This window comes from Apium graveolens, chromosome 3 (assembly GCF_009905375.1).
Source record: "Apium graveolens cultivar Ventura chromosome 3, ASM990537v1, whole genome shotgun sequence".
NCBI lineage: Eukaryota > Viridiplantae > Streptophyta > Magnoliopsida > Apiales > Apiaceae > Apium > Apium graveolens.
The window spans coordinates 185,213,528-185,274,475 of NC_133649.1; the positions used below are offsets into that span (position 1 = coordinate 185,213,528).

Genomic DNA, 60,948 nt, shown 5'->3' on the forward strand with positions numbered 1-60,948 from the left:
TCTTTTGGCCGTATCTTGAGTTTTACTCGTCAGAATTAGGTGATTCAACTGCCCACACGAAGCTTACGAGATTTTCTACAACTTGAGAATGGCCTAGACTTCCAATTCTGATCTTGTTTTAGCATATTTCCTTAAAAATATCCTTTCTTCAATTAACTAATGCCTGAATTGCAATAATACAAAAACACATCAAAAATACCAACAACTTGAGTCCAAAACACCAACTTAAGCCTGTAATGAAGCGTTCCAAGTAGATATAAAATCCACTTATCAGTTTGTGTGCAAGATTTCAAGCCAATCCAAAGTAATCATATTTGATGGTTGTGAAGAGGATTTTTAGATCCTTAAAGGGGACTCCAAACTTGGGATTATGGTATCCTAAGGGAACTGGTTTTGAAGTTGTTGGATACACAAATTCAGATTTTGCTGGATGCAGGGTTGACAGAAAGAGTACTAGTGGAAGTTGTCAATTTCTTGGATAAAGACTTGTATCCTGGTATAGCAAAAAATAACAATCTGTGTCAACTTCCACAGCTGAGGCTAAATACATAGCTGCTAGAAGTTGCTTTGCTCGAGTGCTTTGGATTAGAAATCAGATAATGGATTATGGCCTAGTGTTACACAAAATCCCTATTATGTGTGACAATACTAGTGCTATATCTATTGTGGCTAATCCGGTTAATCATTCTAGAATAAAGCACATTGATGTAAGGTACCATTTCATTAGAGAACATGCTGTAAATGGTACGATTGAGCTAATTTTTGTTCCAACAGAAAAACAATTAGCTAACTTTTTTACTAAACCTTTGGATGAAGCAACGTTCACTAGACTTGTAGGTAAAATTGGTATGTTAAATTCTTCATCCTAAGGCAAGAACTCAGCTAATGTTTTGTAGCAGATTAATTTCTAGTAAATAAAAATTAATTTGATTTAATTGGAAATTAACTAAAATATGAACTATAAATATTTCAGATTTCTCTGCATATTTATTTTTTATTTTGCTTGGAATTTTTCAATTCTAAGGAAACTTTCTAAATGTTGATTTGCATTTTCATTATGTAAAATTAGCACAAGGCAGAAATAAAGTGATCAAAAGGTATATAGAGAACTGAGTTCTCGATAAGTCTAATTGACTTATCGACAACTCATCTTAAGACTTCTCGAGTGAGTTCTCAATAAGTCAAATTTCTTACTTCTCGAGGGACTTCATTATGACTTATCGATAAGTCATTGCAGATTTCTCTATAAGTGTTAACTCACAGAGTTCTCTACAAGTATAATTTTAGACTATAAATAACTCAAAACTAGAATAATTTAATTCAGTAAATTATTTTAATAAAATATTTTTGACAAAATCATTCTGATTTTATTTGGATTTATTCAAATAAAATTGGAAACAATTCAGTCCATTTTGGACAAACTGAGTATTTATTTGAGATCTCGACAAGTCAATTTTAGTTCCCCAAAAGAGTAAAATAAAATACCTTCTCTGTAATATCCGGATATATCGTGTAATTATTTTTGCTAATAGATAATTATTATATGTGTTCAATATCTATCCTGTGAATTATTTGTTAAGTGTTAAATGTGTTTGGATGTTTAAAAATAATATTAATTAAGTATTTTAATTTTTATATGTTCAAAATAAAATATAAATAATTGTCATATCTTCCTATTTATTTTTATGTTGATTTATGATTTTATAGGAAATATATAGATTTTACAAAATCCTTTCCGAGTATTTAAAAACTATTTTATACAATCGGGAACCAACCGACATCATCCGTTCTTATGTTTTTATAACCCGAAACTCTTCCGAGAACTCCTTCCTCACCCAATTGCAATATTCCGAGCATTTTCCACGTTTCAACTTTTTCGATCCGGAGTACGGTTTGTCATGTGCGGGTCCCGGCGCAACATTTTCGATACATTATTCATTTCGGTAAATCAATGAAACTCGTATTTTTGATAAACGGGGTCTTTTTATTAAACTATCACAATTATCACCTTGTAATACGTGTAACCAGGCGCTGAGACCAAGACCGCAGTACAAATTGTATTGATTTGGATAATTATCCCGAAAACCGGTACCGTTTGGATCAGTTTTTATAAATAAACGAACCGTTTTATATCCGGAATGATCCAACGGGATACTAATTTTCCGTAATTATAAATAGCCTCTACCGTATTTTATTTCGTACCAGAAATCATTTGCAAACAGTATTTACAAAATTTTACAGAGAAAATACTATAATTATAAACTGTTCTTCGTAATCAAACACAAATTCGGAGGCGTTATCGATATCGGATTTTGGCGTGCTTATACTCAAAACGAAGCTGTTGATTTGTACTTTCAGAATCTTTCATCAAAACCACTGCAGAATCAAGTGGTAATTCTCTACAAACTGTTTTTAATTCGAATTATTATTGATTGAAATTAGGAATTTTTGTTCGGATGATTGTTTGGATGATTTGATGATTGTATGTTGTAGAGCTAGTTTTCCTGATCATTTTGGTATATTATACTTCAGATTTGGATTTCAATAACATGTTTAATTTTGGGTTTGATTATCGGAATTTAGAAATTAGGGTTTACATTACTTTGAATGTTTTCAATTCGATTTGGGGGTTTCTTATTTCGGGATTGATAGATGTTCTAGAGGGGTGGGTTTTGTTCCCCTTGAAATTTGTAATCGATTCGTATAAGTTGTGCAAATCGATGAGGCCTGTTGAGGAGTGAGTTATGATTTGAAGTTCTCGCCGGTGTTCTTGAAGCTTTTGGCCGGATTTTTGTTTCCAGATATCGTTTGGTCCATTTGTTGGTTGATTCGAACTCCTGAAGTGATTTAGAACGAAAACCCCACTTGAATCACATAGAATCATGTTGTTTTTGTTCAAATCGGGGCTCTCCAGAGTTGTTTTCCGGTTGCCGGATTCTGGGTTCATAAAGAACATGTTTCTGTTCTTGGCAACCCGAAATCCAACCCGGTTTGACCCGGTTTTGATCCAAAAATTTCCTAAATCACAAGTGTTTTTGGCAGAATTGCAAGTTGGTACCTAGAAGTTTCTGAAACTTTCAGGAACTGGATTTTTGTTTTAAAATCTTTTAAAACCTTGATTTCTTTTATAAAATCATTTCCAGAATTGATTTTTATTTTTAAAAATTCCGAAAATCATTTATTTAATTCTAAAATTCATTTTTAATTTAAAAATAAATCTAAATTAATTAACTAATTAATTTTAATTGATAAGTGATTAATTAGTTGATCAATTAATTTAAATATTAATTGATTAATTAGTCTAATTATTTATTAATTGATTTTAATTAATTAATTAATTGGATTTAATTATTTTTAATTAATTTAAAAATTCTGAAAAATAGTTTCGAGCTTTAAAATATTATTTTAAATTCTTTTCAAGGCTCGATAATTATTATAAAATTATTTTGAAGCCAGATTTGGCCGTCCGAACCCTGTTAAGTACTTTAAAATTGATCCAACGACCCGTTTTAATTCCGAAAAATGTTTTAAAAATCATTTTGAATACCCGAAAGCCTGTTTATAACCCGAGACTCCTTTATAAATGATATGTCATTGATTATTTGACGTGTTACGTGCTATATGTGACTTGTTGGTTGACTGTCGGTCTATATGTTCGATATTTACTTGTTTATAGCTTAACTTTCAATCCGTTAATCGAATTTGAGTGAAACGAAGGGTAGATAGAAGTGTATGTCGAATAGAATCGTATGAGTTAAATATTGATAGATACTTATGATGCCTAGCAGAGTAAGCAAGGCGTAGGAAAGGGAAGCAGGTGATCAGAGAATGGAATCGATATGTAGAAAATACAGCAAATGATCATAAAATAGAATCAAGGCATAGGAAAAGTGGACGAGGGGTTGTTGAACATAATCATTTGACGAATACAAGTGAAATTGGAATCGATTGTGATAAGGCAAGTACTTATAAACCTCTTCCAGGATATAATGCAAATGTTTCTAAATTCTCTCGTGAAATATTGTTAAGTATTCAAAATAGCTCTGTCTTATATTGTAAGTACTTTGAATCATTCAGCATTGAACCTGAGCCACAACATTTGATCTTTGAGCCGTAAGCCTTATTCTTTGTGAACCATTTCTTGTTGATTTACCAGATACTAAACCACACAAACACGATACTGCTCCACACATATATATATATATATCCATCATATGCCAAACACTAGAACATAATTGTTTAAACATACAGAAACTTTTATACTCAACCATACCTTGTGACATCAAAGTACTAAAACCTTGTAAAAACATTATTCATCTAATACCCGATGATCCTATAGGTTGGAGGCCACTTCTTTTATATACTCTGACATACCTTTTTGGTACCCATAAATTTTCACCATGCATTTATACAAATATTTTATTGTTATTGATTATGATCCAGTTTTATTGAATTATATTGTTTATCATATTGAACTGCTTTAGAATTGGATAGTTTTCTTTATGTGGACCAGATTTGTGGTCAGACCATATCGATGGTCAAGTTAGGCCAATGTGTGCCTTGGATGCAGTTGTTAGAGCAGTGCTGTGTGCTTTGCTCGGGGTTAGTGTATGACTGATTAGCAGCCTAATCTTAGTTTTAAAAACTTAAAATGAATATCCAATTCTATTGGTTGTTTAATAAGAAACTTGATTCCTTTGAATCATCTCATTCGATCATTGTTTAACCTCAGTTATTGTTATTATGACTTGCTGAGCTAGTTAGCTCACTCTTGCGAATCTTTTTATATATTTTACAGTTAAGAAGGATACTGTTGATAGTGAAGTTCCCCAGTCCAAAGTGCGAGCTAGGATTCCAGATTATGTTGGATCGAGCTAGCAGGAGCTTATTGCAGTAGTGGAATAGTAAGATTGTAACAATAATTTCATTATCAGTTATAAGTTAAATTAGTTGAGATTTGGTACGTTGTAATAAAAGTTAAAGTGGTGACTTGTTTTCATACTTTAACCTGTTGCGATCCGTGGTTATGTAAAACAGGGTCATTGGAAATAATATTTCATATACAGGTTTATATATTGTGTATGTGTTGTGGACCCCAAACTTCTGACCCGGGTTTGGAGGGCGCCACATTCTCGATATGTAATTTTCTTTTCAAAATGACATATCGATAGGAAAATTCCAAATGTTTATTTTTGAGTTCTCGATAAGTCATTTGCTTTTACTATAAATACTCAGACATCACGACATACACATACTTACACCTTCGAGAACTCTAAGTGACCTAGAATTTTTAATTCCGAACCGATTTCTCTCTCGTTTCAAGCTCTTTATCTTTAATTTTTCTTACTCATTCTTTCTTACTCAACAACAATGGCACTGAATAATGTTAGAGCTGAAATACCCAACCAAGAAACCAACTACCTTGCCTTCACTGATGCTAACCAAGCCCCTAATAGTTTCAAGGGGTTTGTCAAATTTTTGTCTGAATCTTATCTTGCAGGTGCTTTAACTGCTAACCCAGTCTTATTTTCGGATGTCCTGCATGAGTTCTGGACAACAGCTGTAGTAAGGACATTTATGAATGACAACTCCGTGTCCATGGCGATGACCTGTTCAATTGGAGGCCAACAATTAGAGTTCAATGAGCAGGATATGAATGCAGCTTTGGGTCTTCCAACTGCAAATCTGGTAGAGGTGCCAATACAGGACGGGCTAGCTGAGTTCATGGAGTTCATCAACTGTGATGGAAGGATCAACCTAGCAAGTCTGAACAGAATAAACCTTGATAGGGATAAATAAATTATGATTGTATAATTAAATACTGCATTAATTGTACAAGCTGTGGGCTGCTAGCCCCAATAAAAAGATATATGATACTCATACCAGAAAGGTTAAGCCTGATGGACCAGATCAGGCCTGATGGAATAAAAAAGGCCCAAAAGCCCTGATTATTAATTAATTTCATAATTAATTAATAAGGGAAAAATCAGATGTTGAGAAGAGTCCCGATAAGGATATAAATCCTTAGAGATTAGCCTCAAGGGGACCTAAAAGGATAAGGAATCAGTTTCCTACTATCTAGGACTCCAAAGTCCATTCTAATTATGAGACTTGCCCACCAAGTCTCCTATACCAAGTCCAATTCAAGGACTCCCAACATCTATATAAGGGGCCTCACCCCACCAATCAGAACTACGTTTTTTGGCTTGATTCTCTAATTCACAGAGATACGTAGGCATCTCGTAAAGGCAGATCGAGCCACAAAACACGAGAGCAGCCATTAAAGGCCTTGAGCTCCCAAATTTTAGTAATAAATACAGCAAATAATAACCTTAGTTTTTTATCCATAACATTTGGCGCCGTCTGTGGGAAAGCACAACAACAACCATGGCGAGAACACGGAGAACAATTGGAGCTCTGGAGGAAGGAACACCATCAGGGACAACTCAGGTGATTTCGTCAACCGTGGAGGTTCCGCCCCATTCGACTTATGCATCTACTCAGGGGGATGCCCAGATAGGGGGAACTCAACCTCAGCCACAAGGGACAACTCCCTCGATTATTCAAGGTACGAATCCTCAAGTTCAACAAGTACATATACCTGTGAATTCTTGACCCATCGGGTATGAATATTCAACTGTTGTTACTACTAACCCCCCTTATGGGATGCCCCTTCGCCCTGAGGTTGGAGGAAGCGGATATACTGGGCGAGGCGAAGCACGAGGGCAGTCACCCCCTATATACGAGGTTTAGGTCCTATTCCTGAGGATCGGGAATTTTCTGGTCCTTATACTGAGAGAGACTCCGAATCTTCGGATGATGAAGTGGCCCCGAGAAGGAGGCGTCCTGGAAAAGAGCCAATGGCCGATGGAAGGCAACGCCCCCAAAGCACCCCAAGGGCGAATCCCCAAGAAGTGCAGGAAAGGATCAGGGCTCATGAGGCTGAAATCCAAAGGCTGAGGCGTGATTTGGAGGCTCACCAGGCCACCAGACCCCAGATACCTCTTAGGGGGAGAAATCCTCCTCCTGTCATAGACCTGGATGGTCCGGTAAGAAGAAGGGCTGTTGTCTAAAGAACTGATCCAAGCAATCTCCTTCCCCTTGGAGATCCTGATGATCCAACTCCAACCTTCACAGAAGAGCTAATGAATGCCCATATCTCAAGGAAATTCAAGATGCCCTCTATCAAAGCCTATGATGGCACGGGAGACCCGACTAATCATGTTAGGACATTCTCTAATGCACTGCTGCTGCAACCCGTGAATGATGCTATAAAGTGTCGGGCCTTCCCACAAACCCTGTCGGGTATGGCTCAAAGATGGTACAGTCGACTGCCCCCAAATTCTATTGGATCGTTCAGAGAATTAAGTCAGGCTTTTATTAAGCAATTCATCAGTGGAAGAGTCCATGAGAAAAGTTCAGCATCTCTTATGAGTCTTGTGCAGGGAGCTAAGGAATCCTTGAGAGATTACCTGAATCGTTTTACAAAGGAGGCTTTAAAAGTCCCAGACCTTGATGATAAGGTAGCCATGATAGCACTGCAACAAGGAACTAGGGATGAGTTTTTCAAGATGTCTTTGGCCAAACGACCCCCTGAGAGCATGTTGCAGCTCCAAGAGAGGGCAGGGAAGTATATCAAGGTTGAAGAAAGTATGAGGAAGACCGTAGTAAGTAATGAGCCCACTGGAGGCAAGAAGCAGAAAACTGATTTAGAATATATTGCAAAGGACAAATATCCTAGAATCGAACAAAACCCTGATTCAACCCCCAAGAAGGGAGGACCTGGGCAAAAGTTCACTGAGTACGCTAAGCTGAATGCTCCCAGAAGTCAGATTTTGATGGAGATTGAGAAAGACAGAGATATTCGCTGGCCTAAGCCCTTGAAGGCTGATCCCGCCAAGCTAGATAAGGGTAAGTATTGCAGGTTTCACAAAGATGTTGGCCATGACACCGATGAGTGTAGGCAATTGAAAGATGAAATTGAGTTTTTGATTCGAAAAGGAAGATTGAACAAGTATACTGGAGATGGAGGGGACAGAAATAATAATGGAAGGAAGAACTTTGAAGATCGTAGGAGGGACCAAGACGATCAGGGGCGGAATCCCCAACCTAGAGGGCCGGTTATAAATGCCATTTTTGGAGGACCGCGACGCCCTCGAGGGCCAGTGATAAACACGATCTTCGGAGGTCCAACTGCTGCTGAATTGTCCAAAAATTCCAGAAAGGCATATACTAGGGAGGTTATGCATATTGTTGGAGAAGCCCCGAAGAGGGCCAGGACAGAAGTAACATTGGCTTTTGATGATTCCGACCTAGAGGGTGTGAAGTTTCCCCATGACGACCCGCTGGTCATAACACCGATAATAGGAAATAGCCCGGTTAAGAGGGTCCTTGTGGATAATGGTGCTTCTGTGGATATCTTGCTCCACGACACCTTTCTAAGAATGGGGTATAACGACTCCCAGTTGACACCAACCGACATGCCGATATATGGAATTGCTGGAGTAGAATGTCCTGTGGAAGGGATAATCAAATTGCCAACCACCATAGGTACGGAACCAAGGCAAGCAACGCAGATGCTGGATTTCGTGGTGGTAAAGGCTAGTTCAACTTATAATGCTATCATGGGGAGAACATGGATACATGCCTTCAAGGCAGTCCCCTCTTCCTACCATTCAGTCATGAAGTTTCCCACCCGAAACGGGATTGGAGAAGAGAGAGGAGATCAAAAAATGGCTAGAAGCTGTTATGTGGCCTCTTTGAGGGCAGATGGAGTCGGGGGGCAGGTTCTTCCTATTGAAGATATGAATGTTCGAGAAAATGATGAGAATAGAGGAAGGCCAGCAGAAGAATTGGTTTCGGTTCCTTTAGACCCCGAGAATCCTGAGAGGATGACTTTCATTGGAGCCACATTAGAGGAGCCTCTTAGAGGGAAGTTAGTGAAATTTTTGCAAGAAAATAGTGATGTGTTTGCATGGTCAGCAACTGATATGCCAGGCATAGACCCGGAGTTAATTACTCATAAGCTAAACGTGGATCCAAGCCGGAAGACAGTGAAACAAAAGAAAAGAAATTTTGCCCCGGAAAGATAAGAGGCTATAAAATAGGAAGTAGAAAAGCTCTTAGAGGCTGGTTTCATTGAGGAGATTCAATTTCCGGAGTGGTTAGCAAACCCTGTAATGGTGTAGAAGGCTAATAGAAAGTGGAGGATGTGTATAGACTTCACTGATCTGAATGATGCATGCCCCAAAGACTGTTTCCCGCTGCCTAGAATTGATACTTTGATTGATGCCACTGCTAGACATGAGATGCTGAGTTTCATGGATGGATTTAGCGGATACAATCAGATCAAAATGCATAAGGATGACATTCCAAAGGTATCATTTATCACTGACTTTGATGTTTATTGTTATCTTGTTATGGCGTTTGGTCTCAAGAATGCAGGAGCCACCTATCAGAGGTTGGTGAATAAAATTTTTAAGGATCTTATTGGGAAGACTATGGAAGTCTATGTTGATGACATGCTAGTCAAGAGTCTAGTAAAGACTGATCATATAACCCATTTGAGGGAAGCTTTTGAGGTCCTAAGGTACCACAAGATGATGTTGAATCCAACGAAGTGTGCTTTCGAAGTAGGATCTGGAAAATTCTTGGGATTGATGGTCTCAAAGGGGGGAATTGAGGCCAACCCCGATAAAATAAAGGCAATCCTGGATATGGAACCACCAAAAACTGTCAAGGATGTTCAGAAGCTCACAGGAAGGGTTGCGGCGCTAGGACGATTCATCTTCAAGTCAGGAGACAAGTGCTTGTCATTCTTCAAGTCATTAAAAAACATTAAAGACTTTGTATGGAGTGAGGAAAATCAGAAGGCATTTGAAGAGTTAAAGAAGTATATGGGCCAGGCCCCGTTGTTGGCCAAGCCAGTTCTGAGTGAAGTTTTATTCTTGTACTTGGATGTTTCAGAGAGCGTCTTGAGCGCGGTGTTGGTTAAGGAGGAACTGAAAGTCCAGAAACCCGTATACTATGTCAGCAAAATCTTGCATGGTGCAGAGTTGAATTATTCAACTATTGAGAAATTCGCTTTAGCCTTGGTAATGGCTTGAAGAAAGCTGCGTCCTTATTTTCAAGCTCACCAGATTGAAGTGCTAACAAATCAGCCACTGAGAAACATCATTCACAGTCCCAAGGCAAGTGGGAGACTGATTAAGTGGGCAATAGAGTTGGGAGAGTTCGATCTCAATTATAAGCCACGTACGGCCATAAAAGCCCAGGCACTAGCTGACTTCGTGGTGGAATGTACCATACCCAACCAAGAAGTCGGGGGGCAGGAAGATACCATACCTCAAGACAAGGGAGTCGACAATGGGGACAAGGAGAAAGAATATTGGATTCTCTATTTTGATGGAGCATCAAAAACAAATTCCAGTGGAGCAGGGTTGGTTTTGCAAAGCCCTGATGGATTCTTAATTGAGTATGCTATGAAGCTAGACTTCCCAACCACAAACAATGAGGCAGATTATGAAGCCCTGATTGTTGGCCTTGGTCTAGCTGGGACACTTAGAGTCAAAAACATAAAGGTCCGTGGAGACTCGAAGCTGATTATATCCCAGGTAAAGGGAGAATTTGAGGCAAGGGATGATACGATGGCTAAGTATGTTCGCCTAGTAAGGGATATGATGACCCAATTTAATGAATGCCATGTTGAACACATTCAAGGGAAGAAAATGCTAAAGCAGATGCGCTATCAAAGTTTGCTTCATCTGAGATTGAAGAAAGTTCAGGAAGTGTGTACTTCCGTGTTTTGAAGACACGAAGCATAGATGTTAAGCTTGTGGCTCCCATAGGCTTGGGGACGTCATGGATTGATACCATCAAGGCTCACATTCAGACCGGTTGGTTGCCAAGTGATGCAACTGAGGCACGGAAGTTAACTATTCGAGCACTAAGGTACTCCTTGATAGATGGAATTCTGTATAAGAGATCTTTCGTGGTTCCTTATTTGAGGTATCTCAGGCCCGACGAGGCACGCTTGGCTCTTGAGGAAGTGCATGAAGGTATTTGTGGGCAACACTTGGGGGGCAGGGCCTTGGCTCATAAGATAACCCGTTTAGGCTTCTATTGGCCAGAAATGATGGCTGATGCCAAAAAATATGTGAAGAAGTGTGATCGCTGTCAGAAGCATGCACCAGTTGTTAGACAACCCCCCGAGATGCTGACCTCTATCAACTCGCCTATTCCCTTTGCCATGTGGGGGATGGATATTCTAGGGCCTTTTCCTATGGCCATGACACAAAGGAAATTTCTGATTGTAGCCATTGATTATTTCACCAAGTGGATCGTAGCCAAACCCTTGGCCAAAATCACAACTAAGCAGGTTGCACAATTCCTGTGGGAAAACATTATGTGCCGATATGGAATTCCCCATATCCTCGTCACTGACAATGGAGCACAATTCAACAATGAGGAATTCAAGAAGTATTGTGAAGAAAATGAAATTGAGTTACGATTCACCTCTGTGGCTCACCCGCAAGCCAATGGGCAAGCAGAGGTAGCAAATCGGATAATCCTGGATGGACTAAAGAAGAGGATCGAGAAGTCAAGAAATAATTGGGTGGATGAGATACTTCCCATATTATGGGCCTATAGGACTACCTGTAGAGTCACGACAGGAGCAACTCCTTTCATGTTGGCATATGGGGCAGAAGCAGTAGTTCCCGTGGAGATATCACATTCCTCTCCAAGGATTCAGGCTTTCAATGCTGTAGAAAATGAGGAAGGGCAGAGGTTAACCCTGGATCTAATTGATGAGGTGCGAGATGAGGCACATGCAAAGATAGTAGAATATCAGAAAAAGGCTTCATTCTATTACAACCTAAGAGTTAAAGAAAGATTTTTCAAACAAGGTGATCTAGTCTTGAGAAAAATAGAGGCTTCTGGTGTTGGACAGAAAGGAAAGCTTGCCCCGAATTGGGAAGGGCCGTACAGAGTCAAGAGCGTTCAGGGTAGAGGAACCTACAAGCTGGAAACTATGGAAGGTTTTGAAGTCCCGAGGACCTGGCACGCACAAAACCTGAAGGTTTACTACGTGTAAGATAGGCGAAGTACGATTCTCACTTGTCATTGTGACAAGTAGGTTTAAAAGCATCTTGAAGCTTTGCTTGCGTAGGATTTTATATTCCAGTAGAATTTACACTGTCTAGTTATTGTTGATTAGGGTCGAACCCATGCTGTGTAAGGTTTTGGAAAACCAGACTTCATATTAAAGAGTTTGAAATTATTTCTATCTAAGGATGTTTAAAGTTCAAATGCGTATTAAGATTGTAAAGTTAAAACAGAAAGAAGAAAAACAACATATGAAATATAACCCCGAAGGGTGACAAGTTTAGATATGAATGAAGTTCAAAAAGAAGATATACAAAAAGTTAGGCCTTGGAAGGCTGAGATTCCTCAGAACCACTATCTGAAGTCTCCTCGGAAGTCTCGGTCGTTCCTTCGGACGTCTCGGTTGTCCCCTCCGAAGTCCCTGTAGAAGTTCCCTCTGCAGGAGATGCTGGCTGTTGAGGCGTTGCTTTTGGAGGCTCTTCCACCCTGGCCTTCTTAGCGACAGGCTCAAACTCCTCTTCGGAAGAATCTTCCTCCTCTCCGTCCTTGATCATAACAGCAAGCTTCTCAGTAACCCCTCCAAGCTCTGGAACCCGCACAGGGCAAGGAAAGGGAGACTGCTCAAGGACCTCGGGAAACTCATCCTGGATGGCCTCCACAGCAGCATCCCAGCCCTCTTTATAGCTAACTGGGTGAAGAAGGGCATCATGCTCCACCATCAAGTCCTTGAATTCTTGGGTGTCCATCCAGCCATCAAAGGCTTTGTCCTTCTGCGCCTTCAGAATGACATTTTCGGCCCGGGCCGTCTCCAGGTCAGAAGTGGAAGAGGCCAGTTGAGCTTCAAGGGCCTCTATTCTTTGGTTGGCCTCTTCCAACTTCTTGTTGGCATCTTCCAGGCCAACCTTCCAAGCTTTAGCTTGGTGAATTGCCCCCTGGAAATGGGCGTTAGCCTGCAAGATAAACAGCGAAAGTTCAGAAAAGAAACATGGAAAGATAAGTACGAAGGGCATAAGTAAAGGACGTACCGTCGCCAGAGCCTGGGCTCCAAATAGCTCATTCCCCTCTAAGTCCTGTTGAAGGACAAAATCTTGATAGTCCACCGGGGAGATGGAATGCTTAGACCATTCCTTGGACAGCGCCGTGTTGCCCACGATTGAGTCCTTGCCCCGGATCCCCTAGGCAGGTTGAAAATAGGCCCCTGGCCTCTGCTTAGTGCGCAAAACTTGGCTGGGGCCTTCCTCGCTTGGCTCCATTGCCAGAAGGAGGAACTCAGGGAAGCGATCACCAAGTCGAGGGTCTTTAAAGACCTTCCCAGCCCTCTTCATCCTGGTTGTCTCCAGGTCCTTAGGCTTAGTAGCCTCCTCAATCTTCTCAGCCACTGCAACAAACAAAGTCAGTTGAAAACCAATGAAATAAAAGTACAGGAAATAAAGGAGGTAAGAAAGGGAACTTACTTTTCTTATTAACGGGCGAAAGGCCGCGTTCTACCAGGACGGTCTCCCGGATAAGGTCCCAAGAATGGGAAGTACCGTTGTCTTGCGTAAGGAGGTTGAAACCTCTAGCCTCCTCCTCAGACAAAGTTATGTCATTTGGGCTCCCGTCCACGGCCAGCCCAAAGGATGATCGAAACAGGGAGCCCCAATCTCCACCTTCCCAAATAACAAACAAAAAATCTTTTTTCCACCCCAAGTTGTTGTCAGGGATGGACTTCCCATTCACGATATGGGGGATAGTGGGGCGCTGGTTGATAGAAAAATCTTCCTGAAGACAGCAACAGATGTGGGGACGTTGTGCTTGGCGCATTGCGACAGATAGCACAGAATCAACCTCCAGGAATTAGGGGGAAGTTGGCAAGGGCTGATGCCCACATCAGCCAGTAGCAAAGGAATGAATGGATGAAAAGGGAGTCTAATACCTACCCTTAGAGTATCCCTATAGACGCATAGCGCGTCCTTCTTCCACTGACAGGCCCTGTCGGCCAGACCCGCAAGAACCAGCTTAAAAGGCTCCTTGATTTTGAAGCAGCTGCTCAACTTTTCCAGCTCCTTGGGATCCCGTAAAGCACTAATATGATCGTGCGCGTCCAGATGCGCATCAGACGGATACTCGTCCCCTCGAGTGTTGATCATGTCGATTAAGGAAGTATACCTCGATCGAATAGGAAAATCGTTGGACTTTCTAGCCACGTTCATCTTGGCCAAGCGAGTCATTCTTTTGTCAGCCATCTGAAAAAAGTAAGGGGCACGTAAATAGGCTATCTTAAAATGGCACACAATGGAAAAATAGACACGAAAAGCAAAGGGAGGAATCTTACCTGAAGAAGCGCTCCTGAAAAAGGCTTAGAGCTCCGACTTGCTGTTATTCCTCTGAGAATCTTAGCAGGAAGATAAAGAAGAAAACTAAGAAATGAGAAAGTGAGGAGTAATAGCCTTTCCTCAATCCTTTATATAAGAGGAAAAGGAAGTTGAAGGGAAGAAAAGCCCATTGAGAACAAAAGCCCATAAGAAAAAGCCCAGAAAAAAGGATATTCCAGAATATTCCTAGGAATTCTAGAGCATTCTAAACAGGGCGTATTAAGCCCAGATCAATAAAAGAGGCCCAATAAGATTTGAAAAGGCCCAATAAAAGAGGCCCAATAAGATTTGAAAAGCCCAATAATAGAGGCTCAGTAAAATTTAATAAGGCCCAACAAAAAGGCCAGACCCAAATCCAATTAGGATTTGGAAAATACAATACCCTAAATTAAAGCTAAATAAAGAAGGCTAGTGGAAGACCAGGAACCAGGTCGAAATCCAGGTCGTGAATCCTGCCCGAAATCTTTCGAGCAGACACCCTAAAATAACGGGTAAAAAAGACCAGAATCCAGGTCGAATTCCAGGTCGTGAATCCTGCCCGAAATCTTTCGAGCAGACACCCGAAAATAGCTGGAATAACGGGACTGAATTGAGGTCGAAGCTTCGACCAGGAATGAGGTCGAATAAACCAAGCATCTTTCAAAAAAAGGGGATTAAAAACCCAGGTTGAAGTTCGACTAGGATCCTGGTCGAATTCCAGGTCGTGGATCCTAGTCGAAATCCTTTGACCAGGAAGCAAGAAAATCAAAGAATTTTCGAACAGGATTCAGGTCGAAATATCGACTAGAATCCTAGTCGAAATCTTAGTCGATAGGCTCATGACAAGAAGCTAAAAAAAAAGGGGTGGAATTTTCGACCTAGATCCAGGTCGAATTTTCGACTAGGATCCTGGTCGAATTCCAGGTCCTAGATCCAGGTCGAAATTTCGACTAGGATCCTGGTCGAATTCCAGGTCGTGGATCCTACTCGAATTCCTTCGACCAGGATGGCAAGGCTGGCCCCTATTTTCGACTAGGATCCAGGTCGAAATTTGGACTAGGATCCTGGTCGAAAAAGGGCTGGAAATCTGAAAAATCCAGAAAATTAGGGAAAATCCCAGAAAATTAGGGAAAATCCCAGAAAATTACGGAAAAACCCAGGAAATTAGGGAAAAATCCCAGAAAATTAGGGAAAATCCCAGAAAATTAGGGAAAAATCCCAGAAAATTAGGGAAAATCCCAGAAAATTAAGGGAAAAATCCCAGAAAATTAGGGAAAAATCCAGAAAATTAGGGAAAAATCCCGGAAATAAGGGAAAAATTCCTGGAAATTAAGATAATTCCTGAATAAAAGGAAAAATTCATTGTAAATGTGTAGGTCGCTCCACACTTTACGGAAAAACGAAACCCTGTAAGGGAACGAATAGACTTAACTTCTGCGAAACCTAGTCAATGTTTCCCAAAAGTTGGGGGCAAATGATAGGGATAAATAAATTATGATTGTATAATTGAATACTGCATTAATTGTACAAGCTGTGGGCTGCTAGCCCCAATAAAAAGATATATGATACTCATACCAGAAAGGTTAAGCCTGATGGACCAGATCAGGCCTGATGGAATAAAAAAGGCCCAAAAGCCCTGATTATTAATTAATTTCGTAATTAATTAATAAGGGAAAAATCAGATGTTGAGAAGAGTCCCGATAAGGATATAAATCCTTAGAGATTACCCTCAAGGGGACCTAAAAGGATAAGGAATCATTTTCCTACTATCTAGGACTCCAAAGTCCATTCTAATTATGAGACTTGCCCACCAAGTCTCCTATACCAAGTCCAATTCAAGGACTCCCAACATCTATATAAGGGGCCTCACCCCACCAATCAGAACTACGTTTTTTGGCTTAATTCTCTAATTCACAGAGATACGTAGGCATCTCGTAAAGGCAGATCGAGCCACAAAACACGAGAGCAGCCATTAAAGGCCTTGAGCTCCCGAATTTTAGTAATAAATACAGCAAATAATAACCTTAGTTTTTTATCCATAACAAACTTGAGGAAGGAATGGTCTTTTATGTTTGATTCTATAGTGAGGGCCTTCACCTATATAAAGATAGGATACGACAACATATCAAGTATGGTACAGAAGCTGGTGTTCTCAATAGCCCACAACAAACACTTGAATGTTGGTCTATTGATCCTGGAAGAACTTGCCCCCAGGCTCACAATGCCACTAGCTGCAGGGGGTAAGGAAATTTTCTTTCTTAGATTTATTATTTCTACTTTAAATCATAAAGTATCATACATACATTTTCTTAGTGGTATAAACATCACAAAAATAGGAAATTGTAAGCAAGTATCCAGAATTATATTTGGCTCACTTACTACAAAGAACAAGGTAACTGTAAGTCGAAAAATCACTCCATTTATGATGGAGAGGTTTAAGACTTACCCTTACCCCATGCCTGATATGAGATCAAATGCACAATCTAGTACAATTATCATCCATGAACTTATAGAATTACAAAAACAGGACAACCAATAGGGGCCTTCTCAAGCTGAGACCACTTTTTCTATACAACTAGAAGCTAGGAAACCAACCACTTCATCCTCTCAAAAGGGTGAAGTGATTAAAAAGAAGACAAAGCAGGTAAACCTAACAATCATGAATGAGAGTGGTGAAGAACAAACACCAACAGAGTCACCCTTGGTCAGAAAACCAAAGAAGGCTAAAAACTTAGATATGACCCCTCAAGCCACCTCTACATCCTCCCAACATGATGTAGTTGTAACACAGGGACTTAAACAGACTCTAGGGGCACCCTCTCAATATGGTGTCTCTACTGAAAAGAGCATTAACCCAAATGCACCTTGTACTGAGTCTGCACAACCTTCACTTGAACAAATTCAAGTGTATGGAAGGAGAAATAAGGATGGCACACACATGGAGAGAACATCCCTTGAAGCTCCCTCATCTATTTAGGGGGAGCTGCCAACACTCACTTCTGATCAACAATTCTTATTTCTAAAATATCTTCTTCCTACATAGCACTTGAATCTAATTCTCAAGTGCAAACCCACTCAAGTGACTTGGTTCAAGAAACCTTTCTCACCACCCAGACACCAAATTTAGATGGTGAGAGGCTACTAGTTGGGGTAGACCTTGATGACACCATCACAAACATGGGGGATCCATCAGTTTTTGTAAGTCATATGTCATAGCCTATTTGTATATTCGAGGATTCAACTCAACTCAAATAAGAATGTAATAAGTAAATAGTGGATCTACCGTCAGAGAGATCTCGCAAAGTAATATCTGTCAAAGGATTCAGAGACAAGGTTCATCTACAGACTTGAGGAGGTAATTCACTGGAAGAAGTTCAAGAAGTTGATCATGCCTCAGTGATATAAATCAAGATCGTGGATTTAATCAAGTGACAGAGATCTCGTCAGAGTATCAATTAATTACAAGGATTTAATCTGAAGAAAATCAAAGTGTCAAAGTCAAGACATGAAGAAACGTCACGGAAGTTAGTCACTCATGAACCAGACAGTACATCGAGTGTCAGCGTTGAAGTGGTGGAATTGATTCATAATTTTCAGTGATTTTCAGAAGATTTGCAGAAGAATGGTTGCTGCTCAAGACTAGAATTAATTCTCTATTAATTAATTAAGTCATCTAATTTAATTAAGAAAATAAATTATATCTGCGAAGAATAATTTATTTATTAATTGAATTAATTGATTAATTAATTCTGAATTAATTCTAGGAATTTTAGGAATTTTCAGAAGTTTAATTGGATTAAATTCAAGCATTAAATCAGCAAGACAATTGAAAATGAACTAGCATGACAATCAGGATTGTCATACCGATTGTCATGCTAGGCCATTTTCCATTGTCATACCGAAAGTTACTCTAGGAGGATAATTGTCTTGCTAGTTCATTCTGATTGTCATGCTAGTTCATTCAGATTGTCTTGCTAGTTCATTCAATTGTCCTACCGAAAGTCTTGCCAGCTATAGGATTGTCATGCCAATTAAATTCTATTCAGCTGATTGATTAAATAGAAGCAGAGAAGCAGCATCTCATTAATCATCCATTATCAAGACAAGAACAAAAGAAAGCAGCCGCCTCTGAAAAATATCATCCTTCATCTGCTTAATTCAAGATCAATTTCTAGTTTGTTAATGTTAAATCCAAACCACTAGAATTATTTATCTTGTTCTTGTGTAACAATCTAGCGGATCAAAATCCCTAGAACTTAATCTCAAATTGCGTTTAGCATTTGAATCTTTTTTATTACAAAAATAGAAAAAGTTCATGTCGAATTTATTCTAGATTTGTGATAATTAATTTGAGATTAATTCCTTGTAATCGATACAGTTGTTGTAACACCTTTCAAGTTTAATAATATTTTTATTTAACTTGAATTTTGTTTCACATTTTTTATTCCGCATTTAATTCGATTATTCGGTACTGTTTGTATTCAACCCCCCCTTCTACAAACACATTGGGACCTAACAATTGGTATCAGAGCTTCTGATTAACGAACAAATCAAGATCCTAGACTTTTGTGATTTTTCAACTCCTTGAATTTTTATTTATTCAAAAATTCATAATGACTTCACATAAAGTTGGAACCGTTAAAATTCCACAATTTGATAAAGAGAATTATATCATGTGGAAGAAGAAGATGCTATTATTTTTACAAGTTGCAAATCCCAAATATTCAAACTTGTTAAAGAAGGGTATAAAAACTCCGATGGTTATTGAACCGGAGGTAATAATAGATGGTGTGGTGACTACTGAAGCTAGAACCTATCCAAAAGAGCCTGAAGATTTTACTCCTGCTGAGAAGGAAGAAGCCTCCTTGGATGCCAGCCTTCAATTAATATTAATTGATTCCCTTGATCCCTTGATGAACAGACATGTGATGAACTGTAAAAATTCCAAACACATGTGGGAAACTATTGAGGTGATTAATGAAGGCACAGAGGAAGTTAGGGAGAACAAGTTGGAAATCCTAACCTCTGAATATGAACATTTCAAATCAAATCCAGGAGAAGGAATTACTGAAGTGTTTGAGAGGTACAATGCGTTGATCAACAACCTGAACATCAATGGAAAGTATTATTCAATCAGGGAGGTCAACAAAAAGTTCCTTTTAACACTGCCAGCTCATCTTGAACATAGAATCACTGCCATTAGAGAAGCTAGAGATCTGAGTGAGATTTCTTTGGACAGGCTCTATGGAGTGTTAAAAACCTATGAGTTGGAGCAGATTCAACAGAAGGAAGTCTACGGGAAGGATAGAATGGTCAGCACATCTACTGCACTTGTAGCTGAAGGTCAACAACAACAGCAATCTCAACAATTGGAGAGAATGGTACAGTATTCCAAGGCTGAGGAAAATATGTTAGTAGCAGAATATGATCCTCCTACTACAAATCAATCAAGTGATGATTTTTATTCCTTGGAAGAGCTGGAGCAATTGGAAGACGAGTCAATGGCCCAAATTGTCAAGAGATTCTCCCATGTCAGATTCAAGAGGAATCCCAAGCTGAAGTACAAGTCCAACTACAACAAATTCCAGAAAGGTGGATCTTCATCCTCTAACACCAGCAGTGGTGGATACCAAACAGGGATGGTTGATCGGAGCACCATTAGATGCTATAACTGCAATGAGTTGGGACACTTTGCCACAGAATGTAGGAAGCCAAAGCAAGTAAGAAAGAACTCTGAAAGGGCTTATCTGGCAAAGGGAAGAAGCTGGGATGATACTGACAGTGAAGATGAAGATGAAGGAAATCTTGCTCTTATGGCTATTGATGGAAAAGCTTCATCGTCAAGAATAGAGGTAAAACTTTCTGATGCTGAAATGGTTTATCATCTAAGAGGTAACTTAGATTGTGCACGTCGTGATAATGAACTGTTAAGTTTACAGATCACAGACCTTGAGAAAGAGGTCAATGAATTAAGACTTGTGCACATTAATCAAGACAAATTAAAAGAACAGGTATCTTTTCTAGAGAATAGAGTTGACTGTTATAGAAAACTCGAAACTATTCTCAAAGACAAGATCACCGGTCTTGAGACTAAGGTTAGAGCCTACTTCAATTCTTGTTCGAAGGCTAAAGAGTTCTACAGTAAGCAAGCTGTTAATCAAACATCTGGAATAGGTTATGATTACAATGCTGCTATTGGAGAATTAGGCATAAACTCCCCTCCTCATGTATGTGCTAAAGGGAGGGAAGTACCACATGTGCTTAAGGGTGTTGATGAACCCCTCTATAAAGCATCAATTGCTGAACCATTTGATGCGACCTCTTCTGTTATTCAAGAAGAAATACATGCTGAGGATCATGCTTATGAGAAGATTGTTTCCAAGTCAAGTGAGTCGAAAGTTCCAGTCAAAGTTGTGAAAGCAACTGAGACTAACTCAGACACACATGAGTTGGATAACAATAATGCCATGTCTACCATGCATAAATTACCTGCTGTTAATCACTCTCATAAGGCATGTGGTGTTGCTAATTGTATGTCTTGTGCTTTTAATATGATGTATGCTTATTTTAATGGTAAGCATGTGTCTAATGATAAGACTACTCCTCGTCAGCATGTGAATAACAAGAAGCATGATAGGTCTAAGACTGCTAGTCCTTCTAAGGCTAGAAAGGAGACATTTGTGCCTAAGCTTAAACAGAAATTTGTTAAGGCTGTTTACAAGGTCAAATGTTCAGTCATTGAGAAAGTTGAGACAATTAAAATTAAAAATGTTGTTTTGTCTGACAAAGGACAGTTCTACAAGTATGCCAGGCCCAACCAAGTTTGGGTTCCGAAGAAGGTCTAATCCATTTGAAGTGCAGGGCAGTATACAGGTGTAACCGGTAGTGTGGATTCTTGACAAGTGGATCATCAAGACATATGACCGGAGATAGAGCCCTGCTATCAAATGTGGTTGAGAAAGCTGGCCCCATGGTTACCTTTGGAGATAACAGCAAAGGTTTATCCGAGGGATATGGCTGTTTGCAAGCTGGGAATGTTATCATTGTAATTTTGTATATTGTGCTAGGTTATTATCAGGAAGCAGTATCCAACATATAGCACCAGTGACGAGACTTGGGAATATTACGACATATCAAGCACCTGATGCATATTACACTCGGAATTGGACTCTAGTAAGATGTGTACAAGTGTATTCCTGGTTAGTGAGTCAAAAGAGGAAGTCAATGCACCACAGTTCATGGACTTTGCAGCTGCAGATCTATTGGACTATGCAATCTCTTCTTCACAGTCTCACTTCAGGTTGGTATGAACTAGTATACTGCTCAAGCAATCGTCAAGGACATGGTATGGCACTCTAACAGAAGTTATAATTTTATATGAACTAGTAGAGTCGTCATATTTATAACTATCTTATCACTAAGCACAATCATATTGTTTTATATGTGCAGTGGTATAGTGATTATGCAACATAACAATTAGTATCTAAAGTACTTGACAAGTATCGGTCAATGATATCTTGTTAACATTATGTTGCAGATATTTGTAAGCTTTTGACATGAATGAGAATTACTTAGACTTTACCCTAAGTGATCAATGTTTTATCAAAAACTCATTCATATTAAAAAACCAAATCAAACTTCTTTCTACATTAGTGATTTCTTATTTCATGTAAAATCTTTTGAAATCACTATTGTAAATCATTTTCTCTCTATTACCATATGTTCTATGATACAGGTTCAGTCTCCAATGACTTTCTTTCATTGACAGTCATGAGGTTGAAAACCCACAACGTCTATCCCAGACTGTAAAGACAAACACAAAAACAGAACCAACCAACACTCTCTTACCACTAAATGTAGTATGAATGAGCGTGAGGGAGATAGTGCCTTAGTGCACCACATAAGGAAGGTTCTATAGTCAACCCAGTAGCTCTGTCTCCTACATAGATGAGTAGTATTTAAACCGAGACAACTGCTAGCCCCCATACATCTTCTCAAAAAGATGTAATGGCTGAAAAGGCTCAAAAACAGTTACTAGATTCATTCTCTCAACAGGATGAGTCTATTGAATTTTGCCTGTCGGCCAAGGTATCCGATGTAGTGTCACCACTTCAAACATAATCAATTCTTGATGCACAAGGAGAGGTTACACACACAAAGGATGAGTTGACGGAAACAAGAGTTTCGACCATTTTAAGGTCAGATTCGATTGTTTAAGGTTCGTTAGTGGACCAATTGCCTTTACAGGTGTTAGAAGAGGATACTGATCCAAAAGCCATATGTCAGTGGTCAGTGTCTACCTCCCCAGGCTTAAATCCCCTGGATGCATCTGCGGATAGTGGATCTGACATAGGCGCAGATCGGCAACTTGTTGACAATGATTCAGATATTACCTGACGAGTCACAAGGAAGTGTCTTCACAGACATTAGAAGGGAACTTTGATCTTAATGCTAAAATCGTTGGATCATTGTTTACCTTCCCAGAATTCAAATCTGGAACCCTAAAAGGGAAACTAGCAACTTGTAAATTATGACTCAGATTCATCTGACGAGTTTAACAAGGATGGGGATTTGTGAACTCCCATTGCACCACCTGTGACCTCCTTTAAGGATGGCTAAGGTGATTTTCCTTGCAGGTACAGCTGGATTATGGAGCTATGAGAGAAGAGTGATACACTTGTGAGAATGAGTGTAAACACGAGTGGAGAGAAGAGTGAAACTCATGTGAGGTACACTAAACACAATCACACACTCACAGTGAGGAAGAAAAAGAAACTACTTGTTATTTCTTTTCCAACCAAGTGAAATATGAGAACTCCTTCAGACGACAGCATACATTCCTTCTTTAAGGGGGAGATAGAAGCTTAAGTAATAGTTTGGAGGATTCCTCAACTAAGGGGGAGAAATAGCAGGGAGTAAGAAAAAGATCCTACTTGTACACTACACCACACCATTGTTGTTTGTAACTACGGATCCTATTGTACGGGAGAGGTGGTAAACACAAGGTGATTTCCTAGTAAGGGAAGAAGCTGTTGGGGGAGTACCATTGGTTTTTATCTGCGGATCCTATTGTACGGGAGAGGTGGTAAAACGAAGGTGATCTTCTTTAATCAGTTGATTCTCATAGGGGGAGAAGCAAGAGAGATATGTGCTTCTCAACAGGAAATGTGGTTGTACAAAAGAAGATGAAACTACTTGAAGATATGTTCAGTCTAGAGGAACATCTACTTGGAATCTGGAAAATGTTAAATCTAGTCCAGAACTTTTCTACTATTTACTTTGCATGTATGTTTATATCTTTTTCTTATTTGTTAGTTGAGTTATCCTCTAGGTATTTATGTGTTATTGTCTAACAAACAAATAGGGGGAGATTGTAAGTCATATGTCATAGCCTATTTGTATATTCGAGGATTCAACTCAACTCAAATAAGAATGTAATAAGTAAATAGTGGATCTACCGTCAGAGAGATCTCGCAAAGTAATATCTGTCAAAGGATTCAGAGACAAGGTTCATCTACAGACTTGAGGAGGTAATTCACTGGAAGAAGTTAAAGAAGTTGATCATGCCTCAGTGATATAAATCAAGATCGTGGATTTAATCAAGTGACAGAGATCTCGTCAGAGTATCAATTAATTACAAGGATTTAATCTGAAGAAAATCAAAGTGTCAAAGTCAAGACATGAAGAAACGTCACGGAAGTTAGTCACTCATGAACCAGACAGTACATCGAGTGTCAGCGTTGAAGTGGTGGAATTGATTCATAATTTTCAGTGATTTTCAGAAGATTTGCAGAAGAATGGTTGCTGCTCAAGACTAGAATTAATTCTCTATTAATTAATTAAGTCATATAATTTAATTAAGAAAATAAATTATATCTGCGAAGAATAATTTATTTATTAATTGAATTAATTGATTAATTAATTCTGAATTAATTCTAGGAATTTTAGGAATTTTCAGAAGTTTAATTGGATTAAATTCAAGCATTAAATCAGCAAGACAATTGAAAATGAACTAGCATGACAATCAGGATTGTCATACCGATTGTCATGCTAGGCCATTTTCCATTGTCATACCGAAAGTTACTCTAGGAGGATAATTGTCTTGCTAGTTCATTCTGATTATCATGCTAGTTCATTCAGATTGTCTTGCTAGTTCATTCAATTGTCCTACCGAAAGTCTTGCCAGCTATAGGATTGTCATGCCAATTAAATTCTATTCAGTTGATTGATTAAATAGAAGCAGAGAAGCAGCATCTCATTAATCATCCATTATCAAGACAAGAACAAAAGAAAGCAGCCGCCTCTGAAAAATATCATCCTTCATCTGCTTAATTCAAGATCAATTTCTAGTTTGTTAATGTTAAATCCAAACCACTAGAATTATTTATCTTGTTCTTGTGTAACAATCTAGCGGATCAAAATCCCTAGAACTTAATCTCAAATTGCGTTTAGCATTTGAATCTTTTTTATTACAAAAATAGAAAAAGTTCATGTCGAATTTATTCTAGATTTGTGATAATTAATTTGAGATTAATTCCTTGTAATCGATACAGTTGTTGTAACACCTTTCAAGTTTAATAATATTTTTATTTAACTTGAATTTTGTTTCACATTTTTTATTCCGCATTTAATTCGATTATTCGGTACTATTTGTATTCAACCCCCCCTTCTACAAACACATTGGGACCTAACAGTTTTTACCGAAGACCCCATGGTAGTTACAGATGCACCTTTATGTGCAAATCATCCTTCACAGGCTGTAAGGTTTGAGGGTAGTACTCCTGAGGGGGAACTATCTAAATCCTATCCAATTCAATTGGAGGTTCCTGTTGTTAGTCGCTAAGCACGTGCTAATAATACACGCAACTATACGCGATCGCAAGTAATATAGAATTATTTCTAGTTCATTCCCACGGAGAATGATTAAATTAACTATATGATTTATGCACTTATGCAACAATGATATGGCTATTATTCGATGCTAAGACGAATAACAATTTGGGTTTTGATTATACTATGATTAACTATTGAGAATTTATACTAGAGAACATTAACTAAAGAGATTAAATAGAGGTTAATAATATATGACACAAACATGGAATTCTAACTTTATAAAGTACTTCATTCAATAGCCTTTTCATTCTTAACCTTAACATGTAATGGTGATTACGCTAATCAAATAACACGAAACTGATAATCGCCAACTTTCATTGTACGAATACCATACTACCAGACATCTACAAGAGAGATAGAAGCTGAATAGACACCAATTATATTGAGACCCTATTTGTCGATAGAATTTGACAACATAATTGTTTAATGCACAAGTTATTTATCGTGATTACATATGGCAAGTAAGATGGTTAAAATTACCTGCGAATCATGCATAACAAATACACATGAACCTATGCTAGCATGGCAAGTTCTAAATCCTTAAATTCACTGTCGCTTCATTAAGAATTAACACACTATCTTATAAGTTCGCGATGCTCATAAGACGAATAAGCACAACCAATACTAGGTTATCATACAATCACCACACACTAAGGCATCAAAACAAATCAACTAAAGAAATCCATAAATAAATCCGCTAGAACCCCATAATAACGATTAGCCCATAATCGGACTCATCATCAACGTGGGTTTCGATGAAAGCATGGTATAATAAACGTAGTCTTTATAAACAAATAATAAATAAAGTACATAATCCATATTATTAGGTTCAACAAAACAAGAAATGAGCATCCAAGATTACAACTTAGAACAAAGATTCACAAGAATAAACTAGGTCTTCTTCGCCTTCGTTGAATTGTGCTATAGGTCTTCTTGTCGTCTTCTCCTTAAGCTCCGTTATAAAAGACATCTTTTTATTGTCTTTAAATAGCATCCCAATTAAGCCAAAATCCCATAAAAATAGTCTTCTAATTGAAACAGGAAACTGGATTCCCGAAATGGCGTGGTCGCACGCTTACCAGCACGGGCGCGCTGACATTCTGTTTCTCTGGCACGGCCGCGCGCTAGCACAGCGCAGGCGCGCTGGTCTTTTGGAAAAACTAGAATTGCCTTCTTTTATTGCTGCAATGAGTTGGTCTTCACGAGCCTTTATTCCTTGAACACCATCCTAACACTATATTAGCATCAAATCAATGCTAATTCACCTGAATCTCGGATCAATGCATGAAATGCAAAAACACTAGAAAACACATTAAAACACCAACAACTTGAGTAGAAATATACCAATTCAAAGCTTAATGGAGCATTATAAAGTGTCATAAATGCCACTCAACATACCCCAAAACTTGAATCGATGTTTGTCCTCAAGCATAAACAGACTCAAAGAACAAGAAATAAAAATACATGAATGCAACTAAATGAATGCAAAGATCCCCATAGAATAACTAAACCCATCAACAAGCAACATCTCAACCAATGCAGTTATTCGCATAAAGCTCAATCAAACCTTAGAAATCAACTTACAAACCAGAGACGTGCGTGTGTGCAAATTTTTACAGATATACTATCGCTACTAGCTCAATAATTATGACTCACTACTCATCAAAGCAATCGCAAGGTTATGAAAAATAAAAGCTAGACTCAAAATAACTTATAACACTTCAATTCTTATATTTGAGTTTTACATGGATTCATGCTTTTATTCACAACACATAAACAACACAAGTATGCTTATTTGATCGTGCAATAAGTGAGGTCCACAAAAGACTTATACAATAGTACCCATGTAGCGAGCGTTAGGTTAGCGGATTCCAGACTGTAAAAGCCTTAGGTCACTAGGCACAAAGTCCCCTAAGAACTTAATAACTCGAGTACTAAAGAGCCCACTTGTGATCAATTATACATAACACTTATTTTTTTTCTTTTCTTTTTTTTCTTTTTTCTCTTTTCTTTTTTTTTCACAATTTCTGAACGAGTGTGTTTTGCTCCATCTCGTTCAACCCTAGACTACTCATATAAAATGAGATGGCTACTAGCCAATTGACACCTAGCCACAACAACTAGCAATAAAATCCAATTTTCTCCAATCTTTAAAAATCCATGTTATTCTATCATTAAGAGAATATCCTAAATTCTAAATATAAACAAGCGATTAAACCTCGACAATAAATAAACCGTGATCATGATCTAGCACTCAAGGAACCTATAAGACTTAATGAAATACAACTGTCTCTAGTTTGCAAATCAATTAGACAAGACTTAACATCACTAAATACGACATCACTACACTAGCATCAATATCACAAATCAATTGGAAAAATCATCTAAGGGATCATGTTACAATGCAAATGCATGAACTATATGATCAAACTGTCATAAAAAATACCAAGGAAAAATATGCAACTATATGCACTAAACTATCATGAATATGCAAATATATGCAACTCACACAAAACATATTTCTTTAACTACTACCCCAATACTTAAAATTTTCATTATCGTGAGTGAAAGTAATAGTAAGGAATCAAGCATACCTACTCGGAATCAGGATCCTCACCCTGAATGGGTGGAGTGTCAGGCGTGTATGAAGGCGGATACACGGAATCCTCACCAAATACTGGCCACTGGATGTCAACAACTGTGGCTCTGAATACAGTCCTTAGTGTCTGGGTGAGATCACGTGCAAACCGACTATGGATGTCATGCATCACATCCATCCTTCTCACTAGACGCCTATATTGCATCGTACTCAAAACAACACCAACATCTATTTCTGCTTCCTCCTACTCCTGCGGCGATGGACCAGCCTCACACAACTCAGCTATCGAAGCTGGCTTGCTCACCTGCGCCATGTCACCAGCATATGCCTGAGGAGCTGGCCTTCCACCTGGCAGATGGTCGTAAGAATATCCAAGCCCCTTAGGATCGGGCTTCCTAGCATACCACTCTGTCATGTTCAGCAGAGTGGAAGTGTCGATAGGAGCACTAGGAAGCTGCAGCTGCTCATGTGTGGGCTAATGAACACCAACTTCCACGCACAGCTTCATCATAACGGACGCATAGGGTATAGAACCCGTAGTACCTCCTGGCAAGAACCTCAAAATACCTTGATGGATAACCATCCCTAAATCCACATAGTCCCCCTGAAGAATACCCCACAACAGGCGAGCATGCTCCATAATAATCTCATGCATATGAGATGATGGTATGATGTTAGCACAGATAAACAAATTCCAAACACGTGCAAAATTGTTCATGCACAAAGCAGGGAACATGGAATAATTAGTCGTGCCCATCTTGAACTTCCAATGAGTCTCAGGCACACAAAGAGTAGCAACTATCAAATCCAAATTAAAGTCCTCCGGAGTCTTATCGTTCCAGATGTCCTGACCGGGCTTCCTCGCGGGCTGCTCAATCACCCTCCTTATCACATCCGCACTGTACTCCACCGTCATCCCCCTAACCACAGTGAAACCATTTTTCTCCGCCTTAGCATTAGCATAAAACTCTCGAACAACACTCATGGGCACAGCAGCGGGTACCTCACAAAAAAGCAACCCAACCCATCTCTAAGATCATCTCCAACAACTTACCATCCTTCCCCGATGGCAGAAAACCTCGCTTCTTTGATATAGGCTTTGAGAGAAGCCTCGTATACTCCGCTTCAGCCTCGGGAGTCGAAAACCTCGGCCTCACACCACCTGCACTCGAAGAATTATTGGTGTTGCTGCTGACTTGAGTTCTTTGTCTCTTGGGTGCGATTGGGATTGAATAAGAGGGAATACAAGATAAGTGTTTGAGAGAGAATTGTGTTTGAGAATTTAAGAAGTGGTGGAGAGGTTTGTGTATAAGTGTATGTATATATAGGAGGTGAGAAGAGAATTAGATATGGAATAGAAGTGGGAATTGATTAATGAAATAGTGGGAATAATGGGTTCGATTTGGAGAGGGAAATTTAGGATGTGGAAGAGTAAAAATCGGATGGAAATTGATTTTCTATTAAAAACCCCAATTTTCTCTTCATAAACTGCAATTTTTTTTTCTGAATCGGGACCCCTGCGCGGCCACACGCTAGACCAGCGCGGGCGCGCTCACCTTCTGCCAAATCGGCGCGGCCGAGCGCTAGATCAGCGCGGGCGAGCTTGGGTTCTGGAATTCCAGCGTGGCCGTACACTAGATCAGCGCGGGCACGCTCAACTTCTGAAGTTAGCCCTGAAATTTTCTATTTTCTGATTTTTTTTATGTTTTTCTCTTTTCTTTTTGCTTCCTCTACCTGCTAATATACAACAAACTTTGGTTGCCTCCCAAGAAGCACTTATTTTACGTCGTTAGCTTGACGTAGAAATGCGAGATCAAACGGAGAATAAAACGGCACTAACCACCTCGCAGTTTACCGTGTCACCATAGTAATGTTTCAACCTCTGACCATTTACCTTGAATATTTGGCCCAGATCATTCTCAAAAATCTCCACCGCTCCATGTGGAAACACAGTTTTGACAACAAATGACCCTGACCACCTTGACTTTAACTTTCCAGGAAAAAGATGGAGATGAGAGTTAAACAACAGAACTTGTTGCCCCGACATAAATGATTTGAGCACCAGATCCCTATCGTTCCACCTCTTGACTTTCTCCTTATACATTTTGTTGTTTTCATATGCTTGAAGTCGAAACTCGTCGAGCTCATTCAATTGAAGCATCCTCTTCTTTCCAGCTGCATCCAAGTCCAGATTCAAAGCCCAATGTACTTTATGCTCCAGCTCCACCGGCAAATGACACCCCCAACCATAAACCAACTGAAATAGAGACATTCCCAATGGAGTCTTGTATGTTGTTCTATACACCCAAACAGCTTCGTCAAGCTTCAAAGACCAATCTTTCCTTGATGGACAAACAACCTTCTCTAATATGCGCTTGATCTCTCTGTTAGATACCTCAGCTTGACCATTCGTCTGCGGATGATAAGCCATAGCAATACGATGATTCACATTATACCTTTGCATCATAGCAGTGAACTTACGATTGTAAAAATGCGACCCCTCATCACTGATTATGACTCTTGGAGTTCCAAATCTTGTGAATATCTGCTTGTGAAGAAAATTAAGCACTACTTTCGCATCGTTTATTGGCAATGCCTTAACTTCAACCCATTTTAATACATAATCAACTGCCAACAAGATATACTGATTATTATAAGATAAGACAAATGGCCCCATGAAGTCAATTCCCCAAACATCGAAGACTTCAACCTCGAGAAGCACATTAAGAGGCATCCCATCCCTCCTGGACATATTACCCACACATTGACATCGATCACATTTCAAAATGAACTGATGAGCATCTTTAAACAAAGTCGGCCAAAAGAAACCTGTTTGAAGAATACGAGTTGCTATCTTTTCTCCATCATAATGTCCATCTCACAAGACCCCCCCCCCCCACGTTTTGCTGTAAAGAATACATCTCCTAATAATTTGGTCAGCTCCTTGTCGAAAAAGAAATGGCTCAACCCACATATACCACTTCACTTCATGCAAAAACTTCTTCCTTTGAGTATATGATAAGTCGGGAGGCATGATATTACTCATAAGGTAGTTCACAATGTCTGCAAACCACGTTTCTTCCTCTTGCACTCCAAATAACTGCTCATTGGGAAAAGACTCATTTATTAATATCTTATCTAGTGAAGTTGCAATTGGATCCTCTAAATGCGAGAGATGATCAGCGACTTGATTTTCAGTCCCTAGTATGTCATTGATCTCTAACTCAAATTCTTGAAGCAAAAGAACCCATCTGATCAATCTAGGCTTCGAGTCCTTCTTTGAGATGAGATATCGAATTGCAGCCTGATCAGTGAAAACTGTCACCTTCGTCCCTAGCAGATAAGATCGAAATTTCTTGTTAGGCACAAAGCATGTGCTAATAATTCACACAAGTATACACGTTCGCAAGTAGTACATAATGATTTCTAGTTCGTTCCCACATAGACTCTGACAAATTATGTTCAATTAACACTTACTCACCAATGTATGATTACTTCTCAATGTCAAGATAATAACACTTAAGGTTGATTAACTAATTAATAACTACGATTAACTACGAGAATTAAACACTTAAATTAACACTTGAATTAAGAATATTAAACACACATGAGATCATAACTTCATTACTACTTCATTCAATAATTATTGTTATTACCCTTAGCATGCAACGGTGATGATATTAATCGAACAACACGAAACTGATAAAAGCCAACTTTTGTTACACAAGTATCATTCTACCAAGCATCCATAATTAAGATAGAAGTTGAATAGGCATCAATTATATTGAGACCCTATATATCTACAGAATTTGACAACATAACGATTTAAGCGCAAATTATTCATTATGACTACATATGGCAAGTAAAACTGTTAGAGTTATACACTAATCATGCATACAATACATGAACCTATGCTGACATGGCAAGTTCTAAATCTCAAGATTCACTATCGTTTCACAAGAGATTAACAGGCTATCTTATATGTTCACGACGCACATAAGATGAATAAGCACAACATATGCTAGATATCATATAATCATCACACACCAAGGTATTAAATAATTAACTAAAAAAATCCATAATAAATCCGCTACGATCCCATGATCACGATTAGCCCATGATAGAACTCATCGTCACCATGAGTTCATATGAAAACATGATAATAACACAATGATATAAACTAATAAAATACTTAATAAAAACAGAGTACGTCACACGAGTATTAAGGTTCAAAGTAAAGAAAACTAGCATCCACTGTTACAGTGAATAAAAGAATCACAAGATAACATATGCTTCCTCTTCTTCGTTGTGGTGTTCTAAAACGGTCTTCTTAATCTTCTCTCCTTGCTCCTTGCTTGTTGCTTGTTATTGTGAAACGTCTCTCAAGTAGGTTTATATAAGAGTCCAGAAGAAACAACAGTCTCAGAAGCCCAATAGAAGTTGAATTAGAAAATCCAGATTCTAAATTTACGACCCCAGGTGGCCTCCTCAGTTCCCACGCAGGCGCCTGCATCTCCAGGCGGTCGCCTGCATATCCCAGGCGGGCACCTGCACAACTTCTGGAAAATCCCACTTTCTACTTCTGATTTTGCTGAATTCTTCGCACAACTCCCCAAAACTGGTTCCAAGTACTTCCCTGGGCTTATTATGCTGAAATCTCCCTAATTAAGCAAGTTATACCCTAAAATGCATAGACACTAGAAACGCATCAAATACACAAAATACTTGATTTCAAGACATCAATTCAAGCCATTATAAGACGTTCTAAGTGATATAAAATGCCACTTATCACACCCCTAAACTTAAATCGATGCTTGTCCTCAAGCGTCATAGACTCAAAAACAAAATTAAAACATGCATGAATGTAAACTACATGAAATGCAGCGATCCCCATCACAATGACTAAACCAACCAACACATAACATCTCAACAAATGCAATTAGGCGACTAAAGATCAATCAAATCACGCAAGCTAACATACAACTAGAAACGTGGTGTGTGCGAATACTTAACAGATATGCTTCAAAACTAGATCTATTATCATAACTCAATTATCCTCAAGGCAATCACAAGATTATACGAAGAATATATTCTAGACACAAAATGATTTATAACACTTCAAGATCACTGGAGCTCATTTACGGAATCATGCTTTTATTCAACACAATAAATAAATGCTTATTTGATCGTGCAATGAGTGAGGTCCACAAAAGACTTATGCAATGACATCCATTTAGCGAGCGTTAGGTTAGCGGATTCCAGACTATAAAAGCCTTAGGTCACTAGGCACAAAGTCCCGTAAGAACTTAATAACTCGAATACTAAAGAGCTCACTCACGATCAATTATGCATTAAACCATATTTTTTTCTCTATTTTTTTCTTTTTTTATGTTTTTTCTTTTTTTTCAATTTCTGAGCAAGTGCGTTTCGCTCCATCTTACTCAACCCTAGACTACTCGCATACAATATGAGCCGGCTACTAGCCATTTGACGCCTAGACACAACTAGCAATGAATTCCAATTTTTACTCCAATTTTTATCTTTTCATGCCTTCATCATTAAGATCCTATCATACAATCTAAATATAATCAATAGATTAACCTCATACATCGCAAACCTACTCTGCGACTCATACATCGCATCCATCCTCCTGGAAAGCCTCCTATACTGGACATCAGCCATCTCTAAACCATCATCTCCCTGGGCTCTAGAAGAACTTGCCTCGCCACGAGCCTGACTGGGCCTAACCATCGTAGCACCAGCTGCTGGACGTCCTCCTAGAACATGATATCCCAAACCATGCTCCTCGGGCTCTCCACCCGTCCACTCCTGCATCGTATTCAGCGTCGATGAATCAATAGAAGCGGCTGGCATCTGCAGCTGCTCATAAGAAGGCCAGTGGACTCCAACTACCTTGCACAGCTTCGTGACAATAGAGGCATATGGGATGTTGTAATGCGTCCTCCCCTAAAAAACTTCAAAATCCCTTGGTAGATGAACTCACCAAGGTCCGCGTAATACTCCTCATTTAAAATCCCCCACAACAACCTGGCTCTCTCAACTGTAACCTCATGTGCATGCGAAGAAGGCAAAATATTAGCACAAATAAAGGCATTCCATGCACGGGCACACATGTTCATCACAACAGGTGGAAAAAAACGATACTCGTTAGATCCCATCTTAAACTTCCACACCGTACCCGGCTGACAGAGAGTAACAATAATCAAATCTGAGTCAAAATCCTCAGGGGTCTTCTCATTCCAATTCTCCTCCTGGGGCTTCCTTTGTCGCTGCCCAATAACACGGCGAATCTCCCCGGGCTAATAATCAACTATAAGCCCCCGAACAACAGTATACCCATTCTTGTCGGCCTTGGTGTTCGCATAGAACTCGCGAACAACACTCATCGGGACCGCCTCAGGTGACTCACAAAAAATAATCCAACCCTTTTCTGCAATCATCGGCAATAACTCACCATCCCTCCCCGATGACAAATACCCCCTCTCCTTCAGAATCGACTTAGTCAGAAGCCTAGCATACTCCTCCTCAACAGCCTTATCCACCAATCGGGGCCTTGCAGTAGTACCCCTTGAAGAATCAGCAGTCGGAATGGTGCTGCTGCTATCGACAGTTCGAGATCTCTTTGGGGCCATTGAAACTGAGAATAAGAGTTTGAGAGTTGTGTTTTGTGTGTAGGAAAGGGTTTGTAAGTTGAAAGTATATGAGAGTGTATATGGAGAGGTTGTATGTATATATAGGGTAGGATTAAGGTTAGAATTAGATTAGGAGTGGGGTTGTGGCTAATTTGTAGGAAAAATTCGTGGGTAATGGGGTTTGTAATGCTGTGGTGTTGTGTTTTTGTATTTTTTCTATTTTTTTTATAAGGCTAAAAACCGAATTTTCAAAATCCAGGTCCGCAGGCGGTCTCCTGGAACCAGCAGGAGGGCGCCTATCCGCAAGCAGCCGCCTAGAACCTGCAGGCGGGCGCATGGAAGGTTCCTGGGAAAAAAAATTTCAGCCAGTGTTTTCTCATTTTTTTGGGTTTTTGGATAGAGTACTAAATTCTAAGGGTTCCTATGGTCTCATATCTTGGGTTGCCTCCCAAGAAGCTCTTCTTTTACGTCATTAGCTTGACGTAGAGTAGTTTGATCAAGTTGACAATAACACGACACTAACCACTTCCCGGTTTGCCGTATCCCCATAATAGTGCTTCAATCTCTGACCATTAACTTTGAATGCTTGGCCCGGATCTTTCTCAAAAATCTCCACCGCTCCATGTGGAAACACAGTTTTGACGATAAATGGTCCAGACCACCTTGATTTCAACTTTCTTGGAAAAAGTCGGAGATGAGAGTTGAATAACTTGTTGCCCTGGCACAAATGACTTAGGAGATAGCTTCCAGTCGTGCCACCTTTTTACTTTTTCCTTGTACATTTTGTTGTTCTCATACGCTTAAAGTCGAAATTTATCAAGTTCATTTAACTGAAGCATTCGCTTCTTCCCAGCTGCATCTAGATCAAGGTTTAACTTCTTCAATGCCCAATAAGCCTTATGCTCAAGCTCCGCAGGTAAATGACATCACTTACCATAGACAAGTTGAAATGGGGACATCCCAAGTGGAGTCTTGTATGATGTTCTATAAGCCCAAACAGCTTCATCGAGCTTCAAACACCAATATTTCCTTTACGAACAAACAACTTTCTCTAGAATGCGCTTGATCTCTATTAGACACTTCAGCTTGACCATTAGTTTGCGGATGATAGGCAGTAGCGATGCGATGATTCACATTGTAGCGCTGCATCATAGAAGTGAACTTACGATTGCAAAAATGCGACCCCTTATCACTTATGATAACTCGTGGTGTTCCAAACCTTGTGAATATATGCTTATAAAGAAAACTCAACACTACCTTTGCATCATTCGTCGGTAGAACCTTGACTTCTACCCATTTCGAGACATAATCGACTGCCAGCAAGATGTACTGATTATTGTAGGATGAGATAAATGGTCCCATGAAATCAATTCCCCAGACATCGAAGACCTCAACTTCAAGCATCATATTTAAAGGCATATCATCCTTTCTAGTAAGATTCCCAACTCTTTGGCAACGATCACACCTTAAAACGAACTGATGTGCATGCTTAAACAACGTAGGCTAGAAAAAACCTGCTTGAAGAATACGAGTTGTTGTCTTTTCACCACCATAATGTCCACCATAAGCTGTGGAATGACTGTCTGCGAACCATGGCTCTTCCTCTTGAACTACGAACAACTGCTCATCCGGAAAAGATTCGCTGATCAATGTCTTATCATGTGAAATAGAATCGGGATTCTCCAATCTAGTGAGATGGTCAAATACTTGATTTTCAGTACCTTTTCGATCCTTGATCTCTAATTCTAATTCCTGTAGCAAGAGCACCCAACAAATAAGTCTAGGCTTCGAATCCTTTTTTGAAACCTGATAGCGAATGGCAGCGTGATCAGTAAATATTGTCACCTTTGTCCCAAGTAGATAAGATCAAAATTTTTGAAACAAAAACTATAGCCAAGAGTTCCTTCTCAGTAGTGGTGTAGTTCATTTGAGCTCCATTTAGCGTCTTACTAGCATAGTAGACCACATGAAAGATATTACTCTTGCGCTTCCCAACAACTGCTCCCACTGCATAATCACTTGCATCGCACATCATCTCAAAAGGTTCTTTTCAATCAGGTGCTGTAATAACTGGTGCAGTTATTAAACTCTTCTTGAGAGTCTCGAATGTTGTCAAGCATTCATCATCAAATTTGAAAGGCACATCTTTCTCGAGAAAGTTGCACAACGGCTTAGATAACTTAGAGAAGTCCTTGATGAAACGCCGATAAAAACCCGCATGACCAAGAAAACTACAGATTCCTTTAACAGAAATAGGTGGCGGAAGATTTTCAATGACCCCCACCTTGGCTTTATCCACCTCAAGGCCCTTGCTAGAGACCTTATGCCTGAGAATAATGCCTTGTTGCATCATGAAGTGACATTTTTCCTAATTGAGCACCAAATTAGTTTCTACACACCTTTTGAGCACCATACGGAGATTATTCAAACATTCATCAAATGAATGTCCAAAGAGGGAGAAGTCATCCATGAACACTTCGACATTATTTCCAATCATATCAAAGAATATAGCCATCATGCATTTCTGAAAAGTGGCAGGTGCACCACATAGGCCAAAAGAAACTCTGCAAAAAGCAAACATGCCAAATGGGCAAGTGAAAGTAGTCTTTTCTTGATCTTTTGGTGCAATTCAAATCTGCTTGTAGCCTGAATAGCCATCCAGAAGACAATAATACTCATGACCAGCCAACCTGTCAAGCATCTGATCAATAAATGGAAAAGGGAAGTGATCCTTCCTCGTGGCTTTATTCAACTTTCTGTAGTCCATGCATACCCTACATCCTGTGACTGTTCGAGTGGGGATAAGCTCGTTCTTCTCATTTGCTACCACAGTAATACCTCCTATCTTAGAAACACATTACACGGGGCTCACCCAAAAACTGTCAGAAATAGGATATATGATTCCTGCATCCAACCACTTTAGAATTTCCTTCTTCATCGCTTCTTTCATGATAGAATTAAGTCTTCGTTGTTGCTCAACAGTCGGCTTGCTACCTTCCTCTAGCAGAATTTTATGCATGCAGTACGAAGGGCTGATCCCTTTTATATCTGCTATAGTCCATCCGATGGCCGATTTGAATTCTCTCAAGATCCTCAAAAGCTTGTCCTCATCACTACCTGAAAGGTCAAATGCAATAATAACAGGAAACGTAGATGCATCACCTAAAAAAGCATACCTCAAGTGTTCAGACAATGGTTTAAGCTCGAAAGTAGGTGCTTCCTCAGTAGATGGTTTGAAATTTCCCTCAGCATTCTTGAGATCAGTATTACCAAGAGATTCAAATGCCATGTCTAGCTTTCGATTCCAAGGAGAATCATTTAGATATTATAGTTGCTCATTGCCTTCCTCATCTTTACTGTCAAATTCCCCCAATAAGGCTTTTTCTAAGGCATCAGACCTTAGCACATGATCAATTTCTGAAGTTACCACAGAATCAATCAAATCCACCTTGAAGCACTCCTCATCTTCTATAGATAATTTCATTGCATTGAATACATTAAATGATACATCCTGATCTTGCACCCGCATAGTAAGTTCACCTTTTTGCACATCTATCAAGGTACGGCCTGTAGCCAAGAAAGGTCTTCCCAAGATTATGGGAATCTTCTTATCTTCCTCGAAATCCAGAATGACAAAGTCTGCAGGAAAGATGAGCTTATCCACCTTTACTAACACGTCCTCCACGATGCCTCGTGGATATGTAATAGAACAATCATCCAATTATAGAGACATGTAGGTGCGCTTTGGATCAGGCATATTCAGCTTTTTGAAGATAGACAACGGCATCAGATTGATGCTTGGTCCCAAATCGTAAAGGCACTTGTCGAATGATAACTTGCCAATGGTGCAAGGAATGGTGAAGCTACCTGGATCCTTAAGCTTTGGAGGTAATTTTTGTTGCAACACAACACTGAACTCTTCCGTTAGAGCAACGGTATCAAGATCATCCAGTTTCACCTTCCTTGAAAGAATACATTTCATGAATTTCACATAACTAGGAATTTGCTCTAGAGCCTCAGCGAAAGGTATGTTGATGTGAAGTTTCTTGAACACCTCCAGAAACTTACCAAATTGCTTATCCAGCTTTTGTTTTTGCAATCTCTTAGGAAAAGATGGTGGAGGATAGAGCTGTTTGTCCCCTATATTACCCTCAGGCAGAGTGTGTTCAACAGTAGTCTTCCTTGGTTCCCCATTTTTCTCCTTTTGCTTCTCTTCTTCATCTACAACTTCAGCTTCTCCATCTTTTGCTTTTTAAACTTCAGCAACTTTTCCAGACCTTAAGGTAACAGCTTTGACTTGCTCCTTAGCTTCCTTTCTTCCTGGCACTTCAGTATCGCTGGGAAGTGTGCCAGGCTGATGATTGAGCATGGCATTAGCTATTTGACCGATTTGATTCTCCAAGGTCTTGATAGAACAGCCTGACTTTTGCACAACAACTTTAGCTCCTTGAAATCAGCACTAGAAGGTGGAGCATCACCTCCTTATTGAGGATATAATTTCATTTGAGCATATTGCTGAGCTTGCTGCAATCCAGGTGGATTAAACTGTTTACTTATATCTTGATGATATGGTTGCTGAACAACATTCTGATTTTTGCTCCAGCTGAAATTGGGATGATTTCTGTTATTAGGATGATAATTAGCTGGCACAAGCTGCTGCGGTCGCTGATAATTGTTCACATACTGAACAGATTCATTAATAAGAGAACACTGATCCGTAGCGTGAGAGCCTGCACAAAGCTCACAGATAATAGCTATCTGATTGACACCATAGTTGGCTAAAGAATCGACCTTCATAGACAGCTCTTGGAGCTGCGCTGCAATAGCTGTTGCTGCATCAACTTCCAGAATACCTGCTACCTTCCCAGGCATTATCCTTTGAGTTGGGTTTGGATGCTCGTTTGCAGCCATAGTTTCAATGAGATTATAGGCCTCAGTATAGCTTTTGGCCCCCAAGGCGCCTCCAGCAGCTGCATCGAGCATGGGCCGAGATTTGGCCCCCAAACCATTTTAGAACCCAGTGATCACCATCCAGTGAGGCATACCATGATGTGGACACTTTCTCAACATCTTCTTTTAGCACTCCCAAGCTTCGCACATAGATTTTGTTGCTTGCTGCGGAAACTAAGTAAGAGCATTCCTTACAGCTACAGTCTTGGCCATTGGATAGAACTTCACCAGAAACTTTTGCGCAAGATCTTCCCAAGTAGTGATGGACCCAACTGGTAGAGAATATAACCAGTCCTTAGCTTTATCCCTCAGAGAGAATTGGAAAAGCCTCATCTTGATAGCCTCATCAGTAACACCATTATATTTGAAAGTACTGCAGATCTCGACAAAATTCCTGATATGCATGTTGGGATTTTCAGTCGCAGCACCTCCGAAAGAAACAGAATTCTGCACCATCTGAATATTGCCCGGCTTGATTTCGAAAGTATTGGCCTAAATAGCCGGATGAATGATGCTTGACTGAATGTCATCAATTTTAGGCCGAGAAAAGTCCATAAGAGCTGGATCTGCTGGAACTATACGATCACCCATGATTACCGGTTCTTTCTTTTCACTTTCTTTATCCAAATCTTCAAAATCTAACTTCTCCGAAATGTCAAGAAGTGAATCTGTCTCCTCAGCCATATCTAGAATCCTCTTGCGAGTGCGAGAACGTGTTTGCATAAATGCTCGCTAGAGTACCTGAAACACAACCGGAAACAATAAGTAACAAGTCTTAATCAATGAGTCCTAATGACCACTGATAGCAAGTACATAAACTAAACAAATTAACACCGAGTCCCCAGCAGCGGCGCCAAAAACTTGTTAGGCACAAAGCATGCGCTAATAATTCACGCAAGTATACGTGTTCGCAAGTAGTACAGAATGATTTCTAGTTCGTTCCTACATGGACTCTGACTAATTATGTTCAATTAACCCTTACTCACCAATGTATGATTACTTCTCAATGTCAAGACAATAACACTTAAGGTTGATTAACTAATTAATAACTATGATTAACTACTAGAATTAAACACTTAAATTAACACTTGAATTAACAATATTAAACACACATGAGATCACAACTTCAATAACTTCATTACTACTTCATTCAATAGTTATTGTTATTACCCTTATCATATAACGGTGATGATATTAATTGAACAACACGAAACTGATAAAAGCCAACTTTTGTTACACAAGTACCATTCTACCAAGCATCCACAATTAAGATAGAAGTTGAATAGGCATCAATTATGTTGAGACCCTATATGTCTACAGAATTTGACAACATAACGATTTAAGCGCAAATTATTCATTATGATTACATAGGGCAAGGCAAACGATTAGAGTTACACACTAATCATGCATACAATACATGAACCTATGCTAGCTTGGCAAGTTCTAAATCTCAAGATTCACTGTCGATTCACAAGATATTAACAGGCTATCTTATATGTTCGCGACGCACATAAGACGAATAAGCATAACCTATGCTAGATATCATATAATCATCATATACCAAGGTATTAAACAATTAACTAAAGAAATCCATAATAAATCCGCTATGACCCCATGATCACGATTAGCCCATGATAGAACTCATCGTCACCATGGGTTCATATGAAAACATGATAATAACACAACGATATAAACTAATAAAAATACTTAATAAAAACAGTGTACGTCACAAGAGTATTAAGGTTCAAAGTAAAGAAAAATAGCATCCACTGTTACAATGAATAAAAGAATCACAAGATAACGTATGCTTCCTCTTCTTCGTTGTGGTGTGCTAAAACGGTCTTCTTAATCTTCTCTCCTTGCTCCTTGCTTGTTGCTTGTTATTGTGAAATGTCTCTCAAGTAGGTTTATATAAGAATCCACAAGAAACAACAGTCTCAGAAGCTTAATAGAAGTTGAATTAGAAAATCCAGATTCTAAATTTATGACCCTAGGCGGCCGCCTCAGTTCCCACGCGGGCACCTGCATCTCTAGGCGGTCGCCTGCATATCCTAGGCTGGCGCCTGCACAGCTCTGGAAAATCTCACTTTCTGCTTCTGATTTTACTGAATTCTTCGCACAACTCCCCACAACTGGTTCCAAGTACTTCCCTAGGCTTATTATGCTGAAATCTCCCTAATTATGCAAGTTATACCCTGAAATGCAAAGACACTAGAAAAATGCATCAAATGCACAAAATACTTGATTTCAAGACATCAATTCAAGCCATTATAAGACGTTCTAAGTGGTATAAAATGCCACTTATCATTTCTCAAAACCATAGATGATAGCTAAAAGTTCTTTTTCCATAGTAGTGTAGTTCAGTTGAGCACTATTAAGTGTCTTACTAGCATAGTAGACTACATGAAATATGTTGTTCCTTCTTTTCCCAAGAACTGCTCTAACTGCGTAGTCAATTGCATCACACATCATCTCAAAACAGTTCACTCCAATTAGGTGCAGTGATGACAGGTACCGTGATTAAACTCTTCTTTAAGAACTCAAAAGCTGCCACACACTCGTCATCAAACTTAAACGGGACATCCTTCTCTAGAAGGTTGCACAAAGGTTTAGAAATTTTTGAGAAGTCCTTGATGAACTGCCTGTAGAAGCCCGCATGACCAAGAAAACTGCGAACTCCCTTAATAGAAATTGGTGGGGAAAGATTTTCGATGACCCCCACTTTGGCTTTGTCCACCTCAAGACCCTTACTAGAGACCTTGTGCCCAAGAATAATGCCCCGTCGCACCTAAAGTGATATTTCTCCTAATTGAGAACCAAATTGGTCCCAACACACCTCTTGAGAACGTCGCCTAGATTCTGCAAGCACTCATCAAATGAATCACCAAACACAGAGAAATCATCCATGACAACCTCCACATTCTGACCAATTATATCAGAGAAGATAGCCATCATGCATCTCTGAAATGTTGTCGGTGCTCCACATAGCCCAAAGGAAACTCTTCGAAATGTAAAAGTACCAAATGGACATGTGAATGTAGTCTTTTCTTGATCTTCTAGAGTGATACAAATCTGATTATATCCCGAATAGCCATCCAGAAGACAATAGTAATCATGCCCCACCAATCTGTCAAGCATCTGATCAATGAAAGGAAGAAAGAAGTGACCCTTCCTTGTAGCCTTGTTTAGCTTTCTATAATCCATGCAAACTCTCCACCTCGTGACTGTTCGTGTAGGAATAAGCTCATTCTTCTCATTTGCTACCACAGTGATACCTCCCTTCTTTGGCACACACTGAAGTGGGCTCACCCATGAACTGTCAGAAATAGGATAGATGATCCCTGCATCTAACCACTTGAGGATTTCCTTCTTCAAAACCTCTTTCATGATCATATTTAGCCTTCTCTGTTGCTCCGCGGTAGGCTTGCTTCCTAGCTCTAGCAGAATTTTGTGCATGCAATACGAAGGGTTGATTCCTTTAATATCTGCTATAGTCCAACCAATTGTCGATTTAAATTCTCTAAGAATTCTCAAAAGCTTCTCCTCATCGCTATCTGAAAGGTCAGATGCAATAATAACAGACAAAGTAGATGCATCACCTAAAAACGCATACCTCAAATGTTCAGGTAAAGGCTTAAGCTCAAGAGTAGGAGCTTCCTCAGTAGATGGCTTGAGGCGCTTATGAGCTTTGTCCAGTTTCTCCCCTCCAAGATATTAAAAAGGCATATCCATCTTTCTCTTCCAGGGAGAATTATTCAATTATTGCAAGTGCTCTTCACCTTCATCATCTTCACTATCGAAATTCCCCAACAAGGCTTTTTCTAAGGCATCGGACCTTAGCAATCGATCAAGTTCAGAATTGAACACATTAAAAGTTGCATCATGATCCATCACGTGCATGGTGAGCTCACCTTTCTGCACATCTATGAAGGTTCGGTCGGTAGCCAAGAAAGGTCTTCCTAAGATTATGGGAATCTTCATATCCTCCTCGGAATCAAGAATTACAAAATCAGCAGGGAATATGAGTTTATCCACCTGACCAAGACATCCTCCACAATACCTCGCGGATATGTAAAAGAACGGTTGGCCAACTGCAAAGTCATATAAGTAGGTTTTAGATCAGGCAAGTCCAACTTCTTGAAGATTGACAAGGGCATCAGATTGATGCTAGCCCCCAAATCATATAAGCATTTGTCAAATGACACCTTTCCAATGGTGCATGGAATAATGAAGCTTCCAGGATATTTAAGCTTTGGAGGCAACTTCTGTTGCAGTACAGCACTGCATTCCTTCGTAACATCAACGACCTCTAAGTCATCAAGCTTCACCTTCCTAGAGAAAATACCTTTCATAAACTTCGCATAACTAGGCATTTGTTCAAGAGCTTCAGCGAAAGGTATGTTGATATGAAGTTTCTTGAACACCTCTAGAAACTTCTCAAACTGCTTATCCAGCTTTTTCTTCTACAGCCTCTTAGGAAAAGGAGGTGGAGGATAGATTCGTTTCTCCCCTGTATTACCCTCAGGAGGAGTGTGCTTAACAGTAGCCTTCCTTGGTTCCACTTCTGCTTCTTTCTGCACTTCTTCTTCTTGAGCCTCAACTTCAGATTCTGGAGTCTTTGCTTTTTCAGGATTCGTAACCGTACCTGACCTCAATGTAATTGCCTTAACATGCTCCTTAACTTCCTTCTTACCTGGCACTTCAGTATCGCTTTGAAGCGTGCCAGGTTGATGATTTAGTAATGCATTAGCAAATTGCCCTATCTTATTCTCCAAGGTCTTGATAGAAATAGCTTGGCTCTTGCACATGAGCCTCAACTCCTCCAATTCAGATTTTTCATTAGCTTGCGGTAGCTGCTGAAGTTGAAGTTATTTCCTAAGGGCATATTGCGGTTGCTGAAAACCAGGAGGGTTATACTGCTTTGCTGTGTATGGCTGATAAGATTGTTGTACCGCATTCTGATTATTACTTCAGCTGAAGTTAGGATGATTGCGGTTATTTGGATGATAAGTGGCTGGAGCTTATTTCTGTGATCTCTGAAAGTTGCTCACAAATTGAGTTGATTCGCTAGAAATAGCGCACTGCTCAGTTTCATGCGCCCCCACACAAAGCTCACAAATACTAGTGATTTAATTAACTCCATAATTAGACAAAGTATCCACCCTCATTGTTAAAGCCTTAAGTTGGGCAGCTATAGCAGTTGCTGCATCCAACTCCAAAATTCCTGCTACTTTACCCTAAGATAGCCTCTGAGAAGGATTCTTGTATTCATTAGCAGCCATCAGTTCGATCAATTCATAAGCTTCATTGTAGCACTTAGCCCACAAGGCCCCTCATGATCCTACATTGAGCATGGGTCTAGAAGTATCACCCAATCCATTGTAGAAACAGTTTATAATCATCCAGTCAAGCATGCCATGGTGTGGGCACTTCCTTAACATCTCCTTATATCGATCCCAAGCCTCACACAGAGATTCTCCAGTTTGATGTGCAAACTGAGTAAGAGCATTCATGATTGTAGCTGTCTTTGCCATAGGAAAGAATTTAGTGAGAAAATTTTGAGCAAGATCCTCCCATGTGGTGATAGACCCTGGTGGTAGAGAATGTAACCAACACTTTGCCTTATCCCCAAGAGAAAATGGGAAGAGTCGCAGCTTGATAACATCTTCAGTCACCCCATTGAACTTCAAAGTGTCACAGATCTCGATGAAATCCATGATGTGCATGTTGGGGTCTTCTGTAGGAGAACCCCCAAACCGAACTGAGTTCTGTATGATCTGAATCATGCTCAACTTGATCTCAGAGGTGTTAGCCAAGATGGCTGGTCTGATGATGCTCGACTGAATATCATTGATCTTAGGCTGCGAATATTCCATCTAAGCCGTAGGAATTTTTGCTTGATCTCCCATCACTACTAAAGCTGGTTCCTCGACTTTCTCTTCTTCTTCTTCTTGTACTTTATCTTCATCCTCAAAAACATCCCTTCGAATCACTACGGCTTCTTCCTCAGCTTGATCCAGAGTTCTCTTACTAACCCGAGAACGCGTATGCATGCACGCTCGCTAGATTCCCTGAAACACGACAAGGAAAATAGTAGGTAAGTAACAATGTCTGAGTCAATGAACTTTAACGATCACTAATGACAAGCACATAAACTAAAAGATAACACCGAGTCCCGGGCAGCGGCGCCAAAAACTTGTTCGTCGCTAAGCACGTGCTAATAATACATACAAGTATACGTGATCGCAAGTAATATAGAATTATTTCTAGTTCGTTCCCACAGAGACTGGTTAAATTAACTATGTGATTTATGACTTATGCAACAATGATATGGCTACTATTCGATGCTAAGATGAATAACAATTTGGGTTTGATCATACTATGATTAACTATTGAAAATTATACTAGAGAACATTAACTAAAGAGATTAAATAGAGTTGAATAATATATGACACAAACATGGGATTCTAACTTTATTAAGTACTTCATTCAATAGCTTTATCGTTCTTAACCTTAGCATGTAGTGGTGATGACACTAATCAAACAACACAAAACTAATAATCTGTGACGCCCTCTAAACCCGGGTCAGAAGTTTGGGGTCCACAACACACACACACACCATATTTAAACCTGTATATAAAATGGTACATGCATTGACCCTTCTTTATACAACCACGTATCGTAACAGGTTAAAGTATAAAAATAAGCCACCACCTTAACTTTTATTTCATCGTACCAAATCCCAGCTAGTTCAACTTACAACTGATAATAATATCGTTCTTACAATCTTGCATAACTCATCTACAATATAAAGCTCCTGCTAGCTCGATAAAACTTAACCTAGAATCCTAGCCCGCACATTGGACTGGAAATCCTTGTTACCAACAATTTCCTTTTCAACTGTTGAAAACATAAAAAGGTTTGCAAGAGTGAGCTAACTAGCTTAACAAGTCATAATAGTAATAACTGAGGTTAAACAATAACCAATTGAAATGATTCAAAAGAATCAAGTTTCTGAATAAGCAATAATTAGAATTAAATATTCACTTTTCATTTTAAAAAAACAAGGTTAGGCTGCTGATCAATCACGTACTAACCCCGAGAAAGGCTCCCAGCTTTGATCTATATACTGGATCTAAGGCACGCATTGGCCTATTATGACCACGAATCTGGTCCGACCATAAATATGGTCAACATTTATAAAACCATCCATTTCTAAAATAATTCAATATGATAACCAATGTAATTCAATAAGCTGAATCATAAACAACGTATATCTTGAAGCATAGGGTGATTCACAATATCATGAAGGTATAACAAGGAATTTAAAAAGATTGGCTTTAAATCAAGGAAAGAATCAGAAAGTAGAAGACCAAGGGTTGAAGGGTTCCAAGGAATGGTCTTCTGTTAAACAAGCAATTCAATATCAGAAATCAGTATGTGGTAGATATGTATTTGTGGAGTAGTATCGTATGTGTCTGGCTCGTATATGAGAATTCAACAATTAATGGTTTATGAATAATAAGGCTTATGGCTCAAGATCAATAAGAATCAGGGTTCAAGTTTGAATAGTTTAAAGCGCTTACAATATAAAACATGATTTATTTTGAATACTAGCAACATGTTATGAGAAAGTTTGAAAATATTTGCAATATATCTAGAAGAAGGTTCAGAAGTACTTGCCTTATCACAGATGATTTCCAACTTTACTTGTACTCATCTAACAGTTTTACTCATCAATCACTTTCCTTCTTTTTTTATGTCTTGCTTCTATTAATCAATCACTTGCCTTCCCTTTCTATGCCTCAGTTCTATCTACGGATCACTGGCTTTCTTTTTCTATGCTTCGCTTACTCTTGATTTCTGCACTTGAATAGATGCTGGATTCAGAAAGAGTTTTCCGAGAGTTTCGATTTGATATATTGCACGACCGAATCAGAGTATGATAACGCCTTCGTTCGTGGGTTTGATTATAAAAAACGCGATGTTTTTAGGTTTTTTTCTCTGTAAATTCTATATTTCTACTGATCGATTATGATTATACGAATAAAATGAAATAATAGAAGGGATATATATATATATATATATTTATGGAATATTGGTTCATGTTGGATCGTTTTGGATCGATAAATTAGTTACTTAGCCGCTAAGTAACTGCAAAAACGATCCGATGTGGTACCCGTATTGGATAATTATACAAATTGGGATTTTTATAAAACACTTTATAAGAAAATAATGTAATAATATCCCGTATTTCGAGAATACGGGTTTTGTTGATTCACCGAAATAATTATCGTATCCGTAATCCGGATTGAAAAAGTCAAAACATGGAAAATGTCTGAAATTACCAGATTAGGTTAGGAAGGAGTTTTCGAAAGAGTTTCGGGTTGTAAAAATGTAAAAACGGTTGAGGTTGGACGATTCCCGTCTTTATAAAATAGTTTTGTAATTATTCAGAAAATAACTAATAAATTCATAAATCATTTATAAATCATATAACGATCCAAAAATTACCAGAAAAATATCACAATCATCCATATTTTATTATTGACATAATAAAATTAACATACTCACATTTTATCATATATAAACATCCAACTATTATTATGAATCATCAGATAATTCACCAAAATCACATAATAATCACATAATAATTATTTATTGATAAAAATAATTACACGCTATGTCCCGGATACTACATCATTCCCCCCTTAAAATGATTATGTCCTCAGAATCACACTAAGGATCAGATAATGTTACATCCAAGTATCTCACATCCATTTTCTTAGGTTGATCCCTCAACCTTACAACTTTTCATAAACTTTTACTCGCAGCATCAATCAATACTTAACAGTCTCTTGCTGACATCATATTCTATTAGTTGCTCATATAACTCAACTCAAGCCTCCATTTTATATATAATGGAGCTAAATTAGTCTTCATGAGTATACATCTATACACACCTATGAACCTGCTATACGTGTAGCGGTGAAGCCAACTCACTTACACTTATCCTTTCTATTTTACTGTTCCAAAAGGACCAGCATAATGCATATTAATTCTCTTTTCTTTCTAAAACTAGTAATTCATGCTCATGAATGTTTGCAATAGTTACTGGTTGTTGAACCTCATTCCCACATATTTCTTTGTTTAATTAACCTAGTTTGTAATTGCTTCCAATCGCATTCGAGCCTCTTTAATTGCTCCCTTAATCTTCTTGTCCATCTGGGAATGATATACTGAAACCATGACGTATTCGATTTCTAACATTCTCGATTTATTCCATAATTAAGAATTAGTAAGGAAATCTTGACTGGATATGGTTGACGCACCAACTTATAATCTTATCTTATTTTTCTTAAATCATAATCGAGTATATTTATCGAGAGAAAAGCTCTTATTATCTAGAAGAAAATTCACTAACCTGGATGTATCACCAGCATATTCTAACCCATATTATTTATTTATTTTGGTTCTAAGAAGTTCTCATATGAACTAACTACAATGTTTTCCCTTGATGTTTAGTCACATAATGTTTATTCTTTCTTTGTGCCACACTGTCAGAAAGTCTTCTTTGACATCAATGTCTCGTAGCATATTCTCGGAGTAGCTTGAATCCCTTGAGTTATCGTAGCCAAATTCCTATCTTTTAGTTCTGCCTTACTTAATACCCGTTCATCTAGGAGTGGTATATACTATTCTGGTTCGACATAATTCATTGTATTCTGAATACTCCTGACAAATCTTAAATCAAACAATATTGATCATTTACAATCAATTTCTGGATCTGATGACGTACCGCCATTTCTTCAAGCAGCAACTAACCCACTTATTGAATGAACTGCTTGCTAATAAAAGAGCAAAACTGGGTTTGGATAACCTATCAATAATAATTTAATTTACGCTTTTCTCACCCTTGGTTCTCAGGTGATTTCACTATGACATCTCTTGGAGAAATATATGTATCTTTATTTTTGAAAGTCAATGGTTATAATAATCCATCTAGCCTTTGATGCTCCGTCCTAATCTTTGGGTAGGTATAACACTTACTTACATGTTTCTCCCATTTTCTCTTCATGTCTGGTCACTAGATATTTTCTTTCAGCCCTCGGTATTTAATCGTACTTCTGAGATGCATTCCATATCTCAATTTACAAATTTTTTCCTCAAACTCTTCACTTTACTCCTACCCCACATAATACCCATATATTACCTATATCATGGCATCTTATAAAGTTTCTTTATCATCCTTTTGATTCCACTTCCTTTCCTATTTTCGTTCTTCATTCTCATAGCTTATTCAAAACCGAACTCTTGACATTAATACTCATTTTGATGTCATATCAAATTAGATATCAATACGAACTTTGATGCTCACAACATCCCATTCTGAAGTAAACATCAATTATCTATATTAATACCATTTTCGATATTCAACAACAACTTAAGTATCAACATCAATTAGAAACTAAATTAAAACTGTATCTCACATTTTATTCAAACCATAATTATTTGATAAATCATTTATTGTATGATTATCAAAACAATTTGGAAACAAGACGTCCTTTAATAAAACTTTATTGCAGATGGTAAAATCTCTTTGATTGACTAATAAAATCCATATGTGTGTAGGTCCTAATCTCTTATTCATTCCACCTCCCCTTTTTCATTTCCTTTCTTTCTTCTCTTTGCTCTATCTTAAATCTTTAGTTCTTAAAACGTTCTCCTTACTTGTCCATACAAATAACTTTTTATTTCTCTTGTCCATTATAAAGGGTATATTCATCCAAGTAAAGCCTCACACACTTGCAGCACTTCCTGAATTCTACTAGTGCCCTTACTTCCTCCAAATTTCTCATTGCTTTGATTTCAGATTTGAAATTCACATCAAAATTTGACTTAATCTAATTGGAATCGATTTCCATCTATCTGACTATTAATTGGTAAAATTAACCAATTAAATTACTTAATTGAATAATTACACCAAGTGATGACTAGCTAAATGAAATCAAAGGCCAATTATATATAATCGGATTGGCTATAACAACCTTTTTCAAGAGCCGAGATCACAATTATTTGGAGTATCAACATGAATATCAATAACAAACGGAAGTATACTTCTCTATTTAAAAGCAGGGTAATTTTTGAAAATTTGGGCAGCATCTTCTTTATATTATTGACTACCAATCGGGATCAAGCCGACAGCAACAATCAATCAAACAACCAACAATCAATCCTCAAATATACCAATCCATTGCCACTTTATAAACTCACCACTTCACTACCTCATGTAATATTAATCAGTACAACCCATGTGTCTAGTTCAACTTAAAATTATAGCGAACAATTCTTATTATACCATACCTTTTTCTCATATTTTCTGATTATAATAGAATATCACTAATGAGTACCATTGCAAATTATTCCAGGATTCTTCTAGTTCATCTTTTAATTCAAGCTCTCTAATTAAAAATTCACTTATCCTTGACAAGGTACACTTGTTCTTTTTAGTTAACTTGTTCAACTTTTAATAACTAGCACATGGTCTCAACCAATACTATCATAACCCTGTGAAAGAATTCAATTTGCTTTAAAGCAATACTTGTTAGCCTGAATAGCCGGATGAAGAATGCTTGACTGAATGTCATCAATTTTAGGCCGATAAGAGTCCATAAGAGCTGGATCTGCCGGAACAATACGATCACCCATGATTAATGGTTCTTTCTGCTCACTTCCTGAATCTGAATCTTCAAAATCTATCTTCTCCGGAATATCAAGAACTTTGTCTGTCTCCTCAGCTATATCTAAAGTCCACTTGCGAGTACGAGAACGAGTTTGCATAAACGGTCGCTAAAGTACCTGAAACACAACTGGAAACAATAAGTAACACGTCTTAATCACTGAGTCCTAATGACCAATGATGGTAAGTACATAAACTAAACAAATACGCCGAGTCCCTGGCAGCGGCGCCAAAATCTTGTTAGGGCGAAAACACGCACTAATAACACACGCCAGTATACGCGTTCGTAAGTAATATAGAATACTTTCTAGTTCGTTCCCACAGAGACTCAGACTAATTATGTTCAATTAAACTCACTCACCAATGTATGATTACTTCTCAATGTTAAGATAATAACACTTAGATTTGATTAACTAATTATTAACTACAATTAACTACTAGAATTACGCACTTAATTAACACTTAAATTAACAATATTAAAACACTCATGAGATCACAACTTTATTACTACTTCCTTCAATAGCTATTGTTATTACCCTTAGCATGCAACAGTGATGATATTAATCGAATAACATGAAACTGATAAAAGCCAACTTTCATTGTACTAATACCATTCTACCAAACATCCACAATTAAGATAGAAGTTGAATAAGCGTCAATTATGTTGAGTCCCTATATGTCTACAGAAATTGACAACATAACGATTTAAGCACAAGTTATTCCTTTTGATTACACAGGGCGAATAAAATGGTTAGAGTTACCCACTAATCATGCATACTCGTACATGAACCTATGCTAGCATGGCAAGTTCTAAATCTCATGATCCATCATCGCTTCACAAAAGATTAACACCCTATCTTATATGTTCGCAACGCACATAAGACGAATACGCACAACCAATACTAGATATCATACAATCGTCACACACTAAGGTATTAAACAACTAACTAAAGAACTCCATAGTAAATCCGTTACGACCCCATGATCACGATTAGCCCATGATAGCACTCATCGTCATCATGGGTTCATATGAAAACATGATAATAACACACAATAATAATAACTAAAAACTACTTATATTAAACCAGAGTACGTCACAAGAGTAAATAGGTTCAACGTAAAGAAAACTAGCAACCAACGTTACAAAGAAATAAAGAATCACAAGAAAATATGCTTCCTCTTCGTTGCGGTATGTTAAAATTGTCTTCTTCCTTATCTCCTCGCTCTCCGATTAATACTACGATCCAACCTTTTTGAAACGTCTCTGAAATCTACTTATATAGGAGTCCCATAAAACCCAGATAACTCAGAAGTTGGAAGCCAAACAGAAATAGGAGTCTAAAATATTTAATCTGAAATTACGACCCTGCGCGGCCGCTCAGCATTCCTGAAAAGGGCGCTCAGCTTCCTGAGCGGTCACTCAGCAGAGCTGAGGGGGCGCTCAGCTCCCTACTGGAAAATGCTCTGTTTCGCTCCGTTTCTTCACTGTAATCTGCTCCTATCTTCCCACTTGCAATGCTAAACACATGCCAAGGCTTATTATTAATAAATTCTTTCCCGAAATGCAACTAATACCCTAAAATGCACAAACACTAGAAAAACGCATCAAATATACAAAATACTTGATTTCAAGACACCAATTCAAGCTATTATAAGACGTTCTAAGTGGTATAAAATGCCATTTATCACATATCAACATGCTCCAATATATCACAAGATTTTCTAATAACAACCATGCACTTATCGTAAGATTTGCTAATAGACATGCATATATATACCATATCAACATGCTCCAATATATCGCAAGATTTTCTAATAACAACCATGCACTTATCTCAAGATAATGCATCAATATATTTACATCACAACAACAGTATAACGGGTAGAAAACTTGCCTGAGTGTTCTGGGGTAGAATTAAGCTTAGAGTGGGTCCGGTAACCTATGAACAATAATATAAGCCAGAATTAGACCACGGTCACTTAAGAAACTAGTCAAAACTCACTCATACCCTAACGATCACTTACGGTCACTTATACGCTTAACGATTTGTGTTACTCGCTTGCGTACCCTCGGCTCCACCAATTTTAACAATTTAACCGTTACGAATTTTAAGGCGACTCATTCGCGAATACTCTACCAACTGCCTAACCCACCTTACATAATTGTTTCGTAATCTAATTAGTCTTTTAAGGGCCTTAAACAAGGTCTCAAAGTAAAGCGAGGGGTAAAGGTTCGTTCGCGAAACGCCGTTACTTAAAACGATCGTTTCTCCTAAACCGTACATCGGAACCAAGCGAAGTACATATCAAAACGAAACTTACGACACGCTCTAGCTAATAATGGCAATGTTACAGATTGGTTAGTGAGTTATCTGGTCCGAGATTCATGTACAACAGTGTAAGGAAAATGGGCATTACGACAGCTATGTTTATGAGATTTTCAAGTTTCTCACTACACCAAAACCTCACTAAAAAACCCACAATTATTAACACATCAAAATCTCAACTAAATAATACTATACCAGTCCTTATTCTCCAGATTATTCATCTCAACCAACCTCAATCAAGTTCTATTAACTATAACAAGATTCATTCACCAAATCACTCCAAATTCAAATCAAACTACTAATAATCAAAGATCATGCTTCTCATTTAGAAAACCAACCATCAAACTCACTAATAATCAAAGTAAAGGCTAGGGTTTGAAGTTTATACCTTCCTTGAGAGGTGTTAAGTTGCTAGGAAGCCTTAGGGAGCCTCCTACAAGCTTGATCTTTCCATAGAAATCAAGAACACAAAGTTAGACTTTGAAGTTTCGAAAAGTCTGATTGAAAGAACTGTAAAAATGAGGCTCTTACCTTACTTATTTGGACGATACTTGTGGAGAATAGTTGTAGGCCATCTCAATACCTTTACAATGAGCTATAGAAAACAATATTTGAGTGAGTATTGAAGGAGATATGGCAGTTTAAAGTTGCTGGGTTTGTTTTGGCCGAGAGCTTTGAAGCTTGGAATGGGGGAGAGAAGATGAATGGTGCTTGGTTGATTTTTTTGGAAAGTGAAATGAATTTACTTGGTTGTAAATCAACCTTGCAAAATTTCTTGCTTTTGCTTTTTGATTACATCATTGCTTGCATCATCAATATGCCACATGTCCACTTCTTGTGGTGTAAGGGTGTCTTAATCTTTAACCACATGTTTTAGCTTCTCTTGGAAGCTTTCTTCCCATCCTACTTGCATGAGCTTGTCCCTTGGTCATTTATTTATTTTACGGTTCGCTTAACTCTCGTTCTCGTTCGTTGTTTGAGGGATCATATCCGGGATCTTATTACTTGGGTTCCCTTAAACCTTTCTCAATACTTTATATTCCTTTTATGATCCTCTCTTATAATTCTTGAATTTAAATCCTTTTAATCATGTTACCTTATACTCAATTCTTTCGGTATCTGGTGGATTTTCGGGAAAAATCAAAGTGTCCGGATTCAAATTCTAACGACCTTTACATACACTCATTTACTTTATCGAATACTAATACGATCTTAGATTTTCCATAACAGTACTCCTATATAGCGTGGTTTGATAATTTTCATTAATCAGCATCATCAGCAAAAGTTACTATTCCTTAGTGTTTCAAAAATTCCAAAAATTGGGGTTATTACATTTCAATTCCTAACTCTATCATTTCTACTCTCTCGAAGGATATTCCTCATCCGTTGACAAGTGATTGTCTCTCAACGGATAAGCTTCATAGCAATTATCCGTCGACACTAACAACTGTTATTTCAACGGATATCTCTCATCCGTTAAAAGTCTCTATACGGCCTGAAATTTCTAAACTTGTTACTAGTGTAGATGACTTAGTAGTTGTTCAATCACTCTTCAAACTGAGGGAAGTGAGTGACTTGAGTGAGAGGTTGAGTTGCTCTCAGGAAAAAGGAGAGGAAAAGAGTGAACAAATGCATGCTATTTCTTCCAGCATGGCAAAAGTGAGTGAAAGGAGTCCCACCTTAGATAGTAAAGGTGAGGGTGTGGGGGTGGGAAGCCAAGGGGAGCCCTTGATACAAGAAATTAGATATAATGAGAGAAAAGCAGGTACATAAGAATGGGAAGATCCCATTGCTAGTGAGTTAATGGATGTCAATAATGCAGAAAAGAGACATTATTTCAGCAAGAATATCAAGCTGTTCTAGATTCTGTCTCTTTTGATGCTGAGGCATTTACTCATCCTATTCCGGCATATCAAATTCTAGCTGAACAGGGAAATGGGGATTCTGCGAAGACTCTAAACTTGGTGCATACTACAACTTCTATACTAAAGGAAAATGATGCAATCAATTCACTTCCTTCTACAGCTGGTGATGATTTTGACTATCCTTCTGGTGCCTCTGGTGTTTCTATTGGGGATGACTCTCTTGGAGAGGATGCTGAAGAGGTAGGCAGGAACATAGGGGGAGAAGCAAAAAATTCAGCTTGGATGTTTACAAAGGACTGCAACTATCATCACTTCCAATCGAGCTTGTTCAAACTTATTCATCAAACTCAAGCTGCCATTCCAGCCACCAACAATGCCAGCACCAAAATTCTTCTATAAGACCATCTAGAGTCTCTACAGTTGCACAAAATTCAGGCTCTCCAATATAATCAAACTGTAGATGAGCTAAAGCATGAAATTGAGCAAGTCAAGGAGGATATCTCTAAGAGACTAGATGCCAAACTTCCTGACTCCACCATGCTAACCATCAATCAAAATCTCAGGAAAGAGTATGACTTGAATTGGATAGTTGAGGAATTGGGTTCAAGGCTATCAAAAGTGGAAAACAAACTTAGTTGCTCAAATTCTTACCAATCAACAAACTCAGACTCATCTGCTACAGCAACTGGTGGCTGCTCAAACTTCAATCCATGCTCAACTTGATGATAACAAAAAGGGGGAGAATGATGTAATAGTCCAAGTTAGCAAGGGAGAGAAGAATGTGCATGTTCAAGTCAGTAAGGTAATTGTTTCAACCATTACCTTCTCAAAGCCACTGGTGTTAGACAGTATTGACTTAATCAACATAGCAGCAGCTGAACTCAAGCTGAAAGAATAAATGAAGAATCTTGATGCAAGAATTGAGAAGGAATTTGGTCCAATTGTAAATAAAAAAAATCTGTGAAGCACTTCACTCAATTGAGATAAATTCTAATAAGTGAAATGAAGTTGGGGAATATAGAAAGGGATCAAACCTCATCTAAAAGACATCAAAAGGCCACTGTGATTCTGAAGCCCTAAAATCACTCGTCAAAACATTCAAGCAAAAATCCATTGGACCTAGTCTATGCAACTCCCCAACCTGATGAAAAGAAACGGCTTAGTCATTCTATTGTAAATCACAAAGATCCAAAAGATTCAGTTTTGAAGAAAATGATAGAAAAAATCTACAGGCATGGAAAACTAATTTGTGTGATGGATGGACATCCTCAATTTGGAGAAGCCAAGAGAGAAGAAAAATTGAGGCTCAAGCATCATTAAAGGCAGACTGTCTTAGATGCAAAGAAACAAGCTGAAAAGCTTGCTACAAAGTCAGAAAGTGAGAAGCTTGCCACCATAACTAAGACTGAAAAGAAGGAGGAACCAAAGCAGAAATATGTGAAAAGAGTAAAGGAAAGAGCCAAAAGAAAGCTGGTATTTGAAAAAGAAAAGGAAGAACCAAATCCAATTCAGTCTACTGCTACAAATCAACCAACTATGCCCATAATAAAGCAAGTTGAAATCAAGGTCCATCCTGGTGTGAATTTTCATAGTGAGCCAATCATTCCCAAGGATGAAATAATAGACTGGGAAAGCTTACCTATTCCTGAGCTGAACATCCCAATACCATACACTTCTAAAAGAAGAAAGAACATACCAAGAAAGCTAGTCAAGTCTATCCCATTCGAATCCAAAACCTTATCTAAACCCAAGCCAACAGCCAACAAAGGAGATCAACTCTTCTTTCATGACATACATGAGTTTTCAGACATTAATCTTTACTTGTAAGAACTAGATGAAGTGAGAGAAATTGATGCCAACAACAGACTTCCAGAAAGACTAGTGTTCAGGTACAAGGTTGGAAAGGAAATTACTTGGCATCTTCATAGGATTCTCAATGAAGGCTACTCTGTCTTAGTTAAAGTATTCTCTGCAATCAAGAAAAATTTTGGATTCACCATGGTGGCCAAAAAGGAGATACTCAACAAAATTGAACAAATCAGACAAAGATGGAGAGATCCAAGTGCACTACCAAGAATCTTAACTATTACTTACACTGGGAGTACAGTGCACTTGAGGCCATATTGGTTGATGGAGTTCAAGGATGAAAAGAATACCAAAAGATTTTTCAGATTAGAAGACCTGCTAAAGATATCAAGTAATGAAACTCTCAAGCAAATGCATGAGATGTTGGATCTATCTAATGAAGATGAATCTGAACTCTACAGATAACTTCAATAACAGATAGAAGAGAATAATGAAAAACTGGGAAAGAAGACTAGACACTCAAGGAGAAAAGATTAATTTGCTTAGACTAGAGGAGCACCTTGAACAAAGCTTGTGAGACTTTTGAACTCTCTTTTATCAACTTTCAATAAAATTGCAGCACTTATCATTTTATCTACTATTGAATGATCATTTTGTATAAGGTGTTTTGTTATCATCAAGTCCTCCTAAGTTTATGCCTACAATTCTAGTAGACATAAATTGGGGGAGATCGTTAGGAATATGTTGTAGGCTTGATGATATTCTACCAAAACACCTTAGTAGATTTAATTAAGTGATATTTTAACTATCAACGGATAACCACACTTGTTCATCCATTGATAGAGTAGCTTCAGTTTAAATAAGTTTTATAGCACATTTCTGTATAATGTTATGTCTTAGAGTATTAGAAGTTGTAGGATATTTTAAGTCATGTTGATTACTAGAATGATATGCAAAATAGGTTGGCTAATTGTAAATATTCTATGCCTTGTAATTTTGCATAAATGAAATTGAGTCAACTGCTATGGAAATACTTTCAACGGATGTTTCCAAGGCTTCGACGGATGACCCAAGTCTCAATCAAAGGATGATCCAACGGAGTCTCAACAGATAACTTATAGAGTCTCGACGGATAATAGATTCAAATAGAAGTTGATAGTGACTTGACAGTCACATGGGTTGATTGTATAGAAAAGGAATCAGGATTATAAAGATCAAGAAGCATTTCCATTTCCATGTAAAACAGGGACGTTCAAAGATGCCATATCTATATGGATTGCATTGGACAGAGAAATGAAGAAACATGTGATTAGACCTAGATAATAGACTTATGTTTTGTCTTACTACACATGTAACTTGGTGATATATAGCAATGAGTTTATAATTGATTTACACAGTCAAAACAAGCAAGAAGAAGAGAGCATTTGTAAGCTATATCTTTAAGCACTCTCTAGTTCAATTTGTAATAACTCTTATAAGCAGCTGTGTGCTTTTGCATCATATAGATCTTATATATATATATATATATCGTGGAAATAACAATCCACCAGAAAGTTTTAAACATCCTTGTTTATTTACATTGTGTTTGAATACTTGAATATTTTTAATCCACAATTAGCATATTCAAACATTGTTATATTTATATTTGTAAGAAGTTTTAATTTCGAAAAGAAACCAGAATTTCATTCAACCCCTCCCCCATCTGTAATTCCGTAGTTAGATTCTTTGGGAATAACAGGGGTTTAAAATGAAGATTTGTCCTTTTCTGCGGATATATGGGAAGAGATTGACACAGGGCATCTTGTTCCTTTTATTTCTGATAGTTAAGCTTTATTGAGGAAACTCAATAACCGAACTCACACTTTCTGTAGGTTCTCATATGTTGCTATTTGTTATATATCCCTGATAGTTGCTTGAACGGAATCGATGTGAAAAAGGTTGTAAAATATATTGGGCGCGTTTGGGAAATCTATTAAGTGGGCTTATTAACTTATAAGCCCGTAACAACTTATCGATGAGTGTTTGCCTACCCAACTTATAAGTTGAATGTTAACAATGACGTACTTTTTGTCAACTTATTTTGATTTTTTGTTTTGATTAGACTTCTTATATCCTTGGAACTCGTGCATGTATGACTCTTTCAATACATCACTTATGTCTTGCACCTATTCACTTCCTCTTCTATCTCTAACTCTTCAGTTCCTACTTCTTTTTAAACCCTCTTTCTTAATCTTTTCATTTTCTTCTCTCATTTTACCCTTTCATTCTCTCAAAATCCTATCCTTTTCTCTCATATCCCTAAAATCTTCCCTCTTCCATGGCTCGCCGTTCGAGATCCACCGCTAACCAAACCCCAACCACCGGTTCATCTGGCATCAAGCGTCGTCGTGTTGCTACAGTTGTTTCCGAAGCGTCAAGTGAAGCATCTCCTGATTCGTTCGACAGACATGCAAAAGAAAGCGGCTCCAAAATCTTAACCAAGCCTATTCTTAAAGAGCGGATTTGTGATATTGAGTTGTTAACTCGAGTTGGCGTGTATGATTTGTTCAAGTTCCAAGGGTGTGAATCGCTGTTGTCACCGGAAGAAGTTAGCTACCTAGAGCTTGTCCGTGAGTTCTATGCAAATTTTCAATTGCTTTCAGAAGGCATTGTGTTTTCAAATGTTCGAGGGACTCCTGTTGTTTTCAAGGCTGATGCTCTTGCCAGAATTGGAGGTTTGTTAGATCATGGGGTGTGTCCTTTCACAACATACCAGGCGTTTGTTGATGTTCCCGGGCTTCAGTATGAGGAACAGCTCAAAGCTATTATTGGCGAGAACTTTATTGATGTTTCAATCAAACCATCGGTATCTGATTTAACTCCACTCTCTCTTTTGGTTTTTAGACTGTTTCATACAAATTTGTTGCCTCGTAAAAGTGGTCGAGATCGAATCACTTTTCAAGATTCGATTTTAATTTCTATGTTTGTCAAAAAGGTTCCTTGTGATGTGTCTTCCCTGATTATCAAAAATATGCACCATTGCTCGACTCATGAGTCGATGCACTTGCCTTATCCTGCACTTTTGTCTAAAGTGTTTCGGTATTTTTGTGTCTCTGTTTCTTCTGTTCAATCTGAGAAAATTAGTACGTTGTTTGATTTGTCTATTTTAACAGCAAATAATTTGTTTGTTTCGGAGTCAAATAAATTGTATTTTGACGAAACTCATAGGCATGGTGGTGGACTTCCAAAATCCCCAAACTATGCCTCAGACCCCTTAGATTAGCCTACAAACACCTTGCTTAATTCCTTGTTGATTAAATTAAATGAAAATTCTGCTGCTTTGGCTAATCTTAATCAACATTTTGCTTCTGTCAAAACTCTTGGGTCACTAACTTCTCAAGTTAGTATTATGAATGCTTCTTTTGAGTTATTTAGAAAGTTTGTCTGTTCGTCTTTGGATTCTATCAATGCAAAGCTATATGTTTTGCATGCTTCTGATGTCAAGTTGGCCAAAACAATAGACTTTGAGTTTGGGACTCTACAAGAAGGGATGATTTCCTTGGCCAAGGCCTGGGAAAAAGAGTTTGTTAAGTTGTTTTTCAAGCTTGGGTCCGAGACGAAGTTTATGTCACAGCAACTGTCCACTATGCAGGACAAGAGCAAATTGTACTGGCATAAGAAACGTGACTGGATTGGCG

The 60,948-nt window shown here is 38.4% G+C and overlaps 1 non-coding gene across 1 annotated transcript; it reads left to right on the plus strand.

The window, feature by feature from the left end:
* Nucleotides 1-44,945: 44,945 nt before the first annotated feature.
* On the plus strand, nt 44,946-45,052 carry LOC141715930 (small nucleolar RNA R71). The gene has a single exon (XR_012572670.1). It is a non-coding gene; the product is annotated as a small nucleolar RNA R71 (small nucleolar RNA).
* The last annotated feature ends 15,896 nt before the right edge of the window (nt 45,053-60,948 follow it).